General features: G+C 45.8%; 1 protein-coding gene across 1 annotated transcript; it reads right to left on the bottom strand.

Annotated features, from left to right (window-relative positions):
- Positions 1 to 41077: 41077 nt before the first annotated feature.
- On the bottom strand, positions 41078 to 62788 carry LOC138521717 (trypsin-like). Its single transcript, XM_069634742.1, has 5 exons — positions 62724 to 62788; positions 62463 to 62622; positions 51565 to 51824; positions 48860 to 48996; positions 41078 to 41405 (listed from the first exon to the last, which is right to left on the bottom strand). The coding sequence occupies exons 1-5, from the start codon at positions 62764 to 62766 to the stop codon at positions 41256 to 41258; spliced, it is 750 nt and encodes a 249-aa protein (XP_069490843.1). The 5' UTR covers positions 62767 to 62788; the 3' UTR covers positions 41078 to 41255.
- Positions 62789 to 72089: the final 9301 nt, after the last annotated feature.

Genomic DNA, 72089 nt, shown 5'->3' with positions numbered 1-72089 from the left:
CTGAAAAATAAAACTACAAGTAACCAAGCAATATTTACGTCAACCTAAGTTATCTAACAAATACAACCTAATTTTCAAAGCAAAAAAATCAAAAATTAAACACATATGTCCCCTCACACACTCACCCGCACAGCCAAACAGCTCAACAGCTCACTTGTACCTCACTTGAATGCGCGCGCTGAATGCACTACATCCGGTGGTTAACCCAATGCTCTGTATAGTTCTCTTGGGGGCGGGGCTTGAGGGGTGTACACACGGATTCTAAGAAAAAAGAAAATAAAAGACAAAAGCAACGTAAATAGGTTGCACGATAACGTGCTCAACAACCCACCCTCAGCAATAGGAGGTGGCTTAGCCCAGCCCACTTCAGCCAGCCCACTTCAAATGCCCGCTTCAAAGTAGTCAGAGATCTGAGATATTTACTCTGGATAATGTAGGCAGCCCGTAATGTCCACAGGGAGCGTTTCGCCTCGGATTACAGTTCGTCCTTCCTCTTGTGCATGGAACCTTGCACTCGCAAAAAATGAAATGCCAAACAAAACGTGGAAGGCACGAAGTCCTCTGTCACAGCTCAACAGCTCACTTGTACCTCACTTGAATGCGCGTAACTAAGTGTTCTGTCTTTGTTCAATAAGACAAAATACTGGAGGCAACCAAAGAGCCGCAGAATGCAGTAGAGACAGGGAGCACATATTTTTTCACTGTGTGCACCATCTTGTTTTAATGGACAACAGACATTACTAGTTGTAGAGGAAGTCTTCGAATTCCATGGAGGCAGGGGAAGGTTACATTTGGTGGCTGTAACTGAATACGTCATCTTTTTGTGGGAAGAGGAGGTACATACTAGTTGCAGAGATGTATGCATCTGTAGTGGCGCATTCAAAATACACACAATAATTAGTGGAAACCCTGAAACTGCGGATATGCAGATTTATTAAAGTGCCATTTACTACAGAAACCCCACATTAACAACTGCACAAAGGGCAAAAAGCACAAGTCCAGTATCCAGGTAGCAGTACATTATAATTGTAATCACAGTGCAAAATGACGTAGGCATTCTCACAGTTATTCAAAATGTTGAACTTTCTAGTCCATTGTGCAGCATTTCATGGAACTCATTGCGGATTAACGCCAACATTATCAGTTGCACTGCACTTTCTAATGCTTTGGGCCGCAATGGTTTTAGTGGAGTGAGCAATATGTGCCAACTTCAAGTTGCTACAGAGAAGCGCCATTTTGACCAGAGCACCTAAAAGTGCGAAGAGGTAGTGTAGAGTAAACCTCTAACAACGAGAGAGTAAATAACAATCCTCTAAGGAAAAAGGGTCGGTGCACCCTTTTGTAAGAAGAACAAGAACTTATTTTGTATACAAAAATGAAAGGGCGACATGGGGCCTCATTATAACTTGTGTGGAATGGGTTTAACGGCGCCAGTAATGGTGCCGGCGCCGTTAAACCCATTCTGCACAATTACGAGGTCCCCTCGCGGGACCCGGTCTGGGCGTCTGGTTTTTCCAGACGTCCGTAGCGGGTCCCGCGAGGGGACCAGGGAGCTAACAACGGGCCCGTTCATAATGGGCCCGTTGTTAGCTCCCTCCCCATTCCCACTGAGCCCTATGAGGGCTCGAATGGGAATGGGGAAGGACCGGGCCCGGGTTCCGTGAAGGAGGAAATACCATGCCCTCCATACTTGGAATGGCCCCATATTTCCCCATTCAGGGAACCCGGACACACATGGCTGCCTCCAAAGTCATAATGAGGCCCATGGTATTTATAAGTCCTCTGGTGCAGAGCTCTCTCTCTACTACAAAGCAAACAGCACATTATAACTGCAAAAAACAAAGTCTGTGATGCACACAATATACAGTGTTCGTGCCCCACCCACATTGGCTACCACCTATATACTTACTACTAATTACATATGAACCCCCGATTCATTGGCACATCCTCTTTGACTCCATCTTCTCCCCACATGGGTGGCAATCGCTTCATCTTGGGTTGCTGTTAGATGATTGGTTAGGTTATTAGAATCACTGCCCTGCCCTAAGGCTTAATCATATGATATGCACCTGCCCACCAACATGAGCTCAGTGGATAACCTCGAGGCCAGTCTGGTCCCTGGGAATAAAGCAACTTTCTTATCATCCCAGACACACGTGCGCCCCCACCATGCCTCCCTGTCGTATTCTTGTAAGAGTTGGCATCACCCTTAGCTCTTCCTGGTACAAATTACAGGCCACTGTATCCTCTACACCCCCCACCCCTCTTAATCAGTTCCTCCGTCATAGGGACAGTCTTGTGTTTCCTGCAGGTCGCACTAATCAATCTAATTTGAGAAGGATTTAGATGGTTTGCTAACAAGCATCAGGTAGTTCAAATAAGATGGCCATTATCCTGGGGGGCGCAGGTGTCCTAATTCTCAATTGATGTTTTTGGCAGCTCAAGACCTCTGCCCTGGCTCCCATGGGTTTGTCCTTCATGACCAGCCACAGCCATACTCGTATTGGGCCATTCACATTGCTTTCTAATTTTGCAAAGCTAACATGATACATTTGTGTGTTTGTGTTCGTGCTCCCTACTTCACCTGGGGTGTGGGTGAAATGTTCAAACATGGGGCCTCATTGTTCTGTGTTTTCAACACGGCCTGCAAGGACTCATGCCTAGCTTCGTATATGGTGTCACTTCATTGTTTCTCGTCATTGGACAGGAACCTGTTCCCTATGTGATGTATACCAACAATGTATCTACCTAACACTCTGCAGGACTGTATTTTAGTTTACCCTAAATCTATCTACTTTCTACAATCGATACATCCACACTATTCACCTATTCCCCCAGGACTCTCCTCAGCCCCCCATACCCACTCATGTGTGTTTCCCATGTAATAATATATTTTCTGCTCTCTACATCTTTTGGGAGGGGCTGGGATATGAATGTGCATCCAGAATTCCCACCCTTTAGTTAATCCTCCATTAACCAATCCCTCCTGCTGTTTCCTCCTATCCACTTCATCCTTAGGGACTCACACGCTACATACATGGTGTAAGCTTTCCCCATTGCAAGCATACTTTTCTGGAGTACATGTGAGGTAAATACAACCCACTTCACCTGCTAAATCAACCCAATGCTCTGTATAGTTCTCTTGGTCTGGTGGGGGCAAGGTCATTGTCCACGGGGGTGAATTAACCTTTCATTTTTGACCATACATAGCTTTTTTGGGTCCTCAGTCTGAACCTGCCTGTTCTTTCTACCCGAGAGAGCCATTCCTGCCCCAATTGGAACCATCATCATTGCACTGTTTGGGATTGTCTTGCCACAACATCAAAGTATCATTTGGCACGTGCGAACATTAGCAGCAGGAGCACACCTATTGGGATCAATATCTTCACCACTGCTCCGATCCATGTTGGCGCCCCCGAGAACAGTGAGTTGAACCAATCTTAGGCCTGCACTCCTACTTCATTTTCCATGTCTGTCTTTAACTTGTGCAGAGCCCCTATAATGTGTGACAGGGACCCATTTTCTGCATCATTTGGGGGAAGGTATGTGCAACAGGACAGTCCGATCTTTTTGCACACGCCCTCTTCCATCGTCGTCAGAATGTCCAGAAAGTACCTGTTATGGAGGGTCATCAACGAGAAAGCCCGCAATTCACTCTTGATAGCGTTCAGGCCTTGCTCAGTATAATTTTCCAGCTGGATAATCTCCCACATCACGATCTGTAACCACTTAGCATTCACTGCAGCCTGAACCCCTGGAACCAGAAGAGAGGCGAAGAACACTTCAGTTTTGGTATACAGACAGCATATGTCTGGAATGGCTTTAAGCAACTTGGATGAATCTTCAGACAAATATTTTAACTTCTTCTTTTGTATCTTTAGCGAGCGCACCTTCCTTTTTCACCTGCGGGTGTTGTGTCAGGACCTGGCTATGTAGCCATATGACAGGCTTCGGTGCAATCGTAAGATGTGCTTCAGGCACCACAAGAATAGCTGAGTGCAATGTAGTCAATGCACAGGTGCCTCGCTAGGACGGTGGGAGGTGAAGGTATGCTTGCAAACCGCATACCCAATGGAGATCCATAAGAGACGCTGTTCCTTTAGCATGATCTGGAATGAACCATGTTTTATTGCATTTGTTGTTAGTTCCAATGGGAACTGTCCCATGCCCTTGATAACAAAACTCATATTTTTCAGCTGCTTGAACCTTCACTAGAACCTCTCGGGTCTTAATCCATGTTAGTTTTGACACATGTGCGGGCCTTATTGCAAGTTCGTATTGACGTTCCATATCATTTCTTTTCAGAATCCTCCCAACCTTGATGCCGTCCAGCTCACAACCACCTTTTCCCATCTGGTTGACATGAACAGCACTCCCTCCAATTCCAGCATGGGACATGGTTTACATTGAGGAGCACTATCTGCTTTGGCACATTTTTCTTCATCCTGTCCATTAATACAACTAAAACCTTGTGCCTCTGGAACAAACTGCAAAACCGACACAGCGGCAGATGAACCAAACACTGGGCTGACAAGGATGGCATTTCCAAAAGTAGTAATATTTCGGCACCCCTGTCGCATGGGGGATGAGGGAGCAGACATAACAGCTCCCGTTATACCTCTGTTTCCTCACTGAGCACATCTGATTGTACAACGCATTACTAAATTCTGGATGGTGCACATCAGACATCATATCAAAAACAGCTATTTTATATTGGGCATATTAATTTTCTTCATCTATTCCCCTTTTTACCCACAACCTCCATTGCCATGATACTTTGTCTTGTATACGTGTTCTCTTGACATTTACTTTAGTAGTGATAAAATCATCAGTGGGTGTTTTAGAGTCAAAAGTCAAAATATTCCCTATTTACACATCCCCCATACTCACCCCCCCAATATACCCTAACCATATAAACTCAGTTGAAAAATACAAAAATATACTAAAAAGAAACCCACATCAAAGATAAAAAATGAACCTAGTACAATGATAATTATAGAACTTGAGTGTACTGAAAAAAGGAAGGGTAAATGGTGTAATATCAATGGAAAAATACATTTTTCAGAATGAAATAATAAGACAAGAATAGCAGAGTATCGATATTGCAAAATACATGTACACACATATAGTAGAGCCATAGAACGATAATGCAGGTCACCACAACTCTTTTTTTCTAATATAATAATTTACAAGAAACATTCAGACAATATATTCATAGAAGGAGGTGATGTATGGGTTACCCTCCTGACATCGGAAAAGTGCACTGAATACAGCAGCTTCTTCACCTGGACTGCAAATGGAGTGGCATACACTACCATGTAAGGTCTGTCATAGTGCGGCTCACTGCACCTGCAGACAAAGTTGCAGATGTAGACAGCGTCCCCTGGGTGTAATTGAAGAGGTGTCGAGCTCGTTTTCTTCTTCCGTGTGTCATGGCGCTATCTGTCAAGAAAGGCATTTTATTGATTTTGTTGATTCACTCAAATACAATAAAAATTCATCTCCTAGAATTGATGCAGCCCTGTGAGCATTGTAAGCACTCCGCAAAGGTGATAGCGGTGTGCGCATGCGTCTCCCTGTCACTATCTTGTGAGGACAGAGATGATGGTCTTTACAGGGCTGAGTCCTCAATCTGAAAAGGGCCAGAGGCTAGCATTGAACCAAATTCCTCTTAAGAGTGATGCGCAGTTTGGATAGTTTAGCCTTCCAAAGGCCATTCATCCTCTCAACCATGCCGTTGGCCTGGGATGGTAAATCGAGCAGATCTTGTGTTTAATCCCTAAAAGAGCCACAATTTCTTATTTATTGTGCTGTTATTGCTCTAAAGAGTCTCAAACACTCCCCATCGGTGAAGCACTTCTCTTACTAAGCATTTAGCTGCCAATCTAGCATCAGGATGTGCACATGGACCAGCCTCAATCCAATGGGAAAAGGGGCACACCACTACTTTAAGATAGCGAAAGGTGTTGCCCGTTCTCCCATGTCGGCAAAATCAATGTGGAGGTCTTGAAATGGACCACTTTGGTGAGGCAATGTGCCCTCTAGGGTCGTTAATGAATGCCCAGTGTTATATGTATGACAGACAGTACAATTTGATATAAAGACATTCAATAGCTACTGTTTGTTTGGCACATACCAGTCTTCCTGTATATCAGCAGCAACATGCTGCTTAGACACATGCAAGGGGTAGTGCAGTTGGTTGAATGCTACTAGAACTAATTCTTGAGGCATCACTACTCTCCCTGTGATGACTTGCCTCCAAACTAGGTCTGTGGGAGACTGCACACACCTTCTCCACTGCCAGAGTAACTTCACACTCTGCCTGCTTGACCCTGCATTTCTATATCTTCATTAATGGGTAGTGCAGTATATGCAACCTGTATTTGCAATAGCATATTGCCAAAGTGCTCGGTGTTCAGGGATATCAGGCACTGGTAAATATGTGTCAAGAATCTGTATCCACATAGCTCCATAGGTCATAAACCACATAGACTATGTAAACCTCCGTCCCCAAGCACCAGTCAGAGAGAGAGACAAAGACACTTGCTGACCAATTATTGGGGCCACAGGTGGCTGGAACAGGAGCGCTGGATCCCGGGTAGCTGAAAAGGAATGACAAGTGTTAAGCAATGCACTATACCATGTGACAAGGATCTCATTACAAGACAAGTGAGTACCTACCTAAGGGACAGCTGAAGGTAAGCTTGGAAGAAGAGGAACCTCAACCCCAGGTGAAAGACTGCTCAACCCCAAGGGATATCAAATACTCAATGACAGGGGAGCTGAATCCAGCAGCTGCAGTTAAGGGACAGCGAGCAGAGGTGAGGAGCAGCAGGCTTGGTAGTCCAGCAGAAAGGGCTAAGAACTGTCAAAATCCGGAAAGAAACAAAAGACAGAACGTGGAAGGAGTACCTTCCTTAACAGGGAAGATCAGTAGCAATCCGTTTAGCAGTCTGTGGTCAGCAAGGGTAGAGAAAAAATCCAGGAAAGAACTATGACAATCCGTAGGACAGTCCAGTTATCATAGTCATGGAACCCGTATTGCGTGAGCCCAGTTTCCAGAACGGTAAACAAGAGTTGTAGCCAGGTCATTATAGCCAAAGGACAAAACAAGAGCAATCTAGGGACGTGAGCGTGTTTTCCAGAACTGTGGACAACAGTTCTAGCCAGGTCGTCGTAGCCAAAGGATAAAACAAGAGCAATCCAGTGACGTGAGCATGGTTTCCAAAAGGTTCAAAAAGGACAAATGATGCAACGCGTAGCAGACTGTTTCTAAAACAGCTGATAAGCGTTGAACTGCAGGGATGGTTTCCTTTAAGCGCGAAGTAGCGTGATCACATGACCGAGACAAGACCCAGTCACGTGAATGAGGCCACGTCACCTGACTTCTATGCTGCGTACCGATGATCGCCTTCCTTGCCCATGGAAACCACAACCTCCAATGCGGCCACAGGCACCATGGACATAGCCAATGATGTGTCGGCAACCATCTTGTCCAGGGAAGACCACAACGCCATGCACTGACATGCTGCTGCTAGATGGGCACATGAGGAATCGGGGTAGGTGTTCGGGAATCAGAGGGGCTGCAAGGAGTAACAAGGTGCGTGGATGACTGCATGACAATATGCTGCCAATTTTGCAGCTGTGTCTGCTGCTTCATTACCGAGGGAAACAAAGTCCTCACCATTTGTATGGGCAGCACACTTGACGATTGCAGCAGGTGTTGGCTGTGAGAGAGAATGAATCAATCTATCTAAAATGGCTGCATGTTGTACTTGCACAAAACCCTCTTCCCATCCACCTTGACAATCCTGAGTGCACGGTTGTCATCACATATGCAGAGTCCAAGTAAATTGTTACTCGACATCCCTGCGCTGCCTCTAGCACCTCAATAAGGGCAATCAGTTCCGCTGTCTGGGCAGATTAATGCCCTTGTAGTATCTGTTGGATGAAGAACTTGTACTCTCCATCAACCAACTGGACCACTGCTGCCCTAGTATGTCGCTGACCAGTATCCTGATCAATAGTCGATGACCCATCAACAAAAAACACCTCTGCATCATCCAGGTCATAATATCATGCTTTGGGTATGTCATTGTTCGGACCTTCGTATGTTGCACAGTCATGGATATCGTCAGAATCAGTAATGGGTTCTGTCAAGAAGGTAGTAGGGTTTACTGATTTATAGAAAACAATGTAAATGGATGGACTGGAAAGAACAGCTTCATACGCAGAGGCCCACAACTGTTGTGTCGATGTGGACATAAATCTCTCAAGTATCGCAAACACTGCATGTTCTACGTACAGAGTTACTGAGCACCCCATTGTAATCGTGACTGACTTCTCAATGGAAAACGTAGCTGCAGCTAATGCTTGTTCACAGGGGAACTGTGTTTGCATAAAGGAGTCTAGCATACTGCTGTAATATGCTAGAGGTTTATGACCTATGGAGCTATGTTGTGTCCAAACTGCTATCATCATCTGACCATCAGAATGTGAAAAATATAGAACTCTTTAGTGTAGTCAGGGGTTGCTAGGACAGGGGGAGTGGTAATGACAAATAATAGTATTTTTGTCTATTGGGCCTCTTTAAGGGCCTGCAGCAGTGGCCGGGTGTATGATGAAGTCAAAAATTCACACCCTATAATAATTACACAACCCCAGAAACCTTTGCATGTCCTTAACAGTTACTGGCTGGGGTGTGCTGCACACTACTGCTGCACATTCTGGAATCACTCTCTTACAATTTACTGAGATCAATTAGCCTAGATACAACACCTCCTGTTGACAATACTGCAATTTTGCTCTATCCACCTTGTACTGTTTGTAGGCTAACAGCTGAAGTAATGCAATGGAATCTTGCCGACACGGTTGCTCAGTAGTGCTACATACTTAAAGGTTGTCTATATACTGAATGATAGTAGTCGGTACCTGGATATTTCCCAAATCCTCATGCAGAACCCTGTTAAAAATACTTTGGGACTCAGAGTACCCCTGTGGAAGCTTAGTATGTTGGAACCACCTCCCGGCAAACCTAAACGCGGGTATTGAGAATCTGGATGCAGCGGGACCGAGAAAAAGAAGACAGTGGCCCTCATTACGACCCTGGCGGAGAACCATGGTGCAATTTGCACCATGGTCCATGGCACTAAGCTGCCAACTCCGCCATGGTGGTTGGCGGACTTACCGCCCCATTCCGACCTTGGCGGGGCGGTAAGTCCCCAATCCCCATTTACCCTTCCCCATTCCCATTTTTGCCCCATAGGGTATAATGGGAGTGGGGAAGGCGTTAATTACGCCACCGTAAATTACGGTGGCGTAATTAACAACAAGTCCTGTAGCGCCATGGATTTTTCCGCCTGCAAAAAGCAGGCGTAAAAATCACCATGGCGCTACGGGAACTCGTACTCTGGCGGAAAGGGGCGCCATGGTTTACGCCGGCGTAAACCCCTTTCCGCCAGGGTCGTAATGAGGGCCAGTATGTATGACAGTGAAGTGTGTGGCCGCAGTGGGTATGTTACACAATATCGTGGCGGGATAGGACCATGGGAAACTCTGCCTGTACTATATAATTAAGAGGGCGAAAATCCTGAATCATTCTCCAACTGGACCCCTTTGATTTTTTTCACAGGGTAAATGGCTGTATTAAATGGGAATTCAATGGTACTATAATGCCTTGGTGTAGGAGGGCCATACTGGTGTCATATATCCCCTCTTCATCTGCTATGGGCAGGATATACTGTTTTATTCTGGGTAACACTGCACCTAGCTTCAATGTGATGCGTATTGCTGTAACACTCTGCAAGAGCCCTACATCATGAAGGTTACTCATCCACAACTTGTCAGGTACCTCAGATAGGTCCTCTTGAGCAAATGAAGGGGTGCTCTCTACCAATATCATGGGATATGGGACATGTTGGTACTGTGTCATTATTTCGCATGGGACACATACTTCAAATATTATCTCACTATCATTGTCCTTGTTCTCACAAATTCAGAGGGCACTCGTCACTACTGGTTGGCCACCTGCGGGACTACACTAAGAAGTACAGTGATTCCATACATAAACAAATCAGGGGCTACGGGAATTCCTCATGCCACGCTTCATTTCCTAAAGCATGTATGATCACATAACCCTCACGTACCAAAGGCCAGGGGTTGAACACACTACTCCTCTTTTAGTAAATGAGATGGTCATATTGAGCTTGCTCAGGATGTCCCTACCTAATAGATTGACAGGAGTTTCAGTGGAAAACAACAATGGGGCTCATACAACCCTGTCCCCTATTTTAGTGGGTTATTATTTTATAAACAGAACCAATTGTACTGCCCCAAAGAAGCCCTGCATGTCCATTACATCACCCGACAAAGGAAATCCTCCCTCACTGATACACAATTTTGAGCTCCACGCCCACAAAGGGTTCCTCTTCAGGGCTGGTAGTGACTGATAGAACTCAGCACACTAAGTCTCTCTGTGGGCTGTCCTAATCTGGGTACGTGTTTGTTCATGGAAAGACAAATGGGTTCCCTCCAATGACAGTGGCCCCTTGATAATGTGTCATTGCGCCGTCGGATACTACATTACTGTTCTGCACTTGGGAGCCCCGCTGCAGTCCTGGGTGTACTGCGTATGTTGGTGCACCTCTAAAGCCTGGGACTGGCAGCTGCAGAGATAACGGGGGAGCAGGCAGGGTTATGGGCAGTGGCACACCATATGGAACTGCTGGGGGTGCTTGTAAATAAGGCTGTGTGTATGCAGGGCCTCCCTGAGGGTATGGGTACATCTGCTGCTGCGGGCATGCAATCACAAAGGACCTATCCGTCCACAGGTCCAACTTTGTCCCGCTCCTCCACCCCATGGCCCCATTCCTCCAAATTCACTGCATCCTCCGTGGACCCCTGGAAACCTCCCTCTTCCTCGCGGATACCCCCTGGAAACCCTTGTTGGTACTGAAGCAGCTACCCACCATTCCAATCGTACTCACCTCCCCACCCAGGTGCCGCTCATACGTCTGCCTGGATTACTCTGGGATCTGCCCAACCTTCCGTCTGCACTGCCATGCCTGCTCCTTTCAAGGCAACCTTTGCTAACTTCTTCGGCACCAATTTTGCCTCCTCTATTTGTGCCCTGTGAACTGTTTCCTTCTCTTTTTCTTTTAACCATTAACAATGGTGTACCATAGTAGACTGTATTTCTGCCCACTCCTTAGTTTCGATCCCAACTATCTTGTCAAGAGTCTTCTGTACTTCCTTCGGGAGTGCCCTCTTCACTACAAAATAAAAGAATGGACTTGCCCGGTCCCACAAACCTCCCATTCCTGTCCTCCACATTTCCTGAATTTGCAAAATGTATTGAGCGGGATCTTCATCATCCGCATTGTCGGCTGCATTATCGATTGAAGGTCTGGGGTATCCGGTTATGTACACTGCAATGCCGGCCACACTTGGGGTCTAATGTCATTAAAATGTGCTCCATCATGGCTACCATTCCCTAACTTCACTCCTGGGTACTCTGCTTTGACCCAAATGTCATCTACCTGATCTTTCAAAATTGCAACAAGCAAACTCTTCAAGTGTCACACTATGTGGTCCCAGCCGTATGCTTTTGGAAGGCATATATCCACTTACTCGCTCCAGCGGTGAGAGATGGGAGTGCCTTTATCATATTATTTATACCCATGTGGGCCCATGGTATGTACTGGACCCTCCCCGGTCCCTTGTGCAATAATTGAAATTGCGCCCCTACTATCTTGGTCACTTTCTTCTTCCCTGCCAGCGATCTCTTTGCCACTGCCATACGTCCATAACTCTTTCTTAACATAGGTCCCCACAAGCTCTCAACCTGCGGTGAAATTTCAGGCAGCTCTTCTTCTTCCAACTTGTCCACCGTATCCTAGTCCTCATCCCCTGGGTGTGTCCGATTATAGTCATCATCAGACCATACCGTCCCATAATCCATACTGTCCACCCACTTTCTCCTTCTCTCCTCCCTCTCTTTCTCAATGTGCACATCCTTAATTGCAGTACTATCAATTCTAAACAAAATGTCTCCCACTCCCCATTCATCAGTCCTAACAGATGCCCGCTGTGCATCTCAACTATCCAACTTCAGCCTTGCTCGTTCTTCCTCCAACTTTCTCAGTGCATCTGTCAACTCCTTCTCTGGCTTCCTCTCTGTTTCTCCTTGTGCTATAGCTCTTGCAGCTGTGGATTTATTTATTAATTTGCATTTGTATAGCACACTTGCAGCCCAGAGGCATTGAGGCGCTGTCCTTGTATGTAAGCTTGATTCAGTGGTTACATGAGAACAGGTGCTCTCTTGATTGCACATACATTAGTCACATTATTGAAGAGGCATTACAAGATAGCATACAGATAAGGCAACATTACACTCATGCATGAAGGCGTTCTGAAAAGGGACTAGCATCCGGCCACAGAATGGCTAGATGTAGAGAGTACAAAGTACACCATTAAACAAAGAGCTTAGTTTTGATAGCTTTCTGGAATGCTAAGTGGGGATCGATCATCCGTAGGTGAGTGGGAAGAGCATTCCAGTGTGAGGCAGCCATAGTGGGGAAGCTAGTACCCCAACACGGATTATTTGTGACGTGGGCATGGTGATCAGGATGGCGTAGTCTTTTCTTGGAGGCCTAGAGGAGGTATGCTTGGCAATTCTTTGGACCAAGTATGGGGGAGGCAGATCCTGGATGCATTCATGCGTGAGGGATTGGGTTTTAAAAATAATTCTCTCTTTGACAGGGAGCCAGTGTGCCTACCTTCTTACTTCAGAGATGTGGCCTTTTCTTGAAGTTCCTGTGGCCGCCACGAGGGCGTTGTTCTGAACAAGTTGGAGTTTAGCCAAGTTTTTACATGAGGTCTCTACGAGGAGGGCAGTGCAGTAGTCAAGTCTTGATTTGATAATTGCCCTACCAATGGTGAGGCAGTTCTGTTGAGATAAGAAGGGTCTCACTGCATTGAGTATTTTGGAGTAATAGGCCGATGAAGAGGCAATAGCATTGACCTGTCTATCCATAGTCAGATGAGAATCAAGGTAGACGCCCAGGGTCTTGACATTATGGGATACCGTGATAGGTACATTGTCAATAATGACAGACATGTATTGCTTGTCCAGATTGCCCAGTGTAGTGGATGATCCGACTAACAGAAGTTTGGTTTTCTCGCTGTTAAGGCATAACCAGTTATCTGCTATCCAGGACTGGATCATGGAGTAAATAGTAGTGAGGGTGTTCATGTCTGCATCGTAATCAACTGTGAGTGGAATAAGCACCTGTGTGTCATGCGCGTAGTTGGTATAAGAGATACACAGGGCATCGAGAATGCTGAACAGGGGCCTTGTGAACAGATTATAGAGAGTGGGCGCAATGCAGGAGCCCTGAGGAACTGCACATTTGATGTGGCTTGGTGTAGCACATGCTGAGTCGGAGAAGACTTTCATGGCCCTCCCTTGAAGAAAGGATGTGATCCAGGCACATGCCTTGGGGCAGAAGTTAGCCGCAGTAGAGAGATGGTGGCAAAGAGTGTTTTGATCCACCAGGTCAAAAGCTGTGGATAAGTCGAGGAGCAAGAGGAGCACTGGTTAGCCTGCATCTCTGAGGTCATCCATTTGGTTTTTAAGGTCTACAAGAGCTGTTTCAGTGCCATGTCGTGGGCAGAAACCAGACTGCCGAAGGCCGAGGACACGGTTATCTTCTAGGAATTATTTGACTTGCAGGTAGGCTGCTTTGTCCAGAATTTTTTGTAGAAATGGGACAGTGGCAATGGGCCTGTAGTTCCCCGGAAGCGTTGGGTCAAGGTGTTAGAACTGATATGATATTGTTTTGTTCTCATTGTATATGTTGGCCTATGCCCAGTCGCTTTGCAAGGAAATCCGTATTGCAAGGTCGTGACCTTAAGCGAATCAAGCCTCCATTTTAGGTTAAAGCCGCCATTTTAGTTATTCGTGCAAAATCACCCTGTGGCCTAAAATGGCTGTCTTGTGTTCTCTTGTTCTTGCTTTAACCTCTTCAACCTCTGTAGGAGAGTTAATGTCCAACCTGCCTTCAGGCTACATGTTAGGGTCCTGTAGACCTTGTCCTTTGTTGACCTCGGGATCAGGGGATTACTTGAATCGGCGATGTTAACCTACAAGTATACAAGAACAATAACACTATCTAAACACGATATGTGAAACGTCTGTATGATCTGTATTAAAGTAATGTGTAAAGTTAAACCTAGAGAATAATAGTGTTTGTTAGCAAAATGTGTTTAAAAGTAAACTGCATGCACGAGATATGTAAATTAGGAACGAACCTGGCGCGACCCTAGCCCAGTACATGATTAACTTGTAGGAGGCTGGACATCGTTATAACAAACTGTATAAATACGCTGATGACCAGCTAGCAAATCCTGTTCACTGCTCACATTGAACCCTGCTGGTGGTCTCTGTGATGTATTGACGGCCAAATAGCTATTTGTGTATTTTGTTTTGTGAACTGTACAGAGTTGCAATAAAGATTCTGGGAATCTTTACAAGCCCGTGTCGGTGTATTTCTCTTTGCATGGTGTAAAAGCCTTAATATTGTATTTTCTGATTCCACAGATGGTGCCCGAATAGGGACCCTCAAGATCGACTTCGTCTAGTTGAAGGTTGGCTTGGCTATCGGACCGGGATCGGTCGGTGCCAACAGAAACAGCCACTCTGGATGAGAAGTGAATTCCTCGATAGAACTGCACAATCCGATCCCTGAACGGTGAGCTGTAGCCCGAGACGACGTCTTGACGAGGGTCCATATATCGAGGTGGGTAAATTTGCCTAAATCACCAGACACGTGGGTCCTTTGCATTGTCCTTAGTAACCCGATCGGGCCTCCCAGTCCTTTGAATCGTGACCCGATTCTTAATCTAACCCTGACAATTTGAATTTGGCGCATTGTACTCGCGAGCACAATTACTTGACCAGGTAACACCAGAACTTTGATATGCCTGGGAAATTGTCTGCCTGCTTTAGGGCATTATTCCGCAGCGACAGACAATCTTTGGAAGATAGCCGTCCCGCACCACAGGAGGGGTCGCCGGCATGTACTATGTACTGTAAGAAAGGCTTTGGTAGTTTAGCATTTAATGACATTTGGCACAGACAGACCAGACATAACTCTAATCTTCGGTGGCCAACCAATGGTAGCTTTGAAATCCCTCATATAGAATATCTAGAGTCTGTATTGGTAAAGAAAAAGGCTAGACCTGCAGCATTTAACGCATTGCACAGTTGGAAAAAAGAAGCTTTGCAGCAACAAAAGAGTAGAGAGAAACATATGCGTCGACATATGACAAGTGTCGAAAAGGCACGGTTATATGATCAAAATAAACAATTGGAGTCAGTTAGGAACACGGACAGAGCGTTTCAATTAGGCATTCAAAAAATGTACCCTTCAAAAGATTTTCATATGTCAGATGAATTGATTAATAAACTTTTGCATGAACGAAGTCCCGATGCCTCCGCTCCACCCCCGTATGTCCCTCCTCTTGGCGCTTTGCCCCTTCCCGTTATTATTCCTGTTCTTCCAGCCGTCCCTCCTTTGCCTGCCCCCTTGCCTCCACCTGTTGATATTCAGAATGTGCTAACTCTTCCTCTTCCAAGTGATTCTGCATCGCTTGTAGTAGACCAGGGAGCGGGATCAAGGGTTGTGACTCGTAACACTGTGTCCCAAGGTAAAAAGAATGAATTGATTGCTTGGGCTAAACATTGCATGGAGAAGGGTGAACAAGCTGATGTTTTTTCCACACTCGAAAATTGAAAAGGTATTCCTGAGAAAAAAAAAATTATTGAAGGATTAGGGATTCATTTGAGTGTAATGTGTAATAGATTAAATGGTGTAGATCTCCCACAACGCCTTAGCGTTGTCCAGAGATACTGCGGAGAAAGTATATGAGCATGTCGAGAAGATTTTTGAGTATAGGAAGGAGTTGGAAGGGTTACAGAATGAGGAAGCAGATGGTGGTAGTATGGGTATTATGTTCTTACAGAAACAGTTTTCTCCTCGCCGTGAATTAAAAGGTGAGGAAGCGCGAATTTGTACAAAGGATGCGATAAGATGGATTTCGGATATGTCGATAACTCCAGATGAAGTATATGACACATATAGTCAGTATACGTTAGAAATGCAAAAGAAAGTGATACAGGTTATGGTAGAATACCTGAAGAATGAGTATGTAAAAAGAAAGATTTGTTGTCCCGCAGAATTGTTGAGTCTTTATAAGAGAGCCTTTTCATTTGTTACTTCTTTGACTGCCTTAGCACTTGATTTGGCTCTGTTGCTTAGTAAGCGTTCGGAGCTGCCTACGTCTCAGTTGACTATGAGAGAGGTCCCTCCGACATTTTTCCCCAAAGTTGAGATTGCGGCCAATGCTGCACGAGGAATACTCGCGGGGGAAATTCCTTCACATTACGTATCACAGTTTGTTCACGTCCCATTTTCAAGACAGGAAGTGAACACCATTAAGCAATCTATTCCCGATGTAAGAAAGAATCCGACCGGGTTCTATAAAGAAATAGAGTCGGTCTTAAAATCATCGATATTCACCTTAAGTAATATTGATTTATTATTTCACGTACTCCTGCCAGTCAATTTGTGGAAACAGATTAGGACTGTAGATGATGTACCTGGGTTAGGAGATACATGGGATAACATGGTTAGGCTAGACAGAGAAAGACCAACTGGCGAGTGACCGCCTCAAGTGATATTAACTTTGCCTGATAGGATTATTGCAAAATTAAAAACTATAGTTCCTGAAAAAAGAATCATTTGGGACAAGCTTACAGCCTGTGTCCAAGGAAAGTCTGAGGGTGCTACCGATTTCTTCAATCGGTTTGAGCAGGTATTTTCCGATTTCAGTGGACAAGACTTAGGCACAGAGTCAGGGAAAAGGCTGTTTGTCGACAAATTTGTACGTGGATTGCTGCCTGACATCCAGTTACAGATTATGTCTTCCGAAAGCGCTTGGCAGGCGAAGTCTCAATCAGAAGTACTGCACATGGCTCAGTACTATGAAAATCATGTGAATAATGAAAAAAGGAAAAACTTGAGAAAAAAAAGGGTGACCTGAAAACAAAAGTCCTATTACAACAAATTGCTAGAAACCCTAGAGGGGGTAATCAATTTAGAGGTCAGTATGTTCCACAGGGCAGTACGCCCCTGGCTCCGATAACCATTAACCAGTGTGCCTATTGTCGACAGGAAGGCCACTGGCGCGCACAATGTCTGACCATGCAGCAAAGGTCATTTGGGAACACGGGTAGACGATCCAGAGGTCGCCCAGGTGCAGGGGGCCCTGGCAGAGGTCAGTTTGCACCAGAATCACAGCAACCTCCTTCACAGGTCAAGCAAGTTTCGAATGTGGATAATAGCAACATTTTGATCACCCGTCTGCCGCGTACCTCTCTGAAGAGCTTCCTTTTGACGACATTCGGTTTCGCTAGGATTGCCCGAAGCAGGATTTGGAACCAACGCCTATTCCCGTTCATGAGAAAGGCCCCTACGTTGAGATGGCGGTGGGAAATAGGAAGCATCTATTTTTAGTAGATACGGGAGCACAGAAATGTTCCATTGACCATTTGCGGATTCCAAATATTCCCCTGTCAGGGCAGCCCAACGTTTCCGTAGGGTTTTCAGGCACACCTGTAGTTTGTCCGGTTTCTTTGCCGGTACCGATAACACTGGGTCCCTTCACGGAGCAGTGTCCATTCCTAAATACCACAAACTGTGGGGAAAATTTGCTGGGGTTAAATCTATTGAAGGAATTGCATGCAGTAATACATTGTTCTCCAGACGGAGTTCGGTTAACAATTTCACCTCAGCAATCACTCACCTCTCAGTTTTTGACTCAACCTTTACAGCCAGAATTCAGTAATATTCCAGAATGCTTATGGGCAATTGATGCTAATGATGTGGGCATTCTTCAAATTGAACCTGTTAGAATTATTCTGAAACATGGAGTTAAATTGCCTCGTATCCCGCAATATAAGATCTCAGTTGAAGGTGAACAGGCTTTGAAATGTATAGTCTCTGATTTTGTACATCGTGGAGTAATTGAGGAAATTACGGGTAGTTTGTGTAACAGTCTGATTTTGCAAGTATACAAAAAAGGTGATAATGCGATTCCCTTTCTTTTTATTATTGATTTACGTGCTATTAACAAAATTGTGGCTCCTCAATTCCCTATTGTACCTGATGTTACAACAATACTAACCATGATTCCGGCTTCTGCCACTCACTTTAGCGTTGTTGACCTCAAAAACGCGTTTTTCAGTATTCCCATACACAAGGATAGTAGGTATTTGTTCGCGTTTTCCCTAGGTGGACGCTCGCTCACATTCACCGAGAGTCCAAGTATTTATAGTAGGGCATTAAAAGAGCAGCTTGATACTCTCGAGTTGCCCACTACTTGCACGTTACTACAGTATGTAGATGATCTCCTCTTGGCTGCTGATTCTGAGAGTGCCTGTAAAGAAGGCACCATGTTGTTGCTTTGTCATCTAGCGAAACAGGGCTATAAAGCTTCACTCAAAAAGTTCCAATATTGTTGTCAGGAGGTCGCCTGTTTAGGCTATCTCCTGTCAAAGGAGGGAAGACGGTTGACACCTGAGCGAATAAAAACTATTTTTGGCATGTCTGTCCCAAATATGCAGAAGGAAGTTAGAGCCCTGATAAGTATGGCTTCTTACTGTAGATTGTGGATCCCTAACTTTTCGTTAACGATTAAACCAATGCTGGCTTTGACAAAAAGGGCATTTCTTTGCTATTGCCATGGACTTTGGAACACCAGACAGCATTTGACTTGCTTAAAACCGCGCTGTGTTCGGCGCCGGTTTTAGGAACTCCAGATTATGAAAAGGCCTTTTGTCATGATCACTGCTTCCAAGGAGCTAGGACCAGCCCAACGTCCTTGGAAGCAGGCCCCTAACCTTCATCCTAGGTCCCAGCCGGTCCCCACTGGGACCTTTTGGACCTTGTCCTGGCGCCGGTGGCACCAGGCTCATCAAAGTCACTGGTCCCGGCACTGGAAGCTCATAATTTGTATGAAGATGCTTGGGTGGACTTACCTGCAGCAGACCATGCTGCTTACTTACCAGCCACATAGGAATCCTCTGTGAGCCGGGACTACTTTCTTACCTGGGTGAGGCAAGCTCCACTCCCTGGATACAACACTGGAACTCTTCTGGAACAGGAACTCTTTTCTTACCTAGGCGAGGCCGTGGAGGAAGACGCCTCATCACTCCAAGGCTATTTAAACCACACCCGATTGATGAAACGTGCTTCGCGTTATTCTGCATCTGCAGCAGAACGCTCACCGTGTCTGTTCCAGTTTTCTTCTTTCCGATCCTGAACCTGCAAGAACAAACGCTTACCATTCCTGTATCCAGCCTTCAGTAGCACCTGCAAAGACAAGAAACAACAGGTTAGCACGGCAACCTTCACGCGCAGCGCTTTCCTCACCTGATCCATCGGTAGCTACCATCTCTTCACGCTGCTCCTCCGCCTGTGAAGACAAAAGCACAGTTATTCCTGTGTGGAATTATTTACCGGCACTCCGGGAATTCCGGTTTTCTTCAACGCTGCAATCCTGCACCTGAAAGACAAAAGAAGAGACATTAGACAGGTATTTTACTTACGCGCCATCGCGCCCGCCACAATAGGGCGCCTGCAAATACTCTGGCGTTTCCAGCGTCTCTTCAACACCCGAACTCACAACTGCAAGGGAAAAGAGACAGTTAGAGAGCTTTTGAAAAGCAGGCAACCGGCATTTACTTACGCATTTCCAAGCGCGTCATTCCAAGACTCTGGCTCGAACTTCGGCTTTCTTCACACCATCTTCTACCTCAAGAGCCCTGCAAGACAAATAGAAAAAGCATTATACAGAGCCCTGTTCCACATTAACGTGCCCACGCACCTAAAGACTGTAAGGACTTAAAAGGTGTCCGGAAACTCACCGTTCGTGCAGTTAACGACGGTAGCAATCCTCTGATGTCAAGAGGCCTACGTTTCACCCAGTGAAGGAACTGGCAACGGCACCCTGCACCAGACGCAGATGGAGAGTCCAGCATTCACCTATCTAAGGTGAGCACGTTGACCTTGGGGCTCCACGGAAAAGCGAGGACGGGAAAGGGAGAGAGATACCCGACAACCCCAGATCATTAACCCCATATTCTTTCACCTGCAGATATCTCACTCTTCGAGTTAGACACACAGCGCGAAGAGGCTCAGCCCCGGAAGCCAATCGAGTTCTGCACTTCACTTTTCGAGTCACAGACACCATCCTGCCAAGACCGGCGCCTCCGTGGGAATCAGGTGAGCGTTACAGAACGCGAAGCCCACCGCAAAACTCCTACCCAGGCGCAATGGAAACCTCGGATACTGATCAATTGGCCCAGTTGCTTGGGGAACTAAGAGCAGAAGTACATGCAGCTCGTCAGGAAACAAACGCTCTAAGAAGAGAGCTGATAATATCCAAGGAGCGAACAGAGGACCTCGCTAGGCAATTGCTACAAATGCAGGCAGGACAAACACCTTTGCCCGCTCCAGGAGGAAATTATCCTTCAGCATCTTCCTCAAATCCAGTGCAAATCAATCTACCCGGTAATGTGCCCTTGGCTCCGCCCGAACGCTTTTCTGGTGACCCAAAGAGATTTGCAGTGTTCATTAACCAGTGCCGCCTACACTTCTTATGTAGACCAGCTGCCTTCCCAACAGATCAGGCCAAGGTGGCTTTTGTGCTTTCTTATCTCAGTGGCAGTGCCGCAGATTGGTCGATCCCTTTAGTCACTCAGGATGATCCGGTTCTTCATGATTTCCAGGCCTTCCAGTCCAGCATGGAGAAACTGTTCGCAAGACATGCACAAGGGCTGGCCTTGGACAATGAACTCCTTTCGTTACGACAGGGTAATCAAGACCTCTTGACTTACATTGCCTCATTCAACAGACTTATAGTGGAAACTCAATGGCCTGAGGATAAAAGAATAACGCTTTTCTACAGAGGCCTGCGTGGAGAGCTCAAGGATGTGTTAGCTCAAGTTGTGAATCCTCCACAAGAATGCTCAGACTATATTGACTTAGTTGTTCAATTGGACCACAGATTACAGAACAGAAAGGCTGATCGTTCCAAATTTGATACCCGAGTGTTTTCTAAACCGCAGACCTCTACTAGGGGAGCTGACACCGCGGAACCCATGCAAATAGGGGGCATGAAAGGACCTTTAACCCAAAAAGAGCGAGAAAGGAGAAGACAGCTGCAATTATGCCTCTATTGCGGAAACTCGGGGCACTTTCTTCGAGACTGTCCAGTGAAACCAGCTAAGAAGGCTGTAGGAGCCGCAGATACCTGTACCACAAATTCTGAGCAGGGAAACGACCTAGCCCGACAAGTGTAGAGCTCCTCTTGCCGAGCGCTAAAAATCTGTTCCATGACCTCGCATTTCGTGGTGCCTATGGTCCTCATTAGCCCTGAACGTCCGGATCGTTTGCATGCAATTGAAGCTTACATCGACAGCGGAGCAATCTGTAATTATGTGGACCGTGAAATGGTATCAAGGATGAATCTACCTCTTGTCCCTAAGGCAGTAAAAGACGTCATTACTACAGTGGATGGCACGGAGATAGCCTCCGGACCAGTAACTCACGCCACCCAAGAAGTGACGTTAGTGAGCCAAGAGGGACATCGGGAGAAAATTGTGTTCGATGTGATCAAGGCCCCTCAGTTCCAGATCATTCTGGGAATTCCTTGGTTAGAGAAGCACAATCCTCAGATCGATTGGCGAGCAAATACGGTTCAGTTTCCAGAATGTATCTCCACTTGTTATCCTCGGCCTGATGTTTCACTGGCGGCAATCTCTTCTGAGGTTCCCAAACTACCTCCCGAATACCAGAAGTTCCAAGACGTCTTTCGGAAGGACCAAGCTAACACCCTGCCTCCTCATAGGTCTTACGACTGTCAAATAGATCTGATACCCGGAACAACTCCTCCTTGCAGTAGGATTTATGCCCTCACCGAGCCAGAGAATCTTCACCTCAGACAATATCTGGACCAATACCTAGTTAACGGATTTATCCGTCCTTCAAAATCTCCAGCTTCCTCAGCTTTGTTCTTCGTTCCGAAAAAGGAAGGAGACCTTAGGACTTGTATAGATTACCGCGCCCTGAATCAAATCACTGTTAAAAACAGATACCCGTTACCTTTGATCCCTGAACTCCTGGACCAAGTCAAAGACGCATGTATATATACAAAGTTGGATCTCAGAGGAGCCTACCACTTGGTACGAATAAAAGAGGGCGATGAATGGAAGACGGCCTTCCGCACCAAGTATGGGCTGTTTGAATATCAAGTTATGCCCTTTGGACTATGCAACGGTCCTGCCGCCTTCCAGTATTTTATGAATGATGTCCTTAGAGAACTCATAGATGTGTGTGTTGTTGTCTACATTGATGACATCCTCGTCTATTCATCATCTGAAGAGGAACATCAGAAACACGTTAAAGAGGTCCTTGAGAGATTACGTCAACATAACCTTTTTGCTAAGCTTGAAAAATGCGTTTTCAACGTAACTGAAGTTGAGTTCCAGGGATTCATATTGTCACCAAACGGAGTCCATATGGATTCAAAGAAAGTCGATGCAATCATCAAGTGGCCTTCACCAACCTCTGTAAAAGGAGTTCAAAGCATGTTAGGCTTCGCTAACTTTTACCGCAGGTTCATTCCTGAATTCTCTCGAATAGTCCAGCCCCTCACCGCTCTATTAAAGAAAAACAAACGTTTTGAGTGGTCTACCGAGGCGGAACAAGCTTTTCAGGACTTAAAAGCTAAATTCATCTCTGCACCTGTTCTAAAACACCCTCGCCCAGAACTCCCCTACATCGTGGAAACAGATGCTTCTAGTCTTGCTATGGGGGCAGTTTTATCACAAAGAGATCCGGTCACACACCAATTACATCCTGTAGCCTTTTGGTCCCGCAAATTCTCGGCTCCCGAGATCAACTATTCAATTACAGACAAGGAACTTTTAGCTATCAGATCAGCCTTTAAAGCCTGGCGGCATTATCTTTTGGGAGCCAGACACACAGTCACCGTAATGACAGATCACCGCAACTTACAATATCTGAAGACGGCCAAAGCTCAGTCTTCCAGGCAGCTCCGCTGGGCTCTGTTTTTGGCTGGGTTTGACTATATAATTACTTATCGACCAGGCAGTAAAAACGGAAAAGCAGATGCCCTCTCCCGGATGGGAATAGATGAACACTTGACCAATCCTGAACCAATACCCATAATCCCAGAACAAAGGATTTTGGGCTTGGTCAGCGCTCAATCCTTTGAAGACATCGAGACTACAGTCAAATCACTCCTAACTCCGGCAGAATTACAGGACTGGCAATTCAAGGGGAAGGATTTCTCAGTGGACCAAGACCTACCATATTTCCGAGGACGATTGTACTTGCCCTGTGAGAAAATACAAAAACAGGTAATAATCGCCTGTTATCACGACTCATTAATGGAGGGTCACCCTGGCATTACCAAAACCATGGAAAAGGTCAAAAGACATTTCTGGTGGCCATCATGGAAGAAGGATATTAGAGACTTTGTAATCTTCTGCGGTGTGTGTGCTCAGAATAAAAGTCAGAAGGAGAAACCAGCCGGCCTCTTACACCCACTGGACATCCCTCCCTGTCCATGGCATACCCTGTCCATGGATTTCATCACGGACTTACCTCCATGCTCAGGGTATAATACCATTTTAGTAGTCGTGGATCTATTCTCCAAGATGGCTCACTTCATTGCCCTGAAGGGCCTACCTTCAGCTTCAGTATTAGCCCGAGAATTCTTAGAAAACATTGTTCGGTTACATGGTTTTCCCTCGGTTTTGGTCTCCGATAGGGGAAGTCAATTCATCTCCCACTTTTGGCGAAGTTGCTGTCGCTTAGCCCAAATTGATGTGAGACTTTCAACCAGTCACCATCCCCAAACTGACGGACAAACCGAGAGGACAAATCAAACTCTGGAGCAATATTTACGTTGCATGCTCCAACAAACTGAAAACCCTTGGAAGGATATCCTTTGGATCGCTGAATACGCTTATAACAATTCGACCCATTCGGGAACCGGGAAGACTCCCTTCTTCCTATTATACGGAAACCATCCTAGGACCTCTAACCTGGATCCTCCCCAAGAATTCGAAACACCTGCTGTGGATCACTTGCACTAGGTGATCACTCGTACTTTTAAAGAAGCCACTGCCCATCTGCAAAGAGCTAAAGCTCTATACAAGAAAGGAGCGGATCAACACCGTAAAGAGGCCCCTCACTACGCAGTGGGAGATCAGGTCTGGTTATCCACTAAGCACCTGCCTCTAAAAGGACCCCGCACCTTCATCCCGAGATACTTAGGACCCTTTCTCATATCTGCCATAATTAATCCGGTGGCTGTCAAATTGGAATTGCCTTCGCATATGAAAATACATCCAGTATTCCATGTCTCCTTACTAAAACCAGTACAACCAGAAACCTGATTGACCGAACTCCCAGAACCTGTTCTAGTGGATGGAGAACTTGAGTTCGAAGTAAAGAACATCCTAGACTCCAAAATCTCCAAATCTAAATTATATTACCTGGTTGATTGGAAAGGATACGGCCCCCAGGAAAGGTCTTGGGAACCCTCAGAACATGTCCACGCACCTCGTCTGGTCAAGAAATTCCATCTGAATCACCCCGACAAGCCAAAACCCCCGGAGAAGACACGCTTAGGAGGGGCCTTGAGGGGGGGTGCTGTCATGATCACTGCTTCCAAGGAGCTTGGACCAGCCCAACGTCCTTGGAAGCAGGCCCCTAACCTTCATCCTAGGCACCAGCCGGTCCCCACTGGGACCTTTTGGACCTTGTCCTGGCGCTGGTGGCACCAGGCTCATCAAAGTCACTGGTCCCGGCACTGGAAGCGCCGGGCTCATAATTTGTATGAAGATGCTTGGGTGGACTTACCTGCAGCAGACCATGCTGCTTACTTACCAGACACATAGGAATCCTCTGTGAGCCGGGACTAATTTCTTACCTGGGTGGGGCAAGCTCCACTCCCTGGATACAACACTGGAACTCTTCTGGAACAGGAACTCTTTTCTTACCTAGGCGAGGCCGTGGAGGAAGATGCCTCATCACTCCAAGGCTATTTAAACCACACCCGATTGATGAAACGTGCTTCGCGTTATTCTGCATCTGCAGCAGAACGCTCACCGTGTCTGTTCCAGTTTTCTTCTTTCCGATCCTGAACCTGCAAGAACAAACGCTTACCATTCCTGTATCCAGCCTTCAGTAGCACCTGCAAAGACAAGAAACAACAGGTGAGCACGGCAACCTTCACGCGCAGCGCTTTCCTCACCTGATCCATCGGCAGCTACCATCTCTTCACGCTGCTCCTCCGCCTGTGAAGACAAAAGCATAGTTATTCCTGTGTGGAATTACTTACCGGCACTCCGGGAATTCCGGTTTTCTTCAACGCTGCAATCCTGCACCTGAAAGACAAAAGAAGAGACATTAGACAGGTATTTTACTTACGCGCCATCGCGCCCGCCACAATAGGGCGCCTGCAAATACTCTGGCGTTTCCAGCGTCTCTTCAACACCCGAACTCACAACTGCAAGGGAAAAGAGACAGTTAGAGAGCTTTTGAAAAGCAGGCAACCGGCATTTACTTACGCATTTCCAAGCACGTCATTCCAAGACTCTGGCTCGAACTTCGTCTTTCTTCACACCATCTTCTACCTCAAGAGCCCTGCAAGACAAATAGAAAAAGCATTATACAGAGCCCTGTTCCACATTAACGTTCCCACGCACCTAAAGACTGTAAGGACTTAAAAGGTGTCCGGAAACTCACCGTTCCTGCAGTTAACGACGGTAGCAATCCTCTGATGTCAAGAGGCCTACGTTTCACCCAGTGAAGGAACTGGCAACGGCACCCTGCACCAGACGCAGATGGAGAGTCCAGCATTCACCTATCTAAGGTGAGCACGTTGACCTTGGGGCTCCACGGAAAAGCGAGGAAGGGAAAGGGAGAGAGATACCCGACAACCCCAGATCATTAACCCCATATTCTTTCACCTGCAGATATCTCACTCTTCGAGTTAGACACACAGTGCGAAGAGGCTCAGCCCCGGAAGCCAATCGAGTCCTGCACTTCACTTTTCGAGTCACAGACACCATCCTGCCAAGACCGGCGCCTCCGTGGGAATCAGGTGAGCGTTACACCTTTGTGTTGTATGTGCATGAACGTGATGGATGTGCTTTGGCTGTATTAACGCAGGAACATGGAGGGAAGAATAGGCCGTGCGGCTATTTCTCATCCGCCCTTGATCCTGTTGCATGCGCTTTGCCGAGATGTTTGAGAGCTGTCGCTGATGCTGCTGCGTCTGTAAAACAGAGTGAGGGAATGGTCCTGGGTCATGCGTTAACCCTAATGGTACCTCACTCTGTAGATATTTTTTTGAATAGGACTCAAACGCAACACCTCACTTCCACACGATTGACAAGATATGAATTGATCTTGTTTGCTCCCCACATTCAAATTCAGAGGTGTTGTGTATTAAATCCGGCTGAACTTTTACCTGTTCCGCAAGATACTGTTGATAGTGACGAAACGTCACACGATTGCCTTTATGTGACAGAACAAGAGACTAAAGGTAGAATCCATCTGAAAGACATGCCTTTGAATAGCCCACAAGGAGAGCTATTTTGTGATGGCTCTTGTTTTAAACTCCTGAATGGTACATCCACGGCTGCTTATGCCGTCACTACTTTAAGCACGATTGTGGAAACCAAAAGAATTATGCATAATTTCGCGCAGTCCGCAGAAATTATAGCGGTAACTCAAGCTTGTGAAATTTCTGAAGGGCTTACGGTAAATATATATACTGACAGTCAGTATGCTTTTGGGGTGGTTCACAACTTCGGTAGACTTTGGAAAGAACGGGGTTTCTTGACCTCACATGGCACGAAAATCCAGCATGGCACTTTAATAGTGCGATTACTTTCAGCACTCGCACTCCCTGTTCAGTTAGCTATCATAAAATGTGCAGCACATCAAAAGGTTACAGATGATGTAGGAAAAGGGAATGCTTTCGCTGATCAGATAGCTAAACAAACTGCCATTGATTTTAGTTCAGAAATGTATGCTGTAAGAGAAACTGTAAATATTTGCACTTTGGGTGAAAGTATCGATTCTGTAAAAGACATTCAAGCAGATGCTACTATAGAGGAAACCAAGAAATGAGTTGAGGGTGCAGGAAGATTGGATGATGATGGGTGTTGGGTGGACAATGTTTAAGGAAAATGGTTACTCCCTGACGCCTACATTACAAGGATGGTTATTATGGCTCATGGTCCGACACATGTCTGCGCGCGTAAATTGACTAAAATGCTACACAGTGTATGGGCCAAGGATAAGATTTTCAAAATTGCGGAGCGTTTTGTCCAAGGGTGCATGGTCTGCTTGCCGCACAATGTAGGAAAAGGTACCTCGACTCCTAGAGGAAGTTTCGCTCCACCTTCTGTTCCGTTTGAGGTTATTCACTTTGATTTTATTGAAATGGAACGTTGCAACAACCTTAAATATGTGTTGGTTGTCATTTGTGCCTTTAGTAAGTGGGTTGAGGCCTTCCCCGTTAGAGATGCAACAGCCATAACCACGGCAAAAACTCTGTTGAAAGAGTTTTTTCCTAGGTTCGGGCTGCCGAGAGTCATCTGGTCGGATAATGGGCCACACTTTATCACTGCTGTAATCCTACAAATATGCAAAGGATTACAGATTGATAAACGGTTCCATTCGGCCAGACATGCCCAAAGTGCCGGATTAGTGGAAAGGCATAACAGCATTATAAAAAACAAGCTCCCTAAGACGTGTGCTGGCACCGAGTTAAAATGGCGGACGCCTTACCGATCGTGTTGCTGTCGATGAGAACAACCCCTCAAGCTAAGACTGGGCTCTCTCCCTTTGAGGTGGTGATGGGGAGGCCTGCTAATATTTGGGGTATGCCAAAAAGTAGTTTGTTGCTAGAGAATGTGCTAGAGAATGTGCTTCTCTCAGATTACTGTAACCAGTTGACTAAAAATCTGTTTTTAATTTATCACCAGGTGCGAGAGGCATTATCTGTACGATACGAGGGTCCTGGTCACAGTCTAGGACCGGGAGACTGGATCCTCATGAAATATTTTGAGAGGTCGTTTTGCCTTGCACCTCGGTGGAGGGGTCCCTACCAGGTCCTACTAGTCACCCAGACTGCTGTGCGGGTAGCCCGTTGTAAGAACTGGATCCATGTGACACACACCAAACGGGTCCCGCAGCCCGTGCCATACGATACAGAAGACACAGAATCCCTTTCCACTGCTGTAACCAACGTGCCCGAAACAGCAACAACCGACACGAGAGTATCGGAGACCGTTCCAGAGTTCGCAAGGCCAGACAAAACAGCCATCTTGTCTCCGTACTCTCCAACAGTGGTACTTCCGGATCAATCATTTTCTTATCCCATTTCCATTCACTCACCACTTCCAGTGGGAAGTGACGACACCTTGCTTTCCGATCCTTCGGCACGAGAAATTGTGAAATATAATTTACGTCCAAGGAAATAGACGTACAGCACGGTTTGACTGTGCGATTGAGGAAAATATTTGAGGTCTTGCCTTTTGGGCCGATCGTACGAAAGGATTCTGTTGGGTAAGGGTTGTGGGAAAGACATTAATAAGACGCGCAACTGGAGTCGCCAGCAAACGAACAATTGGTGTTTTTTTGATTGAAGACTACGATGCCTGCACCCGCTACCGCTTGTACCGAACTTTTAGATAAATATGTGACTAGCAGAGACAATGATCAAACATGTAATGGGACCCCCAAAGTATATTGTTGCCTTTTTGTAATAATAACTGGGTTTTTAGTAACTTTTGGGTTATGGTATCTGGAGGAAGCATATCCGCTAGAGGACTTTTTACCTGTTGAAAATATATCTGTTTTCCCCACTCCTTCCGTGCAATTGCATACCTTATCGCCTAGAGATTCTTCGCATAGATGGAACTATCAGAATAATACCCTTCTGTTAATTATGAATGCCACTCATGCAATTTTAAATAGGACCAATTGCTGGATCTGCTCACATCTACCGCAACATGGGGATAAGGGGCTAAATTGGTATATTCATCCTTTACCTTTGACAACTGCTTGTTATGCTTCTCTTAGAGCACTATTCTTTGGCCGATGGAATGACAGCATCTCAGGGAACTTCGATGGTACAAATTTGAATAGTTTTGAAAAACATGTTTTGATGCCCCTGGGATGCTTGCTTTTTGCAAATAGGAGTAAGCCAAACGTTGCTTCTGTTAGGCCCTCTGATAGATTGTCCTTTTCAGTCTTTGATCTCTTTCAAAATGGCTCCTATAGGCAATAAGGATGCCACGCCTCCATCTTATTCTGTTAACCATAGCCCCGAATCAGTATCCTTCTGCATACAGAGGAATGGAACACGGTCAATGAGTAATTTTAGGAACTGTGGCAATGTTGCGAATTTGACTACTGAGAACAGACCTCTGTACGTAGGTGAACCTTTCTATTTTGTTTGCGGTAATGTGGCATTTCCATGGTTGCCCAGGGATTGGCAAGGAACCTGCTATTTAGGGATTCTATTACCTGGGGTATTTATTGCCAGTACTGCAGAAATTTCGAAGACTCGCCCATGGCGAGGCGTGAAAGGGGATACTCCAGCGCAAACTCTAGGAGACATCATGAAATCCTTTGTGCCTTTTTTGGGCAAATTACGAATTCAGAAGATATCAGGGGACTAGCGAGAGTATTGGAGAGAACCATCAACCGGACCACTGACATACTCTATAATATGATGTTAGAACAGAACACGATAAGATTAGTGGCTCTTCAGAATCGGATGGCATTAGATGTCATTCTGGCTGAGCGTGGAAGAGTATGTAAATTAGTGGGGTCCTCTTGCTGCATTTACGTACCAGACTCCTCTCCAATGAGCTTTAGGGCTATCCAAAATCTACATGTTCTTAGTTCAGAAGTACATGTTCCTGAGGGAAACTGGGAACTTAGTGCATGGTTTTGCTACCTCCTATGGTCGTGGGGATGGAAGTTGTTTTCGGCCCTGCTGATTATCTTGGGAAGTCTTTTGTTCCTTTGTTGTTGTATACAGTGTCTCCCTGGTATATGCTCTGTATTAGGGGGGTGTTGCGCGCAAGCAACAAGTGTATTAGGGCATAAAATATACGCCCCAGATAAGGTTTCCAAGGAGTATGTATTGAAAGAAACTCTAGCGTCCGATTTAATGGCAATAGACATGTCCGACAATGATTCGGGGTGTATAGATGTTGAAATGTGGAGTTAGTCGCAAAGTGATTGAAAGTAGTTTAGCGCTTGGCATAGGCCAAAAGGAGGGTTTGTTAGAAATGATATGATATTGTTTCGTTCTCATTGTATATGTTGGCCTATGCCCAGTCGCTTTGCGAGGAAATCCGTATTGCAAGGTTGTGACCTTAAGTGAATCAAGCCTCCATTTTAAGTTAAAGCCGCCATTTTAGTTATTCGTGCAAAGTCACCCTGTGGCCTAAAATGGCTGTCTTGTGTTCTCTTGTTCTTGCTTTAACCTCTTCAACCTCTGTAGGAGAGTTAAGGTCCAACCTGACTTCAGGCTACATGTTAGGGTCATGTAGACCTTGTCATTTGTTGACCTCGGGATCAGGGGATTACTTGAATCGGCGATGTTAACCTACAAGTATACAAGAACAATAACGCTATCTAAACACGATATGTGAAACATCTGTATGATCTGTATTAAAGCAATGTGTAAAGAGTGTAAAGTTAAACCTAGAGAATAATAGTGTTTGTTAGCAAAATGTGTTTTAAAGTAAACCGCATGCACGAGATATGTAAATTAGGAATGAACCTGGCGCGACCCTAGCCCAGTACATGATTAACTTGTAGGAGGCTGGACATCGTTATAACAAACTGTATAAATGCGCTGATGTCCAGCTAGCAAATCCTGTTCACTGCTCACATTGAACCCTGCTGGTGGTCTTTGTGATGTATTGACGGCCAAATAGCTATTTGTGTATTTTGTTTTGTGAACTGTACAGAGTTGCAATAAAGATTCTGGGAATCTTTTCAAGCCTGTGTCGGTGTATTTCTCTTTGCATGGTGTAAAAGCCTTAATATTGTATTTTCTGATTCCACAAAGGGATGGTTTTTTAAGGAGCGGGCGTACACAGGCTTCCTTAAGTCCAGTTGGGACATGGCCAGACTGGAAGGCGGCATTGATAAATGCGGTTAGGACGGATGGAGGCAGAGTCTTTGATAAGTTGCGCTGGACAGGCATCGCCTTTGCAGTTGGAGGGTTTAATTGATTTGAGCAAGGCAATGACTTCTGCTTCATTCATATCTTTGAAGTTGAAAGGCGTAGAAGGATTTGGCTTGGTGGCCGTAGGCAAGTTGCTGTGCAGGTTGGCTATGAGGTGCGTCAATGCCTTTTGAGGGCCTAGGATTTTAGTTTGCAGGGTGTTTGGCTTCTCTGGCATGGCAGATTGAATGCTGTTGCACCAATTTTCGTCCTTTAGTAGAGTGGGGGGAGGAGTGGATGGTTTTTCTAACTCCCTAAAGATGGTTAAGATTTCTTTGGACCCTGATTTAGCATTGACAATCCTTGAATTGAATGAGGTGGCTTTAGCCTGGATTATGTTGTCTATGTAATCTTTAGAGATCGCTTTAAAGGCCCTCCTGGTGGCGTCAGAGGGGTTCATTTTCCAGGATGAGAGTGCAAGCCACTTCTTCGTACGTAGTTCAAGCAGCTCCTGGGAGAACCAGGCATTGGAATGTTTAACTTTTTTAGCTTTCTTTAGGGTGAGAGGGGCAATGGCATCTACAGCTTGGGGGATAGTGAGTTTAAAAGCACTAGCAAGGGTGTCAGGGTCTTTGGAGAACGGAGGCTGAAGAGCAGGCACCATGAGGAAAGGTGCAGTGTTTTCCATGGTAAGTTGACGTGAGCTTCTAGACAAGAGTCGCTGAACATGGGGGGATGGGTTTAGTGGGCACTTTCTTAGTATAACGGTCAAATTGAATATAGTGGTGATCAGACCATGGAATAGGAGTGTTGGCAGTGATTCGAACAGCACAATTGTAATGACTAATCCAATCCTAGGTACGTCCTTTGATGTGAGTAGGCTCTGAGATGATTTGGGAGAACCCTAAAGTGGATAGGGCTTTGTTTAGGGTAGTGGCATGGTGATCCTTCGGGTCATTAAGGCCTAGATTAATGGACAAAAGAAGGATGTGTGTATCCTGACGCAGCAAGTGTGGAGTGACACCCTAGAGGAGGAGACTGGCCTGCTTCTGCAGGGGGACACTTGGGTGGGAGGTACTGGAGCACTCAGGGCAGTGGATGTAGAAGTGGTAGGAACACAGGTGTGGGCAGCCCACTCACCATTTTAGGGGGTGTATTGGGAACACATTCCAAGTCTTCCACCATTCTCTACTGCTCTAAAACTTCCTTTCTATTTTTCTACTTCTTTCCTCTATATCTAGTTGTTAAAAACGTAGACATATGAGTTTATGGCCCTTTGGAACGTGCATATATATTGGATGGGATTACAACAGAATAATTCTGAGTCCAAATAACTGGAAAAAAATCAAGAAGATGGTAAGTTACTGTTTTATTAACAATTATCTAAAACTGGGAAGTTACAACGAACATCAACGGACGTACGCTCAGCCTCTCAATGATCTCCTAAAAAAATACAAGTTGTATACTCAATTATGCAAAAGAGTGATGTCATACTATGTGCCAATAGTGAAAAACCTATTAAGGGTCGGGATTGGTTAAGAAAAACATCTAGATATACACTTGTATAGGAGCTAAGTTTGTTATTGGCAGTCCTTTATCAGGTGGAAAACGTATGCCTACCTGTAATTTCAGAAACATAAGATACACAGTTTCTCATTGGTCTTGCAAGCTATAAGGTCCTTCGTTATACGGACAAATATAATTGCTTGGCACGCCTGTGCCATGTCTAGAACATTCGGCTCATTTAGCAGCACGTAGGTCCAGAGCCAGGTGCAGTAAGATAGGACATGAAGCTACCTCACCACCCAATTAGCCCTGCATCTCTCATCACCCATGCCTTCTGCCATGAAATTGTCTTTGTACTTGGCCTTGTAGAGTATTCTCGTCTCTGGGAATGCACGGGAGTGAGGGCACTTGCTATCGGGTCTGGAACTACAAGTTCAAGCTCTATATCCATCCCAGACTCACGTGACTGGAGACCACGATCTGATCGTTTTGCAGTTTTTCAATGCTCTAAATGAATTACAACTTGGCATCCCCTGTGTTCTTCCTAGCTCCTTAACGTTGAGACGATTCATCCTCTGCACACTCATTCTTCTTCAGAGTAGATAGCTGACCATGATTTCTAAGATCTTGACTTCAGGCCAGGCAGCCTCGCCACACAGCTCTTGAGCCTGCTATTCTGCTGCAACACAGCATCCATTCTCCCTTCATGGTTTCTGGCTTATTTATTTCATGATACCAATCTCCAGTTTATGTACGATGACGGCTTTGCCTGCATTCTATTTACTACTCATAGCTAGCCTCTATGATGACTTGATCTACCTTCCATTTGAGCATCTGTACATTTATTGAACTTCTGTATTTTGCAGAACTTTGTTAACATGTAATCTTCATCTTTTCCATGTTGATCAGTTTACTCAGACTTTTACTTTGTCATTGTCCTCTAGGATCCATACATTGGCTTCATTCAGTATCAGCCATGTCAGTTCACTGTCATTGATACTGAGAGGCGGGAGCTGGCTTCAGGTTGACACAGTTAGAAAGGTGTGTTGGGTTTCCTATCTCCTTTGTTATCCTCAGCAGCCAGGCCCCATATGGGGCCTGTTTGAAGTACCCTAATTGGTATGTTAATCGCAGCCACCAGCTGCAGGGCTAACAAAGGAGCAGAGCGATTCTATGGAGCTCTTGTCAGTTAATCAGGCTTTCCATGGCAGGGGCAAGATTTTCTCCACCTTCCTTGGGATGAAATTGTGATCTCCACTCCTGTCATATTCCAACTAAATATGACAGGGGCGGACTGTACCTGTAGACTGTGTCCATGCTATAGTACACTGATCTATGCGTTTGTTGTGGTGTGAATGTAGGAAAATGCCTGTGGATTAGTCCCTCACATTTTCCTGAGGCAGATGTACCATCATCCATTTACTTAGAAATTTCAAAACAGCCCAGGCGAGCCCACGCCCTCTATGCAGATGGTTGAATTCCTGACATTCCCCCCAGCCTCAGCATGTGAACCACCACTCTACTGAGGGTCTGGTTCATCCTCTATGTGAAAGTACCGGTTTAGGCCATCGGCATTCCCATGCTAGGAGCCTGGCTTGTGCTGAAAGTCCATATCTAATACCTGTGGGGATATGGCCCAGTGCAACAGTTTAGGGTTCTCAGCTTGCATGGCCATTAACCATGTAAGAGGCCAGTGGTCTATTTAGACAGTGAAGTGAGACCCAAAGATGTAGGGTTTCAGCTTCTTCAAACCAAACAACTGTGTAAGCCTATTTTTCTACGATGGCCCAGTTCCGTTCCTTTTTTGTTAATCGACTCCAAATGTAGGTGACAGGTTGCTCCGCCCATTGAGAGTTTAGCTGCGCTAAAACTGCTTCAATCCCAAAATCACAGGCGTCTGTCTGGATAATGAATTCCAGACCATAGTCTGGCCCTTTGAAAACTGGGGATCTGCACAATCCATCCTTAAAATCCTGAAAGGTGGTTTGACAGGCGGACGTTCAATTTACCTTTCTTGGCATCATTGTTGAAATTACATCATTCAGGGACATGGCAATGGTCCCATACACCATGATGAATGACCAGTAGTACCTGGTGAGGCCTAAGAAGGCTCTCATCTGTGTCTGTGTGGTGGGGATGACCTAATCCTTCGCAGCCTGTTTTTTGGTTTCAAGAGGTGGTTTATTACCTCCACCGACCAGGTGGACTCGGTAAATCACTGTCCCTGCGCTATCTGACACTTCATAGCCTTGAAAGTCAGACCTGTATTCTGCAGAGGCTGAAGCACTTGTTTCAGGTTAGATAAGTGGTCCTCCCAGGTGTGGTTGAACACAGCAATGTTGTCTAAATAGGTAATGCTGAAGTTTTCCAGGCCAGAAAAAACCTAGTTCACCAACCTCTGAAAAGTGTCAGGGGTATTCTCCACTCCAAAGGGCATAACAGTGAACTGATAATGTCTTTCTGGGGCAGGCAGCAGAACTCAGTCCACTCATTGAAGCACTGTAATCATCACAGGGCTGCAACGTGACCATTTATTCAGATTCGGCATATGTCACTACAACAGTGCATGCTCGTCTTTCACAATGGAAAAGGAGGGGTGTTAGGAGGGCAGATGGTTCGCCAGTACAGCATGCAGCATTATTAGACAAGCTAGTTTTCATAGTATCGCAGCCTTCTGTAGCAGCGGCCGTTAAATGCGCCGCCCATACATACAACACTGACAAAGTATCACTTGTGAATGCCGCAGCAGACACTGCAGCTACAATAGCAGCATATCTCCCAGTACCAACTGTGGTAGAGTATGTCATCACGACCCCGGCCACTGACCAGCCAACTGTATCATACAGTCCCCTGCCCATAGCACAAATTATTGAGTAACAAGAAAGAGCCCTAGAAGAGGAAAAACAATTGTGGGTCAAAAGGAGGTGCATATAATCCCCCACTGATTTGTTATGGACGCAGGAATGTGCAGAAAAGGTGGTAATGCCACACAAACTGTTGATAATAGCATTTGATCAGCTCCATCACCTGTCCCACAGTTCCAAACACCAAATTGCTGCTGACACTCAAGTAGATTGGTTCATTCCAAACATCCATGAACACTTGACAAGTTTAGTGATTAGATGCACCATGTGTCAGAGGTTCAGCACAGGCATGATATTGCGCACACTGAGAGGCACTCTGCTGTACCCCATTGGTTTGTTCCACAAGTTGCATATCGACTACATGGATATGGGCAAGAGGTGCAGCGGGTCCCGGTCTCTGATCGTTGCCGTTTGCCCCTTATCATGTTGGGTGGAGGCAGGTCCTTGTGCACAGCCAGATGTCAAAAATACAGACAATTTTCGGGTCCACAAAGTGGTCCCTCCACTGGGGGGTGTGCGATGTATTAAGGTCAGATAGTTGCACACACTTTTTCAATGAGACGTTTAAGGAGATTACTGCACTGTTTGGCATTAAACACCAGATGTGTATGATTTATCACCTCAGGCCAACGGACGTCTGGAGAGGATTAACGGAATCCACAAAAGTAAACTGTCTAAGCTTTGCACCACGTTGAAGAAAAACTGGGTGTTTTGCTTACCCTTGGCAGTGTTTGGTATATGAACGCAGCCCAGCAAGGACCACCACTTTTCCCCCATTATGTGGTGACTGGTCACTGCATCCACGCACCAATATCCCCCAGTAGGAGAGAGCGTCAGATGCATATAGGGCAGCAGATGTTATAGGAGAGGAATTCAAAGACTATTTGACAACATTAACACAAGCACTCAAATGTATTTCCCAACAGACCACACCACCCCGATCCGAAGATGTGCCAGGCAAACAGCTGTCTCCACAACTTTTTCCCCACCCACTCAGCCTCTGCAGCCAGGAGAACTTTTCACTGTGCGGTAGTTTGTCTGCCGGTGGAATAGCCCAAATTCAATGGACCATTCAAAGTGTTTTTTTCCACTCTCGCAGTGAAGGTCAAGGGTCTGCAATATTGGATCCACTTATCTGATGTTCGGAATGCACCTTCGGACACTACACCAGCACTTTAAAACATTGGTAGTCTGCATCTACCTCATTTCCATTCCCACTACCAATAACTCATATTTGAACTACCCCCAACCCCATATCCAAACAAGTGCACAAGCACAGCTGCTAAAACATTACGTTTACACAGAACGGAACTCTCTCTCTCTTTCTCTCTCTGTCTCTCTCTCTGATCATACATTTTGCCTTTCAGGTTATTGTGAAGATGGAACCAGCGCTCTCAAATCACTCATTATATGTTAGAAACGATTATAATGATAGTATTATGTCTAGATTTTCCTATTCTTATATGTGTGCAATGCATTTTATAGCGGGCATATTTGGCATTATTATTTAGAAGAGTCCTTTATAATAAAGGGATATGTAAAAGAAGGCAGGGTGGGGGTACAGAAGGACATTTTAATTTCATTGTAAATAATAGGTCAAATGTCTGCTTAAACAAAACTGAACACCACTCAAATGGAACTGAATATGTATTGTTCTACAGGCCCCACTTTATGCATCTCCAGGTCAACAATTCTGAACACAATGAGAATCCACCCCCTCGCACTGGATTGTTAGAATATATTGCTAGGTGCCTACTGTTTCCCAAATGTTATGCTGCTTTTTATATCACAAATTCTACCAATGTAAATAATAAAACTGATGGTATTAATGGATATACAGGTGTTCCCAAACGCACAAAGAGACAAGCATGAAGGACAAAGTACAATGCCTATTACATGCTTGGCCTTCACACCAAAGAAGATGTGCATCACCCAGAAATGTTTAACAGTTGGTATACGGACAGGAGCTTGGTGGGGAGAAATAAAGTGACTGGTAGTTGTTATGTGTGTTTGTTGATAATGCATACATTATGGGCACCTAAGGTCCTAGTGCCACAGGAAGTACCAATACTAGAGGCGCAATTCCTAGTACATCTTTGCACTATGTAGACTCAAGGGCACTTTCCAGGCACACAATGTAAGGCTCAAACTTGTTAAGCCAGACAGCAATCAATGTTGCAAAATCCGAAAGGTGGCAAATGCATGAAAACACCCTACCTGGTGATCCAAGGACTAAAATACATGAATAACAAATGGCAAGAAACAACAGTAATCTGCATGGCAGAGGGTCTGATGGAATACGAAGAAGGGGTTTTGGCACGGGTGGAGGAAGTATGTGCACCGTCTGGACTGACCATATTGCACAACTAACATAGATTGAAGAAATGGAGAAACCAGTGAAAGTGCACAGAGAAGAATCATATGAACTTTGCTTTTACAGTGCAGGAACAGTATTGTTAGGGGCTAACAAACATTGCAATAAGACTTTGCTCATCCCTGACCTCAAGAAAGGCATGGCAGCAGTGATGAATTACTACTGGGTGTGCGGCCAACAAGTGTACCCGCACCTCCCACCATCATGGAGGTGCTATTGTTTGCTGGTCACACTGCACTCAGCTCTGCTTGTAATCCCAGAAGCACATTTGCAAGCAGGGCCGACAGAGACTTTTGCCCCTACAACCTTAGCAACATCTGAAGAAGAAACAAGAAACCCGTTGCCAGTGCCAGAGGTCCACACCTTTGCTGGAAAAGAAAAGGGTGCAATGTTACGAAGGAAGGAAAGAGCAAACTATTTGTCCAAGGAATCATCAAACCTGCTTGAGGAAATACCAGATGAAAATCGAATGTTAATAAAGCAGAGACTTTCTTTGCCTCAATGCTACTGCCCGATGCGCAAGCTGGGGTCAACAATGAATGGCTGAAGATTGTCCACTGGGAACTAGTACAGCTGGCTAACGACACTGAGCAAGGATTTACCGTCATGAAGGTGGAACTCTGCACCCTGATGCTAATGACAATTCAGCACCGCTATGTCCTCGATATGCTGACTGCAATGGAGGGAGGTGTGTGCAAGAAAGTCAGAGTTTCTTGCTGCAGATTCGGGCCCCCTGAAGATGCAGAGAACGACTCTCTATCACACATAATTGAAGCTGTGCACAATCTGGGAGTGTGCATGAAGAAAGAAGCTGGAATACAAGAGGAAGACTGGCTCAATCTAACTTTTTATTTGGATCCATCCTGGTTTGGTGCGACTGTGAAGATGCTGGTACCCATCATCGTCTTTGTTTTGTTTATTTTTTGCACATGCTGAATGGGACTCCAGTGTTGTACCAAAGCAGTGCTCAGTAGCACAATGATGATGGTCCCAATTGGGGGAGCATCCTAAGCACTTTGCGTTACCACAGAGAGCGATACTCAAACAAATGACCCAAACACCCCTGTGGCACAGTTACCACACCCTGCCTCACCCTGTAAATTACACAGAGCACTTGGTAGATTTAGATGGGGATTGGGGTTGTATTTACATGACATGTACCCCAGAGGAATACGCCCAATCTGAAGCAAGTTCACAAGATGTTTGAAGAGAATGGGTTCCAAAAGACGGGTCACCACCATGCTTCCAAGCTAAAAGATTACATAGGGTGAAGAGGGGGGAAGTGAACGTATATTGGAACTTGGTTGCTAATGACACTGCAGGGCAGTTTGTTACTTTATGATTAATGAAAGGGGGGAATGTTGGGAATGAAAGAGCATCTTTCCACTCCCTCATGCGTTACCGAATGAGGAATTAATGCTAAGATAGTAGATCTAGAGAGCAGGCTGTCCACAAAAAGGGGGGCGCACAATCACCTTATTGCATGCATTACAAGCTATATGGTAGATGCGGGTATGAACACCATCTTGGCAGACGGCAGCCATCTTAGAAGTTATACCCATGTGCGGCTAACAGTATTTTGCGTGTTAGAATTAGGCCCCTTGCATGAGCTCTAACACCACCCCCACCCTGGCCAAGTGTGAGAGATCCTCAACCTCCTCCATTGTCCAGAAAGTTACAGACCCTCGTGCCCTGGGAAGAATGCACCCTGCAAGGTCATGAGAAGGGAGTAGCGTGCCTCTTGCCAGTACCATCCCGCGGAACAGATAGGAAGACCCTCCTGCTCCCAACGATATCCACATGAGAAATACAGCCTTGCCATGCTTTCATCCCATGACCCTCGCATGCCTCAAGCACCATCCAAACCCAGACCACTGACCATAAAACCTTTGCACCCCTCGATCGATCACTAAAATAAGAAGGAATGGCTATCGCCCCTTCAGGAATGGGTCACATGATTTGTGCAGCGCGGTGCAGGATGGAATCAGAATTATAGCCCAAAACTAAGGTTGTGATCTGTCTGGGAGTGAGTGGTGTGTGTGTGAGTTAGTGTGACCTCAGTTCTCCCCCGAGCCCATCCCTGTATCTTCCAGGTGCATTGTTACAATCATAAGAATAACATTATGTGTCAGAAATGCTAATTAATTGTCAGGTCAGCTCACTGCGGATGAAGAGCCCAGAAGCACTGACGTGAAGAAAGATGGACAGATTAATATGGACCAATGTTCTGGCATATGGAGCAGGCCCAACATCTATAGTCCTCCTGCAATGCACATTGTAGTATTGTACTATGTATGATTAAGTTGTTAGTGACACTGTTTGTGCATATAATCTACTGCACTTGTCCACGAACCTCAGAACGTTCTGTGGCAGCAGAGTTCTTTGCTGATGCATTCCTATTTGTGTAGAAATAAATAGTTGTTATCCTTGCAAGACTGCCTTGGGCCTTTTTCCCTAGCGGACTGTATTTTATTCTGTTGTGAGCATGCAGGGGCGTGCCTTCGTTGTCTGTGTTCAAATAAAGTTCTTTTTAACCTTATCCTGCAGTTTTTGCTCAGAAACACTTGTGTACAGGCGTATTATAAACGACTTATATCATATCATATCCTTCCCAGGTGTACACACAACTATTTATGAACTGAGCTGGCATGTATCCGACACAACTTTTACAGACCAGACTTGCTAGGAAGTGTAATAAGAATCTAATTCTTACAAAAGTGGATGACGCAGTCGCAATTTTAACTCTGCCTCTATTTCCTAAGTGCTGGGCCTTGGTTTGGCCTCTGCTTCTTTAGTCCTCTGCTCTAAGCACAAAATAAAAGCATAGCTTGAACAATCCAGCAGCCAGTATTCCATATATTTATTTAATGTGCATTCTGTGATAATGTTTTCAAATAAAAAATATATTTATATTTCATCACTGACATGTTCTGTAGGCGATAAAACACTTTGCTCCAGATTTTTCTTTTTTGGAAAATACATTTTTTAATGATTTGACATGCTTTTCTTACACATAGATGCATGGATTCCTGTACATGCAAGGGAGTAAAGGACATCAACCACAGCTAATTGAGCTGGATGGCATGGAGAGCCCAAAGCTGTGCCTGGGCCACCACCCTTCTCCTGTGTGGCGTTGGGCTTGAATCTCCTCAGTTCTGAGCCATTATCTCTTCTGCCCACGAGATGTAGTTGCAGACAGGAACATAGACCCCAGGATAGTTCCTTTGTGCACATCCATATCCCCAGGACACCACACCCATCAACTGATCTCCGCAAACCAAGGGTCCCCCGGAGTCACCCTACAGAGGACACAGCACAGAAGAGAAGCTGTAACCAAAGACATTGCGAGGAAGCACTCAAGTAACACTTTAAGCAAGAATTTGCAAGGATACCTTATAGGTAGCTACTGACTTAACTTTGTACAGAGAAATTAAGTTGAGATTGGTTAAGCAAAGAGTCTAGATATGCAAGGCCATAGGTGGCCCTCTGAAACGCATGCATTGGAGGCAGAGCAATGCCCTCAATGTGTTGGCAAGAGCATTGAGGACACAATGCGTCCTTACAGAGGTAATGGCCTCAGGCTGCTGGCAAGGACAATGGGGATACCCTGGGGGCATATAGGGGTAATGCACTTACCCTTGTTGGCAGAGCATTGGGTAAGCCTTCAGTGTATGTGGGTTGCCCTCAGGCATTGCTTAGAAGTGGGTTGCCCTCAGGCATTGCTCAGGGCAGTGGGGATAAAGTGGTTGCACTTAGCATCTGTGCCCTCAAACTGTTTGGAAGGGTGATCAAGGACACAGTCAACCGATGACGGGTAATGTCCCAATGCTGCTGGGAAGGACTTCGGGGAAACAATGTGACAAATCAACTTCTGAGGCACCAGTGGTCCAGGGATGACTATCAGTTTCTAAACCATCAATCAGCCCCACACCTCTAGCAGACCAGAAGGGATACAAACCGATTGGAAACACAATTACATTATAAACCTGCTTGTCCAATTTCTAGTAACATGGGCGGAACAGCAGGCTTATCTACGCAAGGTCGTGGATCGTTGGTGAATTGCAACACAGCGAAAATACAATTATTACTCAATGATAAAAGGGACTGTCCATTCAAGGTTGTATGAAAAAAATCTACTTTATTATTATTACAAAAGACAGTTCTACCACACTACAAATACAACCCACCCTGTAAAGGAACAAAGAGGACATACAGTTTCACGAAGGAAAGGTATGCCCTCTGGATACTGACAAGAGGGTAGTCAGTAAAGCAATCAGTCTTAACTGTTCAAGGTTATTTGGTTTCAGCACCAAGGGAGCAAGGGTTTATAAATGTCACTAGGGTTTTTTTGGTGAAGGACCAGGGGGACAGAACCACAATATGCCGGTGCATGAGATGATCTTGATGCTTGACAGTGTCAAGTTGGTTCCAGCATGCTTTGCAGCTCCTGTGAAGATGGGAGACAGCTGGTGGTATCAGGCGGCAAGCAGTTCGTCAAGCAAGGCTGGATTGGCGGCTACAGGCTGGCCTACACGGCAGCTCAGGGTCAAGAATCGTTGTCTCTCTGCTGGTTGGCAGATCTGGAATGCTGGTCGAGGCATCTCCGTTGACTTTAGGGACAGCAGTGTGACAACAGTCAGTGGCGCAACTGCTCACGGTTCGAGGGCTCGACTGCCTCGAAAATGTCCTTTAAAGATGGATGCTGGTTGATGCTAGTTGTGGCACTCCCCCTAGCTTCTTCGCAGAGCTCGTCTTATCGTTTAAGGTGGATGGCCGAAAGCTGAGGAAAGTGTTTGCAGGCAACGGCCTTGTCCTTTGCTCAGAGGCTCTTGGGCACTTGCTGGCAGAAAATAGCAGGGCACACTGTGTGCTGGCTGTGTACCAGTTCTGGAGTTGCTGGATTATTCCTCTGAGGTTGGTATCTCCCTATGTTTCCTGGGAGATGTCCGTCTCCATGCACAGATCCAACTGTTCCCGAGGGGGTGTAGCCTTGATCTTCCCGGAGTGTATTCCTGCCTCTGTCATTCCTATCATTCCTATGCAGGCCTACTACTCTTTTGAAGGCCTTGTCTGCAGACTCTCTCTCTCTCCTGGCTACTCTCTTACTGTGTCTACTATCTATCGGCCACCTGCTCATATGACCTCCTTCCTCTCTGAGTGGGTGGACCTCTCCTCCTCGCCTCGACCACTCAAGTCTCCTTCTCTACACCTCAGGCCAAACCAATTCCAGCACTGCCATCTACCTTCTTGGTCATCGGCCCCATGAAGCGTGTGACAGTTGAGGCTTTCACTGACACTTTCTCTCCCCCTCCTCCTCCTCTGGCTGACTCACATCCCGACACAGCCCTTTCCATGCTCCACTCTTCTATCTCTGATACCCTTGATGCTCTTGCCCCTGTCATGAGGATCCGCTTGAAGGCCAAAGCCAAGTGCAACGCCTGGCATGACTCAGACCATGTCACCCTTAAACGCAAGTGTGGGGTGGCTGAGAGGAAATGGCTAGCTTCTTGTGCATCCTCTGACAAACTGGCCTGCCGCCTGCTCCAAAGGCAATACCGACTCTCTGTCCGCACTAAGCAGAGAGCCCACATCCAAGCCCGCATCTATGCAGCATCTAACAACTTGGCTGAACTCTTTAAAATCTGAAAGGAGCTGGCCAGTCCTGCTGCAGCTTCTACCTCTCACGTCCGCTCCCAGGCCCTAGGCACGGCCCTGACATCTCGGGAGGATAGCTTAGGGGCAACGTTCTCGCCTTGAACGCAAGACAACACAGAGCAACACAGGTTTGATCCACAGGTCCGCGCTTAGAAACCTCTGGGTACTAAGTGCGTTATAAATAACCTATCATATAATTTGATCTCTAAAACCCAGGACATCCTGTCCGCCCACTCCTGCTCTCCTCGGTCTCCTCCCTCTACTCTCTCCTGTACCTCCAGCACCACTGTGGCCACCTCTCCTGCCTCTTTCTTTTCCTTTCTTCTGTTCTCCCCAGACAAGGTTTCTAGACAAGTCTGATCTATAAAAGTCTCATCAAAACAGGTTCTTCCCTGTTCTTCCAAAACCACCAAGGGCCACATTGACACTGTTGCTCCTGCCCTGGCTGACTTCTGCAACCACTCCTTCACCACTGCAGCCTTCCCTTCCCCCCTGAAGCACTCTCTTGTGCACCCTCTTCTCAAGAAATCCTCAGCCGACCCGTCCTGCCCGGCTAACTATTGCCCGATCTCCATCACTTCTTTCCTGGGCAAACTCCTGGAAAAGCTGGCCCTCTCCCTGCTTAATCTTCACACTGAATCTGGTGGTTGTCTCCATGACCATCTGTCTGGCTTCAGAGCATCCGTGAAGACCTGCTCTCTAACCTTGATTCTAATCTCCCCTCTGTCCTCATCTTACTCAATCTCTCTTCTGCCTTTGACACGGTCAACCATGCCATCCTGCTCAATCATCTCCATTATAATCTGGGTATCACTGATCAGGCCCTGGTCTGGCTGACCTCGTTCTTCTCTGATCGAACCTCCCAGATCCAACTTGGGTTCTTCCTTTCCTCTATCTCAGTCTCTACCTGTGGTGTTCCCCAGGGGTCAAACCTCTCTCCCTGGCTGTTCAACCAATACTTGGCACCTCTTGCCCCTCGCACTGCCGCTCTATGCTCCAACTTTTAGTGCTATGCAGATGACACTCAGCTCGATTTCAGGCTGCCCTCTGCCAGCCTCTTCTCCTTCTTTCATCTCTGACTGTCTGTCTGCTATCCAGGAGTGGTGTGCCACCAAAATTCTCTATTTTAATGCCAGTAAAATGGAGATTCTCCTCATCGGCACACCTGAACCCTCCTTTCCTGTCACTCTCTGGATGGCCTCCCTTGGCCCTCTCCCTGCTTCCATCTGTGAGGCTAAGAACCTCAGGGTCATCTTCGACTCCACACTCTCCTTTTCTCCTCACATCTCCAACATCTCTAAGAAGTCAAACTACCAACTGCACCTCCTCAGAGGTATTCTTCCTTTCCTCTCCTTCCCCCAGAAGCTCACTGTCTCTAGAACTCTTGTTCTCTCTAGAATGGACTACTGCCACAGCCTCTCCTAAATCTGCCTTCTTCTACTCTCCGCCCTCTGCAAATCATCTAGAACAGGACTGCAAGACTTGTCCTTGGCCTCAAGCCCAAGGATCGTATCTCTCCAGCCCTGAAATCTCTGCATTGGCTCCCAGTGGCTGCAAGGATTAAGTTCAACACCCTCTGCATTGCCCACAAGGCCTTCTGGAGCCTGGGTCCTCAATACCTTCAACTATCTCTTCGTAAATACCTTCGTACTCAGGCTCTTTGCTCCGCCACCTCCAACTCCCTCAGGGTCAGTCGCTTCTCCAGCAACGAGTTGGTTGTAGATCGCTTTCTTCGGCTGGGGCCTCCCTCTGGAACAGCCTCCCTGCCTTTCTAAAACTTGAGGAGAACCATCTCCGGTTCTGGAAGCACCTCAAGACCTTCCTCTTTGCTCCTGCCTTCTCTCTTCCTCTCCCCTGAGGATTTCCTGTCTGGTACTGCACTGGTCACCTGGCTACCCTCTGATTTTGGGCCCAGGTCCCTACCCGCCCAGTTGCACCCCCGCACTGCCTCCCGGCAACCCTTGGTCTGTATCTGTAACCCTATAGTCCCCCTACCTGCACTTTTGGACACCTGCTGTCTGCACTTAACCTTACACCTGCCACCTGTTGGCCACACTTTTTGTTATTGTTTTGATGCCATGTACAGCACTGCCCCTTCCCCTTTCCCCTGGCGCTTTTCCCCTCACCTCCCCCGCACTTGCGCGATCTCAATGTCACTTGGCCTAGTAAGATCGTTGTCACTGTCCTCCCTCTGTTCCCCCATCCTTGCCTCCTCGCACATTGAAGAACCTGTATATAGGCGTGTTACATACAAATGCCATATCATATCATAGGGGAGGGATCTTGATTCCCTCTTAGAAAGCCTGGCCTTCCTTCACTGGCAGAAGCTGTAAGGCAGACTGTACCTTCAGCCATGGTCCAACTGAGTCCTTCTTCTTACTCCTTTCAACGTCGTTGGATGATCTGCCGGAAGAGGGGCTCAACCCTCTTTTAAAGGCAAATGGGCCCCGTTGATTGGTGCAGGCTAAGCCTACTTTATTCAACAATCCTGGGTCCCCACCAACAATCTTCTGTTACGCGTGATGTCATAACCAGTGTGCTTTGCAACAAGAAAGCTAAGGGGTGAAAACATCTATTACTAGGTAACACCCATCTTTCTGTGTCTCTCTGGTTAATTGAGATCTCTGTGTCTCCTGATGAAAGCGGAGGTCTCCCTTGTAGTTTGTGGCAAGAACAGACTTTCGGTCTCCATCAAATCATATACTTCTTCCCTCTGAAAGGGGGTCACCCTGCAGGGGTTGCCTACTGTAAACAGTCTTCCCAGACATGACATTGACTGCCCTTCATACAGAGTGGTGGGAGCTAGCTTCAAGCTGACACATTGCATATCGAAAAGGTGTTGGGATTGCCTGCCCTTTTTTTTTATTTCTGTGAACATCCCTGTTTGCAGGCCTGCTTCAATTAACTCTCACCTGTATGCACTGCCAGCACACAGAACTTAAAAATAGGCAGGGTGGAACCATGGAGCCTTTGTTATTTTAATTAGGCTGGCCATGGCCAGAGAATGATGTGGCCTACTGCCTTCTTGAGATGCTTTGATGTACCTGTGGCTGTCACATTCCAGCTGAACATGACAGGAGGACTGTGCCAGTGGCCAGTCAGTGGTGCAGCCTGGTGCGGTTCGAGGGCTCGACTGCCTCGAAAGTGTCCTTAAAAGATGGACGCTGGTTGTTGCTTGTTGTGGCACCTCCTTCTTCGTTGGGCATGTGCCGTCTTTTTAGGCGGACGTCCCAAAGCTGAGGAGAGTGTTTGCAGGCAACAACCTTGTCCTTTGGTCAGAGACTTTCTGGCACTTCCCACCTAGGAAGCTTGCTGGCAGAAACTAGCAGGGCACACTATGTGATGGCTGTGTACCTGTTCTGGAGCTGCTGGATGGGTCCTCTGAGTTTGGGATCTCCCTCTGTTCCCTTGGAGAAATTTGGAGGAAAGCTCTTGCTTCCCTCTTGAAAATCCTGGCCTTCCTTCACTGACGGAAGCTTTTAGGCCGACTGTATGTTCAGCCACAGTCCAAATGAGTTCTTCGTGTTACTCCTTTTGAAGTCATCGGATGAGCTCCCAAAAGATGGGTTCAACCCTCTTTTAAAGCCAAATGGGCCCCAGTGATTGGTGCAGGCTAAGCCTCCCTTAATGACCAAATCCGGGGTCCCCACCAAAAATCATCTGTGATGCGTGAGGTCATAACCAGAGTGCTTTGCAACAGGAAAAGTAAGGGGTGACAACATGTAAGTCCCACCCATTTGCCTGTCTGTTGTGGATCAAAGTGTCTCTCTGGTTAATTGAGCTCTCTGTGACTCCTGATCAAAGCGCAGGTCTCCCTAGAAATTTGTCGCGAGAACAGACTTTTTGTCTCCATCAAATCACATACTTCTTCCCTCTGAAAGGGGGTTCCCTGCAGGGGTTGCCTACTGTAAACAGTTGTCCCAGACATGATATTCACTGCCCTTCATACAGAGGGGTGGGAGCTAGCTTCAAGTTCTTCAAGTTCTGTGACCAAGCCTCTTTGCAGACCCGCTTTCATTTATCTCTCAACAGTATGTGATGCCACCACACAGAACTTAGACAATAGAACAGGGCGGATTCATGAAGCATTTAATATTTAATTAGGCTGGCCATGGCAGTAGGAAGGTGTTCCCTTCCCCCTTCTTGAGATGCTTTGATGTACCCTTGGCTGTCACATTCCAGCTAAATGTGACAGGGAGGACTGCGTCTGTGGGCTGTGTCCCCCAGAGTACACTTGACTATGTGTTTGTTGTGCGGCGAGCATAGGAAAATGTGCACAAAATTTCAAAACAATCTAGGCGAACGCACACTCCCCATGCGGATGGCCGAATCCCTCACACGTTATACATCCCCCTGAACCTGTTCCAAACAGGTGAAGTGCAATGCTTTTGTTTTTTGTACATTCCAAAGGGCAGCCTGTTTGTGAATTCTGAATGTGCTTTAAAATGTGGAGAAACTCCTTTCAAACCTCTGCTTAAATCTCCGATGCACACATACAAATACTCTTTTTCCATTGTCTGCTAATACTGCATCCCATCACTGGCACTAAAAATGGCTTTGGGGATAGGTATTGTGGTTTAATGTAAAGGAAGGCCACTCAAGTTGCTTGAATGAACAATGCAGGGGATGTTTTTAGAGGATTGTCAGCAAGGTTTGGGAAAGATGAGGTTGTCTTATGATGCAGGATTACTCATAAGTACTTGGGCATCAGGAAATGCACAGATCCATGAATTCATCCCTTGGAAAAGAGTCCTATCTCACCTGAATATAAAGTTGGATGACTATTCCTGTCTGGCCTATGAAATGCAGTTGCATTTGGGGCATTTGGACCCCTCACACTCTGCTGTTATAAATGGCACCAGAGTGAGCGTGTATTCATTTCAATCATTACATGCAATATTGTGATGACGAGGAGAAGGTGCTGCTCCTAGTGAAGGTGATGCGGAAGATGTTGAAGATGCTCATTAAGTGTATGGCAAGAAAGATGCTCGTGTGCAGTGTGAAGTAGGATATTCCCATGACATGGTAGTGTGAAAGACTGTGATGGTGTAGGTGATATGGCAGATCCTTGTGATGAGCATAAGAAGTGTTGCCTTACCTGGCAGGAGTCCTTCCCTCCTTCTAGATACCCAGCACAGAACATGTTATTGGTGATCATGCCAGGGTATGAGTTTTTGCAGCTGCCAGTGGACAAGATTGGAAGATCCAGGCATTGCAGGACATCAGGGTACTTAACTGAAAGGAAGACAGAAAACAGAAACTTTACTAGTTTATTTCATTTAGTTATTTTGGTGTTTTATAATGCGCCACTGGAGACTGCGTAGTTGGCACAAACCTGTCTATTGTATGGGAAGCCAGATATGCACACGATTCTTGATAACTCAATAAAGACCTACGAGGCGATCTTTTACTGGTGTGGAAAGCCTTCCTGTGAAGGATCTCTTTGTGAAATCGAATAGACTAAGACCCTGACCTGTTCTGTAAAGAAGAGATGGCTTAGCCATTGGGAGATTCAGCGCTACACCGGCAACTACTCAAAACATAGATTAGAAAAGATAGAATGCTCAAAGACCCCGTCAAAGACGTTGAATAAAAATCTCGAAAAACACAAAATAAAGATTTTTGAAAATGTAGAACAAAAAAGTTGTCAGAAGCTGCATGAACGATCAAGAGTGTTTAGAAAACCAGAAACTGTGTTGTTTGGTCGGGGTTAGGTGAGAGTAATTTAGAACTTGGGGTTTAACCCAAGAAGTTTGCTTAAAAACAATCAGATAGGATGCAGGTAAGCGAGGTAGGTGTTATTTGAACCATTATGGTTTTAGAAGAGCCATTAAATGACAGTTTAATTCTGAATAAACCATTACATTTTTGTATTTTATATTTTTATATACTTACGATTTAATAAATAGCCATTCTATAATTTTCCGTTCAATGTTTTAATCACAAGAATTATGCATTCCATCTAACTCTCAAGACTTATATGGAATATAGTATAAACACTCTCATATGGCTGGCCTAAGCTTCTACACGGTCTAAAATCTGGTATTGGAAGATTAATCTTAAACCTGCGTTGAAAGTGATCTGTATATTAGCCCATATTAAGTATTTTGCACATTTTTCTCTGGGTCTTGCATTTGAAAAAAGATGCGCACACTTGATGTACATCCACACTACCAGCAGACTCACCCCTTTCCTAATTGCAGAGTTGCTCTTTTTCAGCAGCAGCAGTTTAACTTAATTCTAGCAGAAGTCTAAATCAATCTCTCCACCAGCTGTCTAATCGTATTGCATCAGTAGCCTAACGCCATTCCGCCATCCTCCAAACTACATCCCACCAAAAGCCTAATCGCATTTCAGTACAAGCCTAATTCTACGCTACCAGGAGACTTGCTTCATTCCACCACCAGCTTGACCCATTCACACCACCAGCAGCCTAATCACATCTCACTACAAGCCTAACCTTAATCCATCAGCATCCGAAAATCATCTGCCCAGGGGTTCAACTCCAACCCACTACTGTGTAATACCCACTATTAGCCAAAACACATCTCACCAGCAGCCAAATCGAAACATACCAGCAGCTGTACTCTTTCAACTAAGATCTAAACCTTCCCCACTGTGTGATTAATCCCACGTTCCAAAAAGCAACCTAACACCATTCCACCAGCAGCCTACTACCATACAACTGCTATTTCATTGTTTTTCCGTCATCAGCCAACCCATCCAATCAGCAGATACATCCTGTCCTTCGACCATTCTGAGCCCATCAAAAACCTCAAAGCATTTCACCATCCTCCTACCCACATACTTTCAATAGTGTAACCCCACTCTGCCATCATATTGACTTCACCCTACCCAACCAAATACCAACCAGCTGGCATCCTAACTTCATCCATCAAATGTATGACCTATCTGACCTGGCTAGCATCCTAACTCCATCATAAAGAGAGCAGATAGTCTAGCACAGCCGAGTCCAAAAGATCAAATCCATCCTACCTACAGCCTAAACCATACCTCCAGCATCCTTACATCATCCCACTAGGACGGTAACCTCATCCAACCAGCATTCTAACCTTTACCCATTTGCGGCCTAACTTTCCTACCAGCAACCTATTCACTTTACCCCGACAATTGTACTCCCTCTTGGTAATAGTTGCATCCCATGCCACCTCCATCATTTCCTCACCCAACCAAAAGACTCTCGTCTTTCTAGAGCTAGGATAACTTCATCCAACCGCCAGTCTAGCTCAATTCTAACAGAGGTTTATTTCTACTCTATCAAATCCTACCCCAACCCTGGCAGAAGCCGACCCGTCTCACAACCCGCCTATCACTCCAAAAAAACCCTATCTAAGCCCACCCCACCACTTGTCATATGCGGAGTTCATATTTTAAATGTTCCATGCAGACGTACCCACCACAGCCCAGTGTTTGCTTTTGTTATTGAGGATCAGAGTAGTTGACATGTGGATCACTACCAAACATGTAATATGTTTGATCTCTTCAATAACCACTTCTACAGTTATCTTAGTTAATTGAAATGTCTGACTACAAGCGGCCAATCCTTTTCCTATTCCATGTAGTGCATACCAGGGTACATAAAGAGTAATAGTTTAAGGATGTGTTTAAAAATAAAAAAATGTAGATCTGTAGGGTTATCAACTGGAGGTAAATGTGTAGCTTGTTCAAAATACCTAACACAAATAGCATAACATGATGGGACAGAGTGTTTGTAGTATGCAGTAAAATGAATCGATCCGTACATTTTCTGGTTTATTTCATTTATTTGGCACAGTGTCTTACCACCGGAGGTGCGGAGGTTGCCCCAGCCTGAGACCAGACATTGAGCACCCTCGGCCGGGCAGCTGTTGCCTATCTTGATAGGTTGGACGTGTGCATTGAACTTTGCAGGTGTTGCCAGTTTCACCAGCATGAAGTCGTTGTCTGTACTATAGCTGTCATAGTTGGGGTGGGGGATGGCCTTCTCTACTTTTAGGCGCTGTTCGGTTCCTTCCTCCAGAGTGGTGTCATGTTCTCCAAGGTGGGCCACCAGGATCCCAGGTCTGCAAAAGCAAAGAGTGAGCTAAGATGCAGTTTTGAACGACCAAGGCGATTTGCAACAAGCAGAGGCAAAGAAGAAGGGCAGCAGTGGGGGCAGTGCTTAATTTGTGTGGGTGTGTGCCAGGACTGAGCCCTGGCACTTATTTTTGAGCCCTCACACTTATTGTCTCAGACCCACTTTAATTATGAAGTGATGACAGTCAGTGCATCCATCACACACAATGAGAAGGTTCGAGCTGTAGTGTAACCCTAAATATGTCTACACTGTGGGGAGCAGCTAGGTGTGGTGCCCCCCACCCCGGCAGTGTCACAGGAGTGCTAGAAAATATTCGAGCCCTGGCAGTTCTTTATTTAAAAATGAAGCACTGAGTGTCGGCGAATTTGACAGATGTCTCCAGAAGACCTTTGGCAAATGCAGGAGTCCGAAAAACTAGGGAACCAGTGGTAAATATAGAGGACAGAGGACATTAAGTGTTCAAACGATGGAGAAAGAGGACACCAGCAGGAAATGGGGAAAGAGACAGGGCACACCAGGAAAGATGCAGAAAAGTGGGAAAGAAACAGCATAGAATGAGACCTGCAACATAGGGCAATAAAAGCATGGATACTGGGAGACCTACAGGGGAAAAATGAGCAAGAACACCAAGTGACCAGTAATAAAGGGGAAAGAGACCATGGACACCAAGAGACCAACAGAAAATTGGAAAAGAGAAAGAGGATACCATAAAACCAGAGGGAAAAGGGACAGAGACAGGGGATACCAGAAGAACAGGGAAAGAGAACGAGGACACTAGGAGATCAGCATAGTGGGAAATATACCCCTTACACCAGGAGGCCAGCTGCAAAGGAGGAAAGGGGCGAGGACACCAGGAGGCCCACAGCTGGGGGAAAATACAGAGACCACTCAGAGGCTTGCAGTCATGGGAAGAGACAGAAGGCACAGCAAGATATATATCTGAGGTCAATGAAATCAATGACGCAGGCAGAGCTGCAGCAAAGGACGAAATAGAAAGAGGACACCAGGTAACCAGAGGGAAAGGGGGACAGAGACAGAGGACACCAGAAGACCAGGTGAAAAAGAAAGAGGACATTAGGAGATCAGCAGCATGGTGCGAAATATACCCAGTTGACCAGTGGAAAAGTAGTAAAGGGACAAGACACCAGAGGACCAGCAGCGGGGGAAATGCGGAAGCCACTCAGAGACTTGAAATGGGGAAAGAGACAGAAGACACTGCAAGATCTGTATCCGAAGTCAATGAAATCAATGATTCAGGCAAACCTGCAGCAAAGGGGGAAAGAGATGAAGGACACCAGGAGAAAAGCGGCAATAGGGGAAAGAGACACGTGACATCAGGAGACCAGCAGCAAAGGAGGAAAGAGACAAAGGACACCAGGAGAACAATCTGGGAAAGAGACATGTGACACCAGACGACCAGCAGCAAAGGAGGAAAGAGACAGAGGAAACCAGGAGAACAATCTGGGAAAGAGACATGTGACACCAGAAGACCAGCAGCAAAGGGGGGGGGGGGGGGGGAAGAGGTAGGAATCCAGCAGAACTCCCCTAATCTGGGACAGTGTGTACTGGTGGTGCTAACGATGCTCCCAGTACTCATTGAGGCATGCTGGGATGCATTATTTAGTTGGGCACAGTGTGTTGCCTGCTGGGAGATCCCGGGCTCACCCCCTCCTAATAATACTGACCCAGCTTTGCTGCTTCCTTCATAACAGTGCCCCGTGTGAAGTGCCATCCCAACCACCTGGTGCCCCCACTCAGGATTTCCAACAGAGGAGCTATCAAACCTTTTTTCTCCCCAGAGTTCCAGACGACAAGATCATCTTTGTACTACACCACTGTACACAAGAATCCAAACGACCTGCATTAGATGGGAAAACGAGGAAGACCCTAGTGCTTCATTTGAGCCGGTGCTCGCTCATGCTCGGCCCCACGCCATATTCACGCGCACAGGCACATTTTATTCTTAAAAGCGTGTCGCTCGCTGAGTGTCACAATTGCTGCCCAGGCTGCCCTGGCTTATTAATGCCATCAAAACATATCATGGGCAGGTCACCTTTTGGACAGTTTTTTAGACTAAAAAGAAATAGTACAATGAAAAAGGGACCATTATACGCAGGCAAATCAGTTTGGTGAGAAACACACTAAGACAGGTTACCCCACAAAACAGGCGAGGAATGCAACAAAAAGAGTATTTTGTAACAATACAAAGGCTTATTGGAACCCCATGGTAAACTTCAAATGCAAGCTCACACAGTATGTTCTAGCACGTACACGCTTCTTTCTTAGAAACTCAGAAACAATATTTCTAAGATTTCAAAGTTTTTCAGGGAAGTTAAAAATCAACTAGGTCCTGCAGTGTTGGCTTACAAATAAAGTAATAACATGAGACACCACATCCTGGAAAATGATGTAAGAAAACCCAAGAACAGAAAGGACTGTCGCACAGCAAAGGGGTCTGGAAGCACCGACAGGCCATAAACCACGTGGCCAATGTGGGGCATGCCATCCTACCCATAGAAGCAAAGTGATTGATAGTGGCTGGTCCAAAATCCCAATGCAATTACATTGACTAACTGTAGCCATAAGATGGTTGCCTATGCCATTAACTGCCCATGGAGCACAGTCTATCTAGGCAAATCCAGATGGAAGGTGGAACTAGACAAATTGAACACACAAGCTGCATTAAGAACCAAATCCTGATGGCTCCAACAGTAAATGATTTCTTGCGTAGAACCAAAAAGGTCCACATCTGATTAAAATGGTCAGGAGTTGAAACAATAGCAGATCCTGAAGGTGACTCTACTTGATGCTAGATTTTGAAGAGGGGACAGGAAGTGATATTTCTCACCGACAGTCAAGTAATGGGGCTTAGTGAGAACATAGCACGGCACAAGGAGTCCGCACAGGGAGGAGGAATCCCTCCTCCCTCCTTTTTTAACACATACTAAAATTGGGGCATGTTTTTCATCTAAAGAAAGTTTAGCCCTATAGATTGGGGCAACACCTTTTGATCAGGGGTTCAGATAAGAATTTAAGAATTAGCTCTGGCTAGCAACTTTGAGGATAGGATGAGAGTGTATTGAAAGTACAGTTTCCCAGGTGAATACTGATGACTGAGGCTCCCAAACAGAAACTCCATATAACGCCATCCTGAGATTGCTAGTAAGATAGCTCGGCAGGTTGAGGGCTTGCTTGCTGGTATGTGTGTGTGATCTGCAAAGTTGTGAGTTTGAATCCTGGGAAGGACAACTCAGCCTTTCATCCATCTGAGATTGATAAATGAGTACTGACTTCCGTTGGGTGATAATTGTATGTAAGTATGTTCTATGTACAGTGGTTTCGTCAAAGCGCTATATGAATAACAAATCATTCATGAGAAGAACATGCTAGAACAAGAGTTCAGTTTTCTAATGCAGACCCTACAATACACAGGGGAGATGCAAGATGTCGGGCATCTAAAAAGTAAGATGAGCGGAAGTCGACCCATTCTGAATGCTTAATGAGTTCAACTGATAATGCGCTATTCCGCATGTTTTTTGTCCTTTTTTTCCAGAGACACAGGGGCTGCAATGGAGAAAATACTTGAACTAGGAATCAGCAGCAGCCGCACTACATATAGGAGCCAGTGCCCGGATGCAGTACCGAAGGTGAGCACCTTTGTTTGATATCTCTATAATCAGATGATATTTTGGTTATATGTGATCGTACCGACCACAAATACAGAGTGGTACATTTCATCATGGACAAAACACTGGAAAACACTGATTATATATTTATTTTTTATTTGGAGGGTCACACCCCAATCCCCCCCTTTGAAAGCCATTCCAACCCCATCCTGACCCATTTTAACCCCTTACACCACTACCCTTCATATACAGTGTTATTGTCCACTCTGTTATGCACCACTCTGTTTTGTTTCCAATAAAATAACTGGTTACTGATATTTTTACATACTTCCACAAGCAAACTATACAACTTGTATTCATAATTCTATTCACAGAGAGAAATTAAAAAAAAGGAAAAAATACAGAATGTGGAGGAATAATGAGGAGAAGGACCTTGGAAATTCGCTGACAGAACATAGGAGGAATCACTGTTAGAAATCCTCAAGACAGAAGTATTTGTACGCAATCTCAAGGGTGGGCTCTCAAGAACATACTACATACAATAAGATACACTAGCTGTCCCTAGTAAAATAGTAATCAGTTGAATTCTCTTTCTCTCAGTTTTGTCAAATCTGCAAAACAAGCAAATAGTACCATACAGTAAGTCTGCTAAGATACACGCAATATAATTATTTAGGAGGGCCGCCGTCTATTGTGTGACTGTCCTTATTTTTAAGTTGCCCCTTTAGGTGACATTCACTTTCGATCAGATCTGATATTTTGTACATAATAGTCAAAGAAATGCTCCATAGACAATATACATTTTGAAGAGACATCCAACCCAAAGTATTAGAGTCAGGCTTTTCAAGAGACAACGTTTGAAGTACCCCTGAAGAAATTCAGGGTAATGGGAATGGATGGAAACACGTCGGGTAGAAATGAACAACCCATCGTGGTATCAGGTAATACAATCGTGGCAAAAATGTCGCCGTAAAAAAAAATCGCGGCAAAAATGCTGTGGTTTGACCCGGTAAAGGTAAGCCCCATTATACCATTTAAGGGGAGCGGGGGTTGCAGGGGTGTCCCCTGCTCCCCTTAAATGGTATAATGGGTCTGGGGGTTGCAGGGGTGTCCCCTGCACCCTTTACATGGATTGCGGCGCAAAAACCACAGCATTTTTGCTGCGATATTTTGTAATCACGGCAATTTTTGCCACGATTTTATCACATGGAACCCCATCGTTTGTGTTTGGGTAATTATAGTGCATGGGAAACGGAATTAACACTGACTTCATATGTTTTTAACAAGTGTTTTAACCATAACAAAATCAATGCTGTATTATCAGATTTGGCTAGTTCATGTACTCATTATTTTGTTTTAAGAGCTACCTTGAAGATTTCAAAATCTAATTTAAAAATCTAATTTAAAAAACTGCCAAAAAAGGAAAAAACGTTTTTATAATAAAATGTGAAGACACAAAGGAGTTAATTTTGTATAGTGGCATAATGTGAATGGTAGGCATAAAAGCCTTGAGAAAGGATATAAAGCCTTCCATGCATGCCACGCCACATATTCGGGGAGGAGGGTCGGAAAGCAAGTTGCGTTTTGGCCTCCTTCCTTCCTATCCACCATACAAGTGCTCCAGCATTAGCGCCGGCATGGATTTTTATCCAGCGTAAATGCTGGAGATCCCTATGGGGTCCTTCAGCTTTCCGCAACAGCATAAAGCTACCAGACCCCAGAGGGAACCATTGTACATGCTGCCTGCCATGCTGGCATGGCAGGCAGTGTGTAGAAGTACAATTAAACCCTGCCCAACATGCTTGCACGCTACGGCAGAGTGCAAAAACACAGGGCAAAACGAGGTGTACACATATGTATGCCGCCTTTTGCTGCTCACTTTTGAACTGCGCTGTGAAAATGACAAAAATATGGCAGCAGGGAGCCACCTACGTTTATGTCACCACGTGGCGGCTTCTTGCCGTTAAATTACACTTTTGGGTAAAATGAGCTCCTCTGACTCCCTACGAGTTTCTGGGAAAACACATACCACCGTCTCCTAAAGGGTACTCACCACACAGGACTATCCAGCTCCTGCAACGGCTTACATTACCACTTGTGTTCCCGCCACCTTACTTCCACTCTGCCATACAAATGCTCCAGCATTTGCGCCGGCATGGATTGTCATGCCTTCACACGTGCTGGAGATCCCTATGGAGTCCACCTGCTTTATGCATGTTGGGCAGGGTTTAATTTTAATTGTGAAAATAAATGCAGCGTTTAATCACTTTGCACGGCACAGAGCAAAAGTGCAGGGCAAAAGGCAGTGTACCTGTTGTCAAATTACAAATTGCAACAAAATGAGTGCTCTTGTGTTCCCAGATTTTAGGGCAATTTCCTTCACCTGGGGGCATGGCACATGATTGCAGCATCCACTTTATGCACAGATAGATACTTCACAGAGCTACTTTGGCACACCCTGTGTGATTGAAGAATTCTGCTATGTCGGTTGGTTAATTTAGTGCGACTGCTGTCCTTTGCATGGCCCTTGGGCACTTTCGGATCCATTGGAGAACAATGTTGGGTTTGGTTAGTAGACACACATGGAGCAGTGCAAGATTGTTTTGCTGTTGAGTTGATGTGTGCAGATCGTCAGGAAATAGAATATGCATGCATATGCTTGCAGGTGTTTTGCATGTGATTGGTTAGGATGTGGCCTCGATTTATCCTGAGGTGTTGGCGTATGTTGTCTCTGTGGTAAAGATCTCATATGTTTGATTGTTGTGTTCGTGTGGGGTGTTCTGTGGCATAGTTTGCTTTGTTATAAGGCTTTTGTGGAGGCATGTCTTAGATCTTGCATCCCAAGTCTGTGTTGTGTGGTGTTTATGAGGGTTGCATGTGGTGTAGTGTGTTCTGGTCTGTGGTGCAATGTTTTGTCAGTTATGTTGGGAGACAAGGAGGTTGTAGGATGCAGTTTAGGAACCAAACATCACAACAGGAGCAACATGTCACACAGTCTAATGGAGTGGAGTCAATGGGGAGCAGAATAACAGAGGGTGGAATCAGGGAGCACTAAACCAAACAAGATCCAAGGATATCCAGTCAATATATCTAAAACATTACAGAATGGTACATTTCAGAGTGGACCATAATACCGAAAAACACTGCAAACATTTATTAAATAAATAAAGAGTAGTGTGGTAAAGGGGTTAAAGTGGGTCGAGATGGCGTTGGGGTGGCGTAATAAGGGTAAACAATCAAGGGGTTGGGCAGACTCCCCCCGACTCCCCAAATAAAAAAAAATTAAAAAATTGTTTTTCCGTGATGAAATGTACCACTCTGTAATTGTGGTTGGTAAAATCACATATACCACGAGAGTCTAAATGGAGGATAAGGGGAGCCACGAGAGAGCATGTTAGAGGTGGGGGCCAGAGGAGTAAGGAAGCTGTAGACCAGTCAGACCAAGATCAGGACAGAGTCGCAACAAGGGAGACTACGCAAGCCGAGCGCTTCTATTCAGGATAGAGATGCAAACTAACCAACCCTACTAACAACTTCCCTTTCTGCATACACCTCTCAAACCCAAAACCAAACACAACCAAAACCTACAGCACAACAAACCGCACAAACTTCACTACATTGCAACAACAAAAGAAAACACACATAGCCGTGCACAACAGAACACGACTACCGGCCGCAAACACCCCAGGCCCAGCAAACGGACCCACCGGGCTGAGGCCACCAACAGCACATCACTGCTCTCTTGCATTTTCCCTGCTTCCTCCCACTAACTCAACCCCCCCTCTCCCTTTTCAGAGCCGCCAGAGCACCAAGAGACCACTACAGTGGTGATAGTGCGCGGTACAAATGTCCTTTAACATTAACATTAACATAACATATAACCGATTCAAGGAACCAGATAACAACGAGAAGCAAACCATCACATAGAGAAGTCCCCAGGCTGCCATCTTCCTTCAGTTCCTGCATCAGTATGCTGGACGGGTGGCTGTCTGCCTGCCATGACTATGTGGGATACCAGACCCTGGATGCATTTGGCCTCTTGGCGCAGGCTGGGTGACTTGAGATGCACTGTATCTGTACAGAAGACCCCTCTGCATGAGCTCAGAGCAGGGCCTGACATCATCCGCCCTCCGAGACTATAAACATCTGAAGCAATGCAATGGTGAGAGCATTCGCTTTGGTGGCCGTTCAGCCTTTGTGGAAACAAGGCATGGTGCCATGGCGCACGGACATGTCAGGGGGCATTCTGGTGTTCTATTCAGTAACCCATGTGGCACCTTGCCCAGCAGAGGGGAGCTGACCCAGGTGGCACTTACAAGGTGATGATGATAGGGGAGTTGGCAGAAGCCGAATCCCAGGTATTCCTCTGCCTTGAAGGTCCAGCTTGAGCAGCAGCTTCCAGCTGTGTTTGCCCCCGCGGAGAGCTCTTTAACCCTAACCTTGCATACTGAAGGAAGCTGGCGCGCATGCAGCCGGCTGGTGTCAGCCTATCCGCCTGCCGCCTGCACATGTCACGGAACAGGCCTGGGCGAGCTCACTTTGCTTCGGTGTCTATGAAATACAAGGTCTATCAAGACGATCTAGTCCTCATATACTCGCAGTCTCGGGCGTGCGGTGTGAGCGTAAACTGGCTTCAGAAGGTCTATCTAAGGCACGGTGAGGGGCATTGTTCTGCAACCATCTCCTTGGATGGATGTTTTCTTGGCATCGTATCCTATAATGCCCTCCGCACACCCCAGAAATCAATTATCAGCAGAACTTTTGGTAGCAGGGTTTTGATAAAATAGTGACAAGGCTGTCAGATGAGGCTGTTTTTAACCATTTCACTGCCCTTAGGACTTATATTTGTGTCCTAATTCCCATAGAAAAGCACTTAAGTCCCGGCTTTTATTAAAGTCCTGTTAGGATGAACAACAGCCATTCCTGGGTCTGTGGCACTGGTTAGCGTTTCCTGCGTTTCACCTGTCGAATTTCCCTGCTACCAGGAGACTGGACGACCTTCATGGGCCAGTGTTTGAATAGAGAGAGTGACATTCCCTTAAAATAATACACTGCACACATTGAGGGACCCCCTTGAAAATAGAGAAGCGGCTTTGTAGTCCCCAGGACTTCCAGACAGGTGTGACACCAGATGGAGAGCTGACCCGCAGAGGTCTGGCATCAATTTTACACCTGAGAGGGTTTCCCTTCCAGATTCTCAGTCACCCACCACTTTAGCACAAGCATCAGAGGCAGGAGTCACAGGAAAGCAGAACCCACCTGCTACAGCCCCAAATTGCCATCACCAAAGCCATCATTTTAGCATTGGCCAAGAGCTTTGGCTTGACAGGCTGAGGAACGATGGTCTGGAGGGTTGCCCAGGCCATTTGCCTGAGGTTTAAGATTCATTCTAAGCCTTCCAGCCATCACCTCTATTGTTTTGCTGCTGCTATCACCAAGAGGGAGAGAGGGCACTGAGAGAGAGACGGAGAGAGAGAGAGAGAGAGAAAGCGAGGGATAGAGAGAGAGAAAGAGAAAACAGGGGAGAGAGAGAGAGGGGAGAGGGAGTGAGAGAGAGAGGGAGAGAGCGAGAGAGAAAGAGAAAGAGAGCGAGGGAGAGAGAGAGAGGAAGAGAGAGAGAGAGAGAGAAAGAGAAAGAGAGAGAGAAAGAGAGAGAGATGGAGAGGGGAGAGAGAGAGACAGAGAGACAGCGAGACAGAGAGACAGAGAGACAGAGAGAGAGAGCGAGGGAGAGAGGAGAGGGGGAGAGAGAGAGAAAGAGAAAGATCGAGGGAGAGATAGAGAGAGAGGGGAAGAGAGAGAGAGAAAGAGAGGGAGAGCGAGTTAGAGTGGAGAGAGAGAAAGAGAGAGAGAGTGAGCGAGGGGGAGATGAGAGAGGGTGAGAGAGAGAAAGAGAAAGAGAGATCGAGGGAGAGATAGAGAGAGAGGGGGAGAGAGAGAGAAAGAGAGGGAGAGCGAGTTAGAGTAGAGAGAGAGAGAAAGAGAGAGAGAGAGCGAGAGAGATGAGAGGGGGAGAGAGAGATCGAGGGAATCAAGGGAGAGATAGAGAGAGAGGGGGAGAGAGAGAGAGAAAGAGAGGGAGAGCGAGTTAGAGTGGAGAGAGAGAGAGAGATAGAGAGAGAGGGGGAGAGAGAGAAATTGACTATTTGTTTGATGAGATGAGCGGTGTGATAAATGCTGAGTGCGTGAATGTGGATGGCAAATGCCACATATGTTTGCTGCTTTGATAGTCATGCATGCTTGTGTCCAATGTAGTTAGTTCATCATACATTTCTATGATTATTTATAACAACCATAAAGTAAAGTCTGGAAAGTGTGAGAATATCACCATTAAGCTATAAGCACACAATGCGCACCATTATAATCCAACCTTCCGGAGCACCTCGACCATGGCATATATGTAACCTGCCCAATACTGTGAATATGTATTGTATACTCTGGGTATTTATACCTATAATAAATGGTCTTTTATGAAGCACCAGATACATAATAATAACCAGGGGTGCACTGTCCAATAAGGAGCTCTGGAGATTTCCCAGTCGTCCTCTGCACCCTGGGCCTCTTTTGTGTGGTAATCCATTTTATTTTCAAATGTTCTCATAGGGAAAGGGTTGGACTTGCTGAAAATGTGCAATATGGAGCCACTTTCAAAATTATGTCCAGGGCCTTTTGGTTCCCAGTCCACACCCCTAAGCACTGAAGCAACAGGGAGTAATAAAACCTAATTTAGCAGTCGTCAGTGTACGGATACAGGGTTCAGCCTGCCCTCCAGACATTCCAACTTTGGAAGCGCGGCTTCCCCAGGCCAAAGCAATGCCTTCATAACGAGCTGTCTGTCTCACCCAGGCCTGCTCCAGAGCAAGATCAGGACTATATTAAAAGTAGCATTCCCCTTCTGAAGCGGGCTGTGGCAAGGTGGACTGCCAGGGAGCACACAGCTTAAAGAGGACGCAGGATTCCGCGTCATTGCATCCCCCGGGGGAGCAGGGTCTACTCACGATTTGTAGCAGTGAGCTGCTGATATAATCCAGTTCTCGTTGATCAGGGACCCCCCGCACCAGCGCCTTCCGCTGGCGGTGAAGTACACCTGCCACGGCTGGGAGTGGGGCTTGCAGTCGTACCCCCCTATGATCTTGTCATCATCCCACGGAGCAGCCGCTGCAAGAGAAAGGCACGTTATTAAGAGGTGGGAATGGAGCACCCCACAAGTGTGTCTGTAGATCTGAGAGGATGAGAGACAGGAGACCCTGGTGCCCCACCTGTGGCCCCCAAGAGAGCAGCGAGCAAAAGGACCAGCTTCATCTTGTCCAGTAGGTTTAAGGACTGAGATCTGCCTCACGGAGACAGCGCCTATTTATGCCACCAATCCAGGTGGCTTGTCATATACCCAGGGCGCGAGGCCAGGGTCAGCTGCCTTCTTCCCAGCAAATGTGTCTATTTAAAGCCAAGAACATGATAAGGCGTGAGATTTTGCCACATATCAAACAGATGGTGAAATGAGCAAAACTTATGGAACTGTGGCTTTTGCCCAAGAAACATAATATGACCAAGTTAGGGCCAGGAGAGGAAACAGAGGCCAACACTGTGCTCCCCATTCTCATACAAATGTTTTCCAGGGGATTCTGCACCGTGCTCTTTGGAATTTAGAGTATTCCGTTCAACAAAAGTCTTGCTTTCCTCACATGAAAAGGAAGCTCTGGATGCTCCATGGGAACTCCCAACACATGTCTCCAAAGACCGCCACTTGCGGAAGTAACTTTTTTCTCCTGCTGTCTTTTTTTCAGCTCAAAGTGGCAGACTGAAGAATTTAAGATGAATGGAGACTTTTGCAATCACAGTGCAAAATGGCGGGAACACGGGCGAGTGAGTGGATGAGGAAAGGAGAGAGTTAGAAAGTGAGTGATACCGGAGGCAGTGAGTGAGAAAGGGACAGTGAGTGCATATGTGACACAGTGACCGAGAGTGGGTGAGCGAGAGATTGAGGGAATACGTGAGTGGGTGGGTGAATGGATGAGAAGGCGCATATACACAGCGCCCTGGCACCCTCATTCTTATTTTTGGAAAGAATAGCCTGGGAAATCGCACTGGGCTTGCCCACACTGATCCAAAACATTCATACTCAAGACAAAAGAGTGATTTTTGTACGAAGAAATTTCGTCCCGCTAACAAAAATTGTCTGACGATGTAATGCATTTGATGTTCATGAATGTTACGCAGAAGACCCACACGTAAGCCCATGACCCGTTCCATCAGGCATCTGTTCTCTTATTTGCAGCCCCTAACATGAGCTCTCGTTATGCTGCACCAGTTTGACTCTTGGCGTACCTCTGCTGTTAGTGCTGGTTAGTAAGCCCGGAGAAACGTCCTGTATAACGACCAAACAGGCCCAATGCATTTTGGAAAGATTTGGCCCTGCCAGAGGAATGGGACCATTTTTTGGCACCAATGTATCACTCATGAGTTTGCAGAACACTTGGGAGTCTTGCACGACGATTGGTCATACAATCAAGATCTCGGGGTTGAATCTCTAGATTATTCGTCGAGTTTGTGCAGCCAATCAGAGCTCTTTTGGGCTGCTTCAGGGAGTTATTTCGAGCAAGTTCAACTAGTCTGGGCCCTAGAGTCTCCTAAAGGCAGTTCAAGCCCCTAGCAAACGAACTGTTCCTTTGTGACGTTTCCTAGGCTAAGAGGCAAAGAGGTCCTGGAGGGTGGTTGAATGGTTTTTGGGGACTTGTAGCAGGGTTTTGGTGTAGGTCTTTTTTTCTAGCTCCTTGCTGTTGAATGTGTTTTTTTGGATAGCATTTTTGTGCTTCTTTGTTTTAATTTTTGTTCTTAGTTTGTTGTTACTTTCCCTGATTTAAAAAAGGAAAAAATGGTTGCATTTCCTCTTGTGACGTTTCCTTTTTGTGTCCCTTTTCAAACCTAAAAATGTTAAACAAAGTTTCCTGTCCCTAATCCCATCCACAAAAAACACTTTTTTGGGTGGTTTGCCCGTTCCCAGTACGGTTGCATGGGAGGCGAGAAGCTCGGTTTCTCTTCACATGAGGAGGAGAAGTCCCCCACGATAGATGATGAGGGGGATCCTTGTGTCTATGGTTGCCAGTTCACGAGTCAAGGCCACATCGGTCTAGTAGCGCAGAGGCAGGGGCATCGGTGTCCAGTCATTTGGTCGACTGAAAACTGGTCGAATGACATTTGGTCGACGCAATTTGGTCGAAAACCAAATGGTCGAATTTTTTTTTTTATTTATATATTTATTTTTCGGGTTTTCGTTTTGTAAAAAAAGGGGTTTTTAGAGAAAAAAAGGGGGTTGGGGGGGACCCCCCCAAAAAAATAAAAAAAGGGTTAAAATAAAAAAAAAGAAAATTCGACCATTTGGTTTTCGACCAAATTGGTTCGACCATTTGTCTGGTCGACCAATTTTTTTCGACCAAATGTCTGGTAACCAGGGGCATCAGCAGAAGCAAGGCCTCTAGTGCATGCTTCCACAGTGGCAGGGCCAGTGGAGGAGCAGGCAGTCCTGTTTCTCAAGTGGGAGGAGGGGGTGGCAGCAGAAAACATTCTACAGAGGGTGCAGCTCCTCTTTGGTTGGAAAGCATTGAGGAGGAAATGTTTGCCACCTAGCAGGGCGCGGATGCTGCTGAGGAGAAGGGGGAGATGCATCAGGAGGAGGCTCGGTGGGTGGACCAGGCTGCAGAGGTGCCACAGCATGTGATAAACTTACCTGCAGGGGAGGAGGTGTTCCAGGCGGTGACAGAAGAGACTCATCTGTCTGCCATGGCAAAGGGGATAAGCCTGGCATGGTGGAGGGCTGTGAGAAGATGATGAATTGGAGGCATTAGAAAAGGGGCCAGGGACAATGGCAATGAGGTATCACATTTGCCAGTGGCACATGATAGTCTTCCTGGTGAATGAGCCCTCTGCATGTGAGGTTGCTACAACCCTCTCTAGTGGTAGGGATTAGAGGAAGCGTGGTCTCACACTTCCCTTGTCTCTGGTGCAGCACACCAGCAAGATCGGGCTCAGTGTACGAAACACCCTTTACCAGCCCAGCCTGCCCAATCAGTTACAGTGGCACCATGAGTTGTGGCCATCAACAGGCTTGTGTTGTCAGCTCCACCCCAAAGAGACATTGGGGCAGTGCAGCATGAGCAGCACCCATTTTTTGGTAGGATGCCTTTGTGCAGTAGCACCTTGCAGCGTATCTTATGCGCAGAATGGAACTACCATAGTAAATTACCTCGGACCCAAACAACCAGACAGACTCAAAGAATATGGCAAAGTGTGGAATCAGAAAAAAATACAATATTACGGCTGTTACACAAAACAAAAGAAAATACACCGACACGGGCTTATAAAGATTCCCAGAATCTTTATTACAAAACTGAACAGTATTCAACAAAGTACACAAATAGCTATTTGGCCGTCAATACATCACAGCGACCACCAGCAGGGTTCAATGTGAGCAGTAAGCAGAATTTGCTAGCTGGACATCGACGTATTTATACAATTTGTAAAAATGATGTCCAGCCTCTTATAAGTTAATAATACATTGGGCTAGGGTCGCGCCAGGTTCACTTTCCTAATTTACATATCTCGTGCATGCGGTTTACTTTTGAATACATTTACTAACACACTCCATTATTCTTTAATTTAACGTTAAACTCTTTACATATGGTTTTAATACAGATCAAACAAATGTTTCGCATATCATATTCGGATAGCATTACTGTTCTTGTATACTTGTAGTTTAACATTGCTGATTCAAGTTATCCCCTGCTCCCGAGGTCAACAAAGGACAAGGTCTACATGACCCTAACATGTGGCCTGAAGGCAGGTTGGACATTAACTCTCCTACAGAGGTTAAGGCAAGAACAAGAGCACACGAGACGGCCATTTTAGATTACAGGGTGACTTTGTACAAAAACCCCAAAATGGCGGTTCTAACCTAAAATAGAGGCTTGATTCACTTGAGGTCACAACCTTGTAATACGGATTTCCTCGCAAAGCGACTGGGCATAGGCCAACATATACGATGAGGACGAAACAATATTATATCAGTTCTAACAAACCCTCCTTTTGGCCTATGCCAAGTGCTAAACTACCTTCAATTGCTTTACGATTAACTCCACATTTCAATGTCTATACATCCCGAATCATTGTCGGACATATCTATTGCCATTTTATCTGACACCAGAGTTTCTTTTAACACATACTCTTTGGAAACCTTCTCTGGGGCGTATATTTTATGCCCTAGTACACTTGTTGCTTGCGCGCAACATCCCCCTAATACTGAGCATATACCAGGGAGACACTGTATACAACAGCAAAGAAACAGAAAACTTCCCAAGATAATCAGCAGGGCCGAGAACAACTTCCATCCCCATGGCCGTAGGAGGTCCCAAAACCATGCACTAAGTTCACAGTTTCCCTTAGGAACATGTACTTCTGAACTAAGAACATATAGATTTTGGATAGCCCTAAAGATCGTTGGAGAGGAGTCTGGTACGTAAATGCAGCAAGCGGACCCCACTAATTTACATACTCCTCCACGGTCAGCCAGAATGACATCTAATGCCATCCGGTTCTGAAGAGCCACTAATCTTATCGCTTTCTGTTCTAAAGTCATATTATAGAGTATGTCAGTGGTCCGGTTGATGGTTCTCTCCAATACTCTCTCTAGTCCCCTGATATCTTCTGAATTCGTAATTTGCCCAAAAAATGGCACAAAGGATTTCATGATATCTCCTAGAATTTGCGCTGGAGTATCCCCTTTCACACCTCGTTGTGGACGAGTCTTCGAAATTTCTGCAGTACTGGCAATAAATACCCCGGGTAATAGAATCCCTAAATAACAGGTTCCTTGCCAATCCCTGGGCAACCATGGAAATGCCACATTATCGCAAACAAAATAGACAGGTTCGCCTACGTACAGAGGTCTGTTTTCACTAGTCAAATTCCCAAAGGTTGGCGCACTTTCTAAAATTACCCATTGACCGTGTTCCATTCCTCTGTATGCAGAAGGATACTGAATCGGGGCTATGGTTAACAGAATAAGATGGGGGCGGGGCATCCTTATTGCCTATAGGAGCCATTTTTGAAAGAGATTAAAGACTGAAAGGGACGAGACAATCTATCAGAGGGCCTAACAGAAGCAACGTTTAGCTTATTCTATTTGCAAAAAGTGAGCATCCCAGGGACATCAACACATTCTTCTCAAAGTTATTTAAATTTGTACCATCAAAGTTCCCTGAGATGCTGTCATTCCATTGACCAAAAAATAGTGCTCTAAGAGAAGCGTAACAGGCAGTTGTCAAAGGTAAGGGATAAATATACCAACCTAGCCCCTTATCCCCATGTTGCGGTAAATGCGAACAGATCCAACAATTGGTCTTATTAAAAATTGCATGAGTGGCACTCATTATTAACAAAAGAGTATTATTCTGATAATTCCGTCTATGCAAAGAATCTCTAGGCGACAAAGTATGCAATTGCACGGAAGGAGTGGGAATAACAGATACATTTTCAATAGGTAAAAAGTCCTCTAATGGATATGCTTCCTCCAGATACCATAACCCAAACCCAACAGTTTCTAAAAATCCAGTAATTATCACAAAAAGGCAACAATACACTTTGGGGGTCCCCTTACATGCTTGATCATTGTCTCTGCTAGTCAAATGTTTATCTAAAAGTTCGGTACGAGCGGTAGCGGGTGCAGACATTGTCGTCTTCAACTGAAAAAACACCAATTGTTCGTTTGCTGGCGACTCCAGTCGCGCGTCTTCTTAATGTCTTTCCCACAACCCTTAGCCAACAGAATCTTCCCGTACAGTCGGGTCAAAAGGCAAGCCCTCAAATGATTTTCTCAATCGCACAGTCAGACCATGCTGTACGTTTACTTCCTTGAGCGCAAATTATATTTAGCAGTTTCTGGTGAGGACAAAGTGTCGTCACTTCCTCCTGGAAGTGGCGAATGGACGGAAATGGGATCAGAAAAGGATTGATCTGGAAGTTCCACTGTTGGGGAGTGCGGAGACAAGATGGCCATTTTGGGATCAGAAAAGGATTGATCTGGAAGTTCCACTGTTGGGGAGTGCGGAGACAAGATGGCCATTTTGTCCGGCCTTGCGGATTCTGAAGCGGTCTCCGATTCTCCCTTGTTGGTTGTTGCTGTTTCAGGTACACTAGTTACAACAGTGGGAAGGGATTCTGTGTCTTCTGTATCATATGGCACGGGCTGTGGGATCCGTTTGGTGTGCGTCGCATGAATCCAGTTCTTACGACCCGCTACCCGCACAGCAGTCTGGGTGACTAGCAGGACTTGGTAGGGACCCCTCCACCGAGGTGCAAGGCAAGACGACCTCTCAAAAACCTTCATGAGGATCCAGTCCCCCGGTCGTAGACTGTGACCAGGACCCTCGTAGCGCACAGGTAATGCCTCTCGCACCTGGTGATAAATTGAAAACAGATTTTTAGTCAACTGGTTACAGTCATCTGAAAGAAGCACATTTTCTATGTCCCGCAATGAGTGACTTTTTGGCACACCCCAAATATTAGCAGGTCTCCCCATCACCACCTCAAAGGGAGAGAGCCCAGTCTTAGTTTGAGGGGTTGTTCTCATCGATAGCAACACGATCGGTAAGGCGTCCGGCCATTTTAGCTTGGTGCCAGCACACGTCTTAGCGAGTTTGTTCTTTATAATGCCGTTGTGCCTTTCCAATAATCCGGCACTTTGGGCATGTCTAGCTGAATGGAACCGTTTGTCAATCTGTAATCCTTTGCAAATTTGTAGGATTACAGTAGCAATAAAGTGTGGCCCATTATCTGACCAGATGACTCTCGGCAGCCCGAACCTAGGAAAAAATTCTTTCAACAGAGTTTCTGCTGTGGTTATGGCCGTTGCATCTCTAACCGGGAAGGCCTCGACCCATTTACTAAAGGCACAAATGACAACCAACACATATTTCAGATTGTTACAACGTTCCATTTCAATAAAATCAAAATGAATAACCTCAAACGGAACAGAAGGTGGAGCGAAACTTCCTCTAGGAGTCGAGGTACCTTTTCCTACATTGTGCTGCAAGTAGACAATGCAGCTTTGGACAAAACGCTCTGCGGTTTTGAAAATATTATCATTGGCCCATAAACTGTGTAGCATTTTTGTTAATTTACGCGCACAAACATGTGTCGGACCATGAGCCATAATAACCATCATTGTAATGTAGGCATCAGGCAGTAACCATTTTCCTTCAATATTGTCTACCCAACACCCATCGTCATCCAATCTCCCTGCACCCTCGATCCATCTCTTAGTTTGCTCTATGGTAGCATCTGCTTGAATATCTTTTACAGCATCGATACTTTCACCCAAAGTGCAAACGTTTACAATTTCTTTTACAGCATACATTTCTGAACTGAAATCAGTGGCAGTTTGTTTAGCTATCTGATCGGCGAAAGCATTCCCTTTTCCTACATCATCTGTAACCTTTTGATGTGCTGAACATTTTATGATAGCTAACTGAACAGGGAGTGCGAGTGCTGAAAGTAATCGCACTATTAAAGTGCCGTGCTGGATTTTCATTCCGTGCGAGGTCAAGAAACCTTGTTCTTTCCAAAGTCTACCGAAATTGTGGGCCACCCCAAAAGCATACTGACTATCGGTATATATATTCACTGTAAGCCCTTCAGAAAGTTCACAAGCTCGAAATAACGCTATAATTTCTGCGGCCTGTGCAAAGTTATGCATAATTCTTTTAGTTTCCACAACCGTGCTTAAAGTAGTAACAGCATAAGCAGACGTGGATGTACCGTCTGGAAGTTTAAAACAAGAGCCATCACAAAATAGCTCTCCTTGTGGGCTATTCAAAGGCGTGTCTTTCAGATCAATTCTGCCTTTAGTCTCCTGTTCTGTCATATAAAGGCAATTGTGTGACGTATCGCCACCATCAGCAGTATCTTGGGAGACAGGTAAAAGTTCAGCCGGATTTAATACACAACACCTCTGAATTTGAATGTGGGGGGCAAACAAGATTAGTTCATATCTTGTCAATCGTGCAGAAGTGAGGTGTTGCGTTTGAGTTATATTCAATAAAATATCTACAGAGTGAGGTACCATTAGGGTTAACGCATGACCCAAGACCATTCCCTCACTCTGTTTTACAGACGCAACAGCAGCAGCAACAGCTTGCAAACATCTTGGCAAAGTGCATGTTACAGGATCAAGGGCGGAGGAATAGTAACCGCACAGCCTATTCTTCCCTCCATGCTCCTGCGTTAATACAGCCAAAGCACATCCATCACGTTCATGCACAAACAATACAAAGGCCTTGTCATAATTCGGAGTTCCTAAAACCGGCGCTGAACACAGCGCGGATTTGAGCAAATCAAATGCTGTCTGGTGTTCCAAAGTCCATGGCAATGGCAAAGAAATGCCCTTCTTTGTCAAAGCCAGCATTGGTTTAATCGTTAACGAAAAGTTAGGGATCCAGAATATACAATAAGAAGCCATACCTATCAGGGTTCTAACTTCCTTCTGCGTATTTGGGACAGACATGCCAGAAATAGTCTTTATTCGTTCAGGTGTCAACCGTCTTCCCTCCTTTGACAGGAGGTAGCCTAAATAGGTGACCTCCTGACAACAATATTGGAATGTTTTAAGTGAAGCTTTGTGGCCATGTTTCGCTAGATGACAAAGCAACAACACGGTGCCTTATTTATAGGCGCTCTCAGAATCAGTAGCCAAGAGGAGGTCATCTACATACTGTAGTAATGTGCAAGTAGTAGGCAACTCGAGAGTACCGAGCTGCTCTTTCAATGCCCTACTATAAATGCTTGGACTCGCAGTGTACCCTTGTGGTGCACGAGTGAATGTAAACGAGCGTCCACCTAGTGTAAACGCAAACAAATACTTGTTATCCTTGTGTATGGGAATACTAAAAAACGCGTTTTTAAGATCAACAACGCTAAAATGAGTGGCAGAAGCCAGAATCATGGTTAGTATCGTTGTAACATCAGGTACAATAGGAAATTGAGGAGCCACAATTTTGTTAATAGCACGTAAATCAATTATAAAACGAAAGGGAATCACATTATCACCTTTTTTGTATACTGGCAAAATGGGGCTGTTACATATGCTACCCGTAATCTCCTCAATTACTCCACGATGTACAAAATCAGAAACTATACATTTCAAAGCCTGTTCGCCTTCAACTGAGATCTTATATTGCGGGATGCGAGGCAATTTTACTCCATGTTTCAAAATAATTTTAACAGGTTCAATTTGAAGAATGCCCACATCATTATCATCAATTGCCATAAGCATTCTGGGACATTACTGAATTCTGGCGGTGAAGGTCGAGTCAAAACCTGAGAGGCGAGTGATTGCTGAGGTGAAATTGTTAACCAAACTCCGTCCGGAGAACAATGTATTACTGCATGCAATGCCTTCAACAAATTTAGCCCCAGCAAGTTCTCCCCACAGTTTGTGGTAAGTAGAAATGGACACTGTTCCGTGAAGGGACCCAGTGTTATCGGTACCGGTAAAGAGACCAGACAAACTACAGGTGTGCCTGAAAACCCTTCGGAAACGTTGGACTGCCCTGACCAGGGAATATTTGGAACCCGTG

The sequence above is a fragment of the Ambystoma mexicanum genome, chromosome 1q (assembly GCF_040938575.1).
Source record: "Ambystoma mexicanum isolate Mex_15411 chromosome 1q, UKY_AmexF1_1, whole genome shotgun sequence".
NCBI classification, from domain to species: domain Eukaryota; kingdom Metazoa; phylum Chordata; class Amphibia; order Caudata; family Ambystomatidae; genus Ambystoma; species Ambystoma mexicanum.
Note: the sequence above shows the minus strand (reverse complement) of the source record. Positions and strands in the feature narration are given on the sequence as shown.

Excerpts from the sequence above, each read along its gene's own strand:
- LOC138521717 (XM_069634742.1), bottom strand. The coding sequence starts at position 62,766 with ATGAAGCTGGTCCTTTTGCTCGCTGCTCTCTTGGGGGCCACAG. Across the intron at positions 48,997-51,564 it reads CAACCTCCGCACCTCCGGTG|TTAAGTACCCTGATGTCCTG; the intron begins GTAAGACACTGT and ends TCTTCCTTTCAG. Across the intron at positions 41,406-48,859 it reads GAGGGAAGGACTCCTGCCAG|GGTGACTCCGGGGGACCCTT; the intron begins GTAAGGCAACAC and ends TGTCCTCTGTAG.